This window comes from Eucalyptus grandis, chromosome 9, assembly GCF_016545825.1.
Source record: "Eucalyptus grandis isolate ANBG69807.140 chromosome 9, ASM1654582v1, whole genome shotgun sequence".
Lineage (NCBI taxonomy): Eukaryota > Viridiplantae > Streptophyta > Magnoliopsida > Myrtales > Myrtaceae > Eucalyptus > Eucalyptus grandis.
The window spans coordinates 28988732-29055068 of NC_052620.1; the positions used below are offsets into that span (position 1 = coordinate 28988732).

General features: G+C 41.8%; 10 protein-coding genes across 22 annotated transcripts in view; 6 read left to right on the forward strand and 4 right to left on the reverse strand.

The window, feature by feature from the left end:
* LOC120288019 (general transcription factor 3C polypeptide 5-like) overlaps window positions 1-5689 on the forward strand; it is a 5702-nt gene extending 13 nt beyond the window's left edge. The window contains exons 1-16 of one of the 7 annotated variants that reach the window (XM_039301260.1): window positions 1-276; window positions 574-781; window positions 928-1081; window positions 1169-1463; window positions 1587-1679; window positions 1794-1884; window positions 2522-2588; window positions 2710-2752; window positions 2986-3157; window positions 3267-3374; window positions 3939-4007; window positions 4211-4349; window positions 4572-4770; window positions 4913-5001; window positions 5121-5160; window positions 5297-5689. The exon at window positions 1-276 is cut by the window's left edge and continues 13 nt beyond it. In XM_039301260.1, coding sequence (XP_039157194.1) covers window positions 947-1081; window positions 1169-1463; window positions 1587-1679; window positions 1794-1884; window positions 2522-2588; window positions 2710-2752; window positions 2986-3157; window positions 3267-3374; window positions 3939-4007; window positions 4211-4349; window positions 4572-4770; window positions 4913-5001; window positions 5121-5160; window positions 5297-5469 — 1713 coding nt within the window. In that variant the 5' untranslated portion in view covers window positions 1-276; window positions 574-781; window positions 928-946 and the 3' untranslated portion in view covers window positions 5470-5689. The other 6 variants (XM_039301261.1, XM_039301259.1, XM_039301258.1 and 3 more) reach the window with 6 other exon arrangements.
* A 6347-nt stretch (window positions 5690-12036) lies between these two features.
* LOC120288205 (probable cinnamyl alcohol dehydrogenase) lies at window positions 12037-14626 on the forward strand. The gene is made up of 5 exons (XM_039301718.1): window positions 12037-12260; window positions 12455-12568; window positions 12655-12882; window positions 13479-13918; window positions 14213-14626. The coding sequence occupies exons 1-5, from the start codon at window positions 12172-12174 to the stop codon at window positions 14410-14412; spliced, it is 1071 nt and encodes a 356-aa protein (XP_039157652.1). The 5' UTR covers window positions 12037-12171; the 3' UTR covers window positions 14413-14626.
* A 2119-nt stretch (window positions 14627-16745) lies between these two features.
* On the reverse strand, window positions 16746-21438 carry LOC104445136 (protein unc-50 homolog). Its single transcript, XM_010058956.3, has 10 exons — window positions 21059-21438; window positions 19775-19842; window positions 19517-19542; window positions 19022-19112; window positions 18622-18717; window positions 17922-17990; window positions 17596-17654; window positions 17381-17503; window positions 17242-17313; window positions 16746-17147 (listed from the first exon to the last, which is right to left on the reverse strand). The coding sequence occupies exons 1-10, from the start codon at window positions 21146-21148 to the stop codon at window positions 17083-17085; spliced, it is 759 nt and encodes a 252-aa protein (XP_010057258.1). The 5' UTR covers window positions 21149-21438; the 3' UTR covers window positions 16746-17082.
* Window positions 21439-23634: 2196 nt separating this feature from the next.
* LOC104445135 (transcription factor MYB44) lies at window positions 23635-24885 on the reverse strand. The gene has a single exon (XM_010058954.3). It carries the CDS (start codon window positions 24780-24782, stop codon window positions 23892-23894), a length of 891 nt encoding a protein of 296 aa, XP_010057256.1. The 5' UTR covers window positions 24783-24885; the 3' UTR covers window positions 23635-23891.
* A 7647-nt stretch (window positions 24886-32532) lies between these two features.
* On the forward strand, window positions 32533-34914 carry LOC104445134 (PRKR-interacting protein 1). The gene is made up of 2 exons (XM_010058953.3): window positions 32533-33007; window positions 34316-34914. Exons 1-2 carry the CDS (start codon window positions 32771-32773, stop codon window positions 34643-34645), a joined length of 567 nt encoding a protein of 188 aa, XP_010057255.2. The 5' UTR covers window positions 32533-32770; the 3' UTR covers window positions 34646-34914.
* A 180-nt stretch (window positions 34915-35094) lies between these two features.
* LOC104445132 (reticulon-like protein B11) lies at window positions 35095-38231 on the forward strand. 5 transcript variants are annotated; one of them, XM_010058949.3, is made up of 6 exons: window positions 35095-35502; window positions 35703-35883; window positions 36293-36434; window positions 36537-36606; window positions 36711-36884; window positions 37874-38231. In XM_010058949.3, exons 1-5 carry the CDS (start codon window positions 35439-35441, stop codon window positions 36878-36880), a joined length of 627 nt encoding a protein of 208 aa, XP_010057251.2. In that variant the 5' UTR covers window positions 35095-35438; the 3' UTR covers window positions 36881-36884; window positions 37874-38231. The 5 variants fall into 5 exon arrangements, with proteins under 5 accessions (XP_010057251.2, XP_010057252.2, XP_010057253.2 ...); XM_010058950.3 differs by having other exon boundaries at window positions 36711-36880; XM_010058951.3 differs by lacking the exon at window positions 37874-38231 and adding an exon at window positions 37539-37812.
* Window positions 38232-39039: 808 nt separating this feature from the next.
* Window positions 39040-41703, reverse strand: LOC104445131 (protein TIC 21, chloroplastic). The gene is made up of 4 exons (XM_010058948.3): window positions 41305-41703; window positions 40623-40880; window positions 39695-39898; window positions 39040-39479 (listed from the first exon to the last, which is right to left on the reverse strand). Exons 1-4 carry the CDS (start codon window positions 41632-41634, stop codon window positions 39366-39368), a joined length of 906 nt encoding a protein of 301 aa, XP_010057250.2. The 5' UTR covers window positions 41635-41703; the 3' UTR covers window positions 39040-39365.
* Window positions 41704-44188: 2485 nt separating this feature from the next.
* Window positions 44189-50718, forward strand: LOC104445128 (cyclase-like protein 2). 3 transcript variants are annotated; one of them, XM_039301688.1, is made up of 8 exons: window positions 44189-44808; window positions 46043-46552; window positions 48279-48323; window positions 48986-49058; window positions 49255-49352; window positions 49896-49966; window positions 50144-50278; window positions 50439-50718. In XM_039301688.1, exons 1-7 carry the CDS (start codon window positions 44394-44396, stop codon window positions 50267-50269), a joined length of 1338 nt encoding a protein of 445 aa, XP_039157622.1. In that variant the 5' UTR covers window positions 44189-44393; the 3' UTR covers window positions 50270-50278; window positions 50439-50718. The 3 variants fall into 3 exon arrangements, with proteins under 3 accessions (XP_039157622.1, XP_010057247.2, XP_010057248.2); XM_010058945.3 differs by lacking the exon at window positions 46043-46552 and having other exon boundaries at window positions 44211-44808; XM_010058946.3 differs by lacking the exons at window positions 44189-44808; window positions 46043-46552 and adding an exon at window positions 47074-47768.
* Window positions 50719-55579: 4861 nt separating this feature from the next.
* On the forward strand, window positions 55580-59170 carry LOC120285847 (cyclase-like protein 2). Its single transcript, XM_010058947.3, has 7 exons — window positions 55580-56105; window positions 56647-56691; window positions 57404-57476; window positions 57671-57768; window positions 58323-58393; window positions 58574-58707; window positions 58894-59170. The coding sequence occupies exons 1-6, from the start codon at window positions 55691-55693 to the stop codon at window positions 58697-58699; spliced, it is 828 nt and encodes a 275-aa protein (XP_010057249.2). The 5' UTR covers window positions 55580-55690; the 3' UTR covers window positions 58700-58707; window positions 58894-59170.
* Window positions 59171-65038: 5868 nt separating this feature from the next.
* The window catches only part of LOC104445127 (scopoletin glucosyltransferase), a 2162-nt gene continuing 863 nt past the window's right edge, over window positions 65039-66337 (reverse strand). The window contains exon 1 of the mRNA XM_010058942.3: window positions 65039-66337. This exon is cut by the window's right edge and continues 863 nt beyond it. Coding sequence (XP_010057244.2) covers window positions 65539-66337 — 799 coding nt within the window. The 3' untranslated portion in view covers window positions 65039-65538.

The following is a 66337-nucleotide window of genomic DNA, read 5'->3' on the forward strand; positions in this document are numbered from 1 at the left end:
GCCGCGGAGTCAAGTGGGCTAATTCCCAATTCCATAGGATGGGAACCGACTCTACTCGATTGCATTCCTGATTCCTGGATGAGGACCGGACCGACCATCCTAATTTTTCTCTAAAGTTTTGGAACAGTGGCATCAAAGAAGCTACTTCTTGTAATTTCAATCCCAGACTACCAACATCGTACTCGCCTGCTCGGACTTGAAGCCACCTCGCACGCCTCGTTTTGTCGCACTGCTACTCCACGACAATCCCCCGGTCCCTTTCCTTTCTTCATGCGTGTAAGCAAAGGCGCATGATGTTCTCCAAGTTCTCATTTATCTGCCGCTTTCGGTCCAAGAACTGATCAAACCCTCTGTCTAAGAGAGGTTTAAGAGTGTTCTTGATATGCCTAGACATCCCTTGCTTGTGTTGCTTCTTGGGTCGTCGCGTTGGGGTGATTTCGCTCTTGTGCTGAATTGATCTGCGCTCCTGTTTCTTGACATTATGCTGTAGTGTTAAAGCTTGCGCCTTTGAGATTGGTTTCAGTCTGCTTGGCATTGGGTTTTATTCCTTTTTTTTGTTTTGTTTTCACGTAGGTTGGCATGAATGGATGTTGAGATGTACAGGATAAAGTTCCAATTTAATATACAGCATGTATGAGAAAAACTAAAATGTCAGTTGCCTGGGATTCCTCCATGCTTATTGCCTCTCTGTGCGTTGTCTGTCTTCCTCTATCGCCCACCACCTGTTCGGTGAAATTCCTCAACGAGGTGCTGATTCGCTTTAGATAATTAATTCCTATGCGTAAGTCTGTGCAGTTGTATACTTCAGCTGAAACCTCTACTCTAGTCCCTGAAATTAGAGATTGATTTTTAAGCTAGTTGGAATATGGGTAGAGTTTCTCTCTTTTTCTCTCTGATATCTTCTCTTATTACATTCTATTTTCCTAGTTACTCTACTCAGCAAACAATGGTAGAAATAAAGGATGGAGCCATTTCTGGATGTTTGCCAAGCACTAAGACATTTGTGGTCCACTATCCGGGTTATCCTTCCTCTGCCTCACGGGCTATCGAGACTCTTGGCGGAAGTGAAGGGATTTTGAAGGTGTTGCCTCAATCACTTGCATTCTTAGTAGGGTCATTTTGAGGTTTCTGGGGCCATATATGTCAACTGGAAGCTTGAACTTTGCAGGCACGCAGCTCCAGTTCAAACAAAATGGAACTTCGTTTCCGGCCTGAAGACCCATTTTGCCATCCTACTTTTGGGGAGCTTCGCCGATGCAATAATTTCCTGTTGAGAATATCAAAAAGGAGCAAGATACGTGCTAACCCTTCACTTACTCAAGATCATAGTGCTGTCAGCAATACTGGAATGAGTCTGGAAGGAGATCAATGCACTAGTTCTTCTGGTGCCAATAAAGAAGAGGATCAAACGCAACTATGTGCTGATATCGCTGCTCGTGTCTCCGAGGCATATGTTTTTCAAGGTTAGAAGCTAATCGAAACTCATTTGCATCCTTTTGTCAATTCATTCTTTACAAACTATTATATAGACTAGGGTACTTGATGGATGATTTTATAACTAGTAGTTGCCAACAAATTTTGAAAAGGGATGGCTGATTATCAACATGTTGTTGCTGTTCATGCTGATAATGCTCGAAGGAAAAAGAAAAAAACTGGAGAAGTGGAGGCGCCTCCCTTTGGTAAAATCTTTCTCACGTTTCTAATATCACCTATCGTGTCAATAGGATAACTTTTTTCCTTTAATATTACTATCCATAATTTTCTCATTTTCCTTTCCACGGTGGTCTATATAGCAAAGGATGCTCTTACAAGTGTCGAAAGTGAGGATGTAATGATGATCGTTCCCCCACTCTTCTCATCCAAGGATGTCCCAACAACTTTAGCGTACGATTCGCTGCTCCTTTTCTGTCATATCTACTGATTGACCTACTTCTTTATGATGCTATATTTGGAATTGGCTCTCAATTTATCCCTTTTTTTGGCTCTTTGAATCATGCCTTTGAGTGATTGATAGTGGTACTTTCTATCAATTCAACTGGAAATATCATAGCAAAGTACACATAATCACATCAATATAGCAGAAGAAGAATTCATTTGCTTAATGAAGTTGTAGACTGGGTTTAATTGATGCCTAAATCTAATCATAAGTGTAGTTGGAAAAACCACTTAATGTTTGACATTCAAAACCAATTAGATAGAGTTGGAATCGCATCCAGTGTAGGCATTACGGTTGTCATTGCCCCTGAATGAAGTGCAGTAATAGAAGTAAAGTGGTTAATATTATGAGGTAATGAAAGAAATAAGAGACAAGAGGGCAACAAGGACATGTGGGAGCATGAGTTCATGCTTTGAAGGATGGCCCATACTAAATGGCGATAAGAAATGATAATTAATAACAAAGGAACTGTAAATTCTTACAGGGTCAATTTAGACTTTGAGAATGATTCGTTATATTCTATGGATAAGTAGAAAATCATCAAGAGCCATCCTCCTTTTTTAAACATTGTCACCATTTTTTCAGGTTAAGTCGTCCCCCGGCCACTTCAAATTTAAAAAGGAAACAGGATACAGCTGCTGAGCATGTTGAGGTTTACTTTGGAGGCCTAATCTCACTAATACCATCTGAAAAGATTCATTTGGGAAGACAGTAAAGTAAAAGAATTATATCTGTACAACAATCTTAAGGAGCGTGCATTCCTTCTTTTGCAGGTTTTTGTGGAGAACAGTCTGGCACTTGATTTCAAGGTCAAAGATATCCTAAATTTTTAGTTGAATGATGCTGGTGATTGGGTAGACTAAGATGGTTTCCAGACTTGGTATACTGAGTGATGTGGCAATCTCGTAATCTTTAATGAGTCTTGAACATGACCTGCCCATCTCAGTATGCCAAATTACTTGTGCTTCTTTCTTAGTTATACTTAACATGGTCATACGCAGCAAGCAGATTATGTTTGTTCTATATCTGTTTCACTTAATCATCCATACAGATCCCAAAGATAATAAATTGGGAGGAGCGACTAATCCAAGGATCAGATGAGTGGGAGAGGCAAATGGCTGTGTCTAAATTGTTTGAGGAGCGGCCCATATGGCCCAAGAATTCTCTTTATCAAAGATTGCTAGATAAAGGTCTGGACTTTGGAGTTCTTTTGCTCAAAAGGTAGTCAGCATTCTTCTTATTTTGAGATGTGTCTTCAAATTCTAGTGTGCGATAATCTTGATTATTCTTCTGTCAGATCAACGTCAAATAATTTCCTTTAATATGTCAGGTCTTGTAGCCTTCTCACAAATGTGGCATACTATTTCAATAATGGGCCATTTGTGAAGTTCTGGATAAGGAAAGGATATGATCCTCGTGAAGATCCTGATTCTCGCATGTGAGGTTTCTCTTAAAACAAATCCTTTGTTTTGATCCTTTTCTATTCTCATCATTCTTCTTTTGTTGTGATCGTTCTCTGTTCACATTGTTCTTCTACTATGTTCTTGAGTGTCTATGCAAAGTGAAACCATTGAGGAATTTAGGGTGAAATAGGTCAGTTAAAAACATGGGTCGATATGTTTAGTCTGTTTTCTGTTCCTATGCTTCTAGTGATAGAAACATAAGGGGTTGGGAGGAGAGAGGATAGACTTAAAGTTTCTTTGGACACTACATATTCTATGTACAAGTAGCGATAGCAATTGGAAGTAGGGGTGACAATTTTTTTCGCATCATCGTATTCTTGTCAGTTTCTTGTACCATCACCAAAATGTTTAAACATGTTTACAAATATTTTTTATTAGAATAAGTAAAATCATCTCAATTCATGTCAATTTTGAACTATTCGTGTTGTGTAGTTTCTAGTTTGATTCTCGCAGTGATTTTTGTTGTCGGTGCCATGACAAATCTCCTAGTTAGATGTCATTAGTTATAATGGTATTATTTTCTTATGCTGACAAAACAGATATCAAGGAATTGATTTTCGAGTGCCACAACCATTGCAAAGTAATTATGATTTAACAGCAAATGATGAGTAAGTTCTTTTTACAGCCCCTTTTGGTCACTCTAGCAAATTCTGTTGCTGTTATCGACTCTGCAGCAGTAATGTTGAACTGCCTAGGTAGAAAGTGTTGTTATATAGGATACTAACCTGTTTCACGTACTCTTGGCATTTAATTTTGTTGAACCGACTTCTAACTGCTAGTGATCTCTTTCTCTCCCTTCTTTTGTCTATAGGTTGGAGCCTAGCTGGGAGGATATATGCAGTTTCCGTGTTTTTCCTCGCAAGAACCATGTATCGTTGCAACTGTGTGAACTTGTTGATGAATACATTCAACAAGAGATAAGGAATCCCCCAGGCAAGAGTATTTGCACGGTTAGCATATTTTTAGTTATTCTGGATATATGTGAACTGGCTGATCATCTTGCCTTGACCCCTTCTCTCACATTCGTGGTCTGGCTTCTCCTTCTCCTTCTTTATGCTCTGCCCACAATTCCATCTACGCAACACTAAGACACAGTTGTAATATCTAAATAAAACAGTTCTGTCTTTGTTGGATTGTGTTTGAGGCAAATTCCATTGTTCTGTCCTTTGCAGTTTAAAACAGGGTGGTTCTCGGAACCTCTGCTTGATAGCTTGAGACAACGTATTATGATGAGAGTCTTGTCTGTGTACCCAAAACTGGGTGCGGAGAGCTTTTTGAAACTAGCTTCAGAACGTTTTGAGAAGTCCAAAAAGATGCGGTTTCTTGACAACACCATGAAGATTGATAAAAAGAAAGACCAACAAGACAAAGGTCGCAATCAATTTTCCATCCTCATATTTACTCTTTGATGTTGCCTTTTCCCTCCGCAACGTTATTTCTGTGAAGCTCGTTTAAAAGAGCGACGAAACTCTTGTTTAAGTTTTCACTTGGAATGATGGATGGTAATCTTCAGGTGAAGAGAATCCAGTAATAGATACTGATAACGATGAAGAGGAAGAAGAGATTGATGATGCTAGAGAAGAAGAAGTCGATGCATATGCAGTAAGTGATTCTTTCAAACTTGTTCAACTTTCTTTTTTCGCGAATTAAACATCCCTTTCGGTCTCTCTTACATTTTGTTCAATTCCTAACTAATTGAATTTGTGTTTTCCACTTTCTAGGTGGCTGAGGAGGGTGATATATCTCTGCAGTCATTTCCTTGTATCCTTGGTTTATATTCAAATCCAAAACCAGCGTTCATGAAAGTTCAACAGCTGCCCATTTTATTCAGACACGAGTTTCAGTTAATGTTTGCTAATACAGACCAGTAACCAGTCAATTTCCTATATATTGCTAGATGCACCTATGGAAAACATCTCTAGAACCTACTTGCAGGAGCTCTTTGGCAGTTTTCCATCCACGGAGCATGGTTTTGACCCACAAAATGCCGATGGGAGCGATGGAGAGTTTCAGATATATGAGCAAGAAAGTGAGGAGAATTACTCTGATGATTATGAAGATGAAGATTAAGGTCTACAACTTTTGGATGTAGAGGTTAATCCTTATATTGTTCTTCTTTTCCCAGCCATGTTCTTATTTTACTGTGATCATAATTTATTGACCACCTAGCGGCTATCATCACTAGGAAGCTAGCCGTGTAATGTTAATGAGGTGACCAAAAACGTCTTGTACATATGATTTTAGTCGCATTTTTGTGGTTATATAATGAAAAGTTATTACCTTCCTTTTCCCTTGAAATCCTTAACGGATGAACCATTTAAGCATCGAAATTGAGTATAAGATGACGATACGACCGGCAGCTGGGCTAGGTTTCAGCGAATGCTCACGTGGCTTAGGGAGGCCAAGTCCGGGTCTCCGAGACAAATGCTGATGGTTATGTGTCCTGTTATCTTCAGAAATTCATTGTTATCGACCAAGGGATATGTTTTAGTTGGAAGATATGAATTCTATGCAAAGATCACCTATTCGCCCTCATATCTATCTAAATAATCACTCCTTTGAAAAGGTTGAAGAAATGGTAATTACAGATACGTAAATTCTAAAGCACGACTAATTGAGGGATATGCAAAACACCACCCATCTGTAGTGAAGTGTGGCATCATGCATTTGGTTGGATATATCGCTACCAAATTGTAAGTATATATGAGGATAGGATAAAGAGACGCCCGAACCTCCTCATAAGCGAGGCGAGGGCTCGTTTCTGTCTTGATTTCGAATTGCGTATCATCACCGTGGGTGTGTGCTTGAAAAATAAGAAATTAGGACATAGATAATGATATCTTCAGTCAAAGCTTCGACGGCTACCGAGTTTACATGCCCAACAAAACGAGGGAGAGAGAAACAATGGAATATGAGGACAGAAAAAATCATCTTCCCCCAATGAGAACTTCCGTGTTGTTTTTACAGAAGCATGATAACCCAGGAACTAATTCTTCGTCCTCCAAAGAGGGGGACATGGATGAACTCACTTATTCCCACCATTTTTGACATATCTGTGTCCCTCGCCGGGGCTCGGGCCGGAGTCCTTGATTTCTCCGAGAGTTTGAAGCTGTTTAAAACCATGTCCTCTACCACAGGGTTTTGGCCCCGAGTTCTTCGCTTCCCTCGGAGACAACTCCCTGGGAATAAGCTCAACCCTTCCGGCGACATTCCCATCCAAGCTCGAAGCCTCCAAAGGTCGACCCTCCGCAGTCAAAGGCATGGACATAAACAAGAAAACCAGCAGAAGGAAGAGAAGAAGGAGGTTGACAGACTTTGCTCCTCGTCTCGCCATGTTAGATGGATTGAGTACAAGCTTTTGCGCGCTTTGTGCAAGGAGATATATTTGGACGCGGTTGCTTGGGGTGTCAGGCGTTCGTTTTGGGTTTCCCATTGTTTGACTTCTTAAAGTGGAGGTTATCAACTGTTCGAAAGCCATGTGAGGGGTTTGAACTTAACAAGGTGGCGCCACCGGAATTAGCTGCATGCGCAAGGCAGGGTTACTATCATATGGCCGGTTGCCCGTAAAACTGAAATTACTCCTGGAATATAGGAGCTGATAAGTGCCACGTATCGGAATAGAACAGGTAAGCGGATGACGCCTATTGGATCTTCGCGAAATTAGTTAGTGCAAACACGCTTTGGGCCACCTATCGAGATGTTCCGACCTGTGTTTCATTTGATCTATTGAATGGTGAGTCTGTGTCGAGCGAGAGTGAGGTTTACTCGCACGATTGATAGGCGTAATATGAACTAAAAGGAGTGCTATTGCAGTCATTATAGTTGGATTTGAACCGAGAATGAAAAGGGCAAAATGTACTTCTACAGTTCGAGCCGTCCCCATCACATTGACAAGATCTAATTCGGGTACGAATCAACATTCGGTGGAATAACTTGAAAGGTTGGGACAATCTTACACACGAATTTGAAGGGGGGGATGCATGCGAAAGCTCAAAGTTAGGGTCTTCCATTTCAAGTAACGAAACCCCAGGTCAACTTATATTTCCACGTGGCATCGTACCAATGGTTCGATCTTTGTAAGTAGGTGAACGTGCAACCTAATTTCTTGATCCCAATATTCCGGCACAATCGGAGAATTTCATAGTTTTCAAATTGCTGGAACATTTTTAATTATTAAAGGGCAACTTCTTGATAGAGACTCCTTAAATTCAAATCGCAAATCATAACCAACTCTGATGGCTTGAACTAATTTTCATGATATCGACACCAGTAATAGTATGATTCACTTATTAAAAAATACTTTTTATTCTCACCTCCATTTTGGATAAAACACTACATTCTTAGTTATCCCATCGAATTATCCCCCTTCTCTCTCTTAAAGTTATTTTTTCTTTTCTTATTATGTTACATTATTTCTACCTTCTCTCTCATCAATTTTACAACATCACTCTCAACAAAACATTATCTTATTCTTCATCCTATCGTCACTTTGCCCAAAAAGAATTGTTGATTTTTAGTTAAATTACTATGAAAATAGCACCGACCCGAAACAAATAACTTCACGCAAACTTGTTCGTCCCTATCAAAATTTTAAGAGATGGGTGTCAAGTCCATTTTCCAATTCTCCTAGCCCCTGTAGAATGCGAAAACTTCCCTAGTGGGAGTCAAATCATTGCCAAATAGGGTTAGATAATAACAGTACATGGGCAACATTTCATGTCCGAAAATGAAATGTTCCAACTGCAGATAACCTTTCCCTTAGATCAAGATTTAGTGGCACAAAGTAACTAGACCCCACCCTTGACCTGAAATAGCCTCATCCGCCGCCCGAGCCTCTCTCCTAACTCCTTGAGAAAAGCCATGCAGATCGGAGACGGGGACAGGTGGGTGTTATGGGCGGCCCGTCGCCACTACTCATGATGACACCAGCTGAAAAGGACGACTTTCCATTTTTCTGGCCATGTGCATTGTGCATGGACCTCCAAGTTTGTTCTGTTCATCGTGGATGATTTAAGGCTAATGTATGTTTGCTCGATCGAATGAAGCCAAAGCCCGTACAGTTGAATCCTGCAGAAAAGTTATAATTGCTTGACGTGAGGTTGAAGCAAATGTCATGTGTTAGGGGGGTTCATAATTTGAAAGAGAGGAGCATTGTGGGTCGAGCTGCTAGTTCCTACCGTCCAAGGTCAAAGCAGCTACAGATGCTTAAGAATGAAAAGAGAGAGGGTTTCGAGCATCCCTAGGGCATAAAGCCTGGCATAATTCCCTCTCCTTTGTAGCCAGAACGGCCAAAAACACAGCCACATCTCTCATTTTAAGGTTTAGGCTACGAGATCAGTACTACGTTAATCACATGTTGTTATTCCTTAATCGTGATTACCCAAGAAGGGTTGCCTTAAATATTTTAAGGCCGCGGTATTGGGTATGTTTATTTAGTCCGACTTGGAAGCTATTGAGACAGGAGAAGGAAGTGGGGCAAATCTTGAGTTTGAGCCAGAATATATTAAATGAGAATGAAATCAGATTCGATGGACCCCTTAATTTGTTTTACATAGAAGAGAGACCTCGGCAAGAATCTGAGTTTACGGAAAAGCAGTTCTATGATGATGATCTATGTGTATCACCGACGTCGTGTTGAAAACAATGTAAGGATAAAAGGAAAGTTGGGTAAAATGAAGTTCTGTGGTTGAATCCATTGTAACTACGTTCTACTATCTCCGAGTTCCTTCACATCACTGAAAAAAAAAACCAAGTAAGTGATAAAATTAGGGAAAAAAGGTTAAAGGTACCATTAAATTTTAAGTTAATCACATAAAAAGGCTTAAGTTTTCCAGTTATCTAGCATTGATGCTCCTAAGAAACATTTGAAATGGACTCATGCGAAGTTAGCTTAGCTATTCCAATTATCTTGATATTGGAGTATTTCAAGAGTTTTGGGCTGAGAAAGGGGGCGTGTATCGGCTTCACATCAAGCTTGTTCCAAAAAGACACTCCAAACGTCAACAAGCAACTCCATATCTGACTTTCTTACTTTTTTGTATGTCAACTTAGGCCAAATATACGTTAATAATCCATCATTAATATCAAATGTCCCGAGGAAGCTGGGCCAGACCAGGACTAGACGTAACGTATCAAGGCAAGATCTTATATTCTTCCCCTGAACCGTCACGGCAGGTCGATTAGCCTCCAGAGATAGAGACAATCCGTCTCTTCACAGTGATGAGCAAGTACCCACATCAATCACTTAGAATATAGAGAAAAGATACTTGGCAGTAGCCCCCAGTTCCGATGCTTGACCTAGGGACTCTAACTCCAGCTGAGCATAGACCCAGGATGCTGCTATTTAAAGGCACCAGGGGACTCAGTATTTCGGCACGCCACTTGCCCACCAAAACACGCACAGCCATCTTCGTTAGAAACCCTCGCCCAAGTCCCACAATTCATTTCTCACTTGCATGAGATGGCAAGATCAAGCGCCTCTCTCACTTCAGCTCTTCTGCTTCTTCTCCTGATGACTTGTGCTGTGTTCAAGACTGAAGCTAGATCACTCAAGAGCATCGCCACCGACTTGCCTGGCTCGTTGAACGGTTTGCATCTCAACATCATGATCAAGCGCTCAGGGCCGAGCCCGAGCGGTCCCGGGCACAAGTACAGGAAGCTGGCCCAATTCATCGGGTGGACCAAAAGATCTGGCCCTAGCCCAGGCGTTGGGCACTAGTGTGATTAATCCACTAGTCTCAGTTTGTTCGTGGTGATTCTTAGCTAATCTCATCCTCGAATCCCATCAGTTTGTGTATTACTTAAATCGCACTTTCTAGTCATTCAACGTCACAGCTTATAACAGATCGCTGAACTGACGTTATATATATAACGACAATAATTACTTCGAAACTATTATACAACATGTATTATTGTAACGTCAAACCTCTACATAGTTATTCAAAATGTAATGTGGCAGTAGTAATAGTACCAGTCATGTGTATCCAACACAATTTCCTCGTATTTCTATATTTCATGTCAGTATTACGACACATGATATAGAATGTGACAATAGTTTGGCTCAATGAAATCCCATTTCCTTTATAAGTATCTCAAGTTTTGCTGATCTCTCTCTCGGAAGGCTCTACCAAGAGTTTCTGTCATTTACAATTGAAGTTGATATGATATAAGTTGTGGATCAGCAAGAACCCGGCCCAAGGGAAAGAAGGGCCTTTCATCTTATTGGGCTTCCAGCCTATAACAGCAGAAAGAGCCCAAAAATTCCTGGTTTTGGGCCTTCGAGGCTTCAATCTTACAGCCCATAATGGAATGCAGCTCTTATCCGATCGATAATTTCTTTGACTCATTCTATTTTTGAAAGAAAAAGAAAAAGGACAGATCCAGAGAGACTTGTTCTTCACCTACTACAGATCTGATCATGAAAGTTGGCAAGTCATTTGCAATGTCTACATTAGAGATAAAGTACATTAACACATCGCAATCGCCTTTGACAATAATATTATTTTATATGTTCAAGGCCTACTCCAACTACCCCGCCGAGGCACGTCCCTTCCAAAGCCACGTTCTCTGACGCCCTATTGAAAAGTAAACGATTGGACTGACAATTCGGCACGTATTCGAAGAATTAAATTTGTGGTGAGCGAGAGAGGATTTTAGGGAATTCCCTTCTGGTTGGGCAGGTTCTTGTCAATCGAAAATTGAACGAAGAGGGGATGAGGTGGGGAGGAAATATCTTGAGTCCCATGGAAGAGGGAGAAGAGTCTCTTTCCCGATGCATTTTCTTGAACTATTCAGACATGGTTAGCGTGAAGGAGGAGGAGCGGACGGCTTGGAAATTTTTTGTGTTTGGTTTTTGTCGTTGCCAAGTCCAATCTTGCAAATATGATTTAAAACAGATTGTTTTAGATTGATAACGTGTTCCTATCATGCCGGCATCATCTCATTCTTGAATTAAATAAGAGCATTGAGTATAAAATTTAAGTTACCGACAAATGGCAAAGCAGACCTAGTGAGAAAATTAGTATACTCACAATAAAAATATCCATATAAACATCACAAAAATGCTGCCCGAGCCAATGAAATCCGACAAATAAGACTCCAAGTCGACATGCTTGTGCATGCACAATTTTGGGCCATAAAATTGGGCATGTGAGAGCCTCAAACCGTTAAGAGATTAGGCATTTACTTTGTTTGTCGACTGGCGAGACGTGCACGCATTTCACACCCTCTTCTCATTGATCTTCAAAGCTTTTCTGAACTCACGATGGTTCCAGAAAGGCGATGTTTTGCTGACAGAGGGAGCGTTCGATGGAGCTTCTCCATCACTTAATTTGTCCCTTCAAGATGAAAAAAGTAAGAGGTCCACCGTACCAAAACATTCTTCCACTCAGAAGAAAACCACAGTAGCTGGAGGGAGTCAAGCATGTCAGAAGCACAGAAACTGGGAATGGCTAAAAAGCAAGTCTTGACCCTTAACCCACCCCACTGGTTCACCTACCGCACCTCGGGTTAGGTATTGCTTGCTGAGGTGTCACTTTTCGCCAAAGTCACGTCTCTCTTTTGGATTCTTCCTATTGGTCCGTCTCGTTTCCTCGTTGCTGGTTGCTGGTAGCGTTTTTGTCCATATATATATGGCAGTCCATATGTATCCCCGTCACTCCTCATCTATGCTCCTACCCGGCAACTTCCCACTACGATAAGCAGCAAGTCTACGGCTCTGTCGAATCTCTCTCCGAGCACCACTTTGAAAAAAGCTTGGATCTTTGAGCAAAAATGGGCAGTCTTGAGAAGGAGAGGACTACCACGGGTTGGGCTGCAAGGGACCCGTCTGGCGTTCTCTCTCCTTACACTTATAGCCTCAGGTAGATTCAAGAACTTGCCTTCTTCAGGATTGATAAAGATAGCTAAGAATCTAAGTTTTCGTTGTGCTTGTGATGTCGTTCTTTAATTCTTGTTTTTGCTTGTTCGATCAATTACGTATTAATCAATATTCGATTGATTAGTCTGAGTTTATCGGCAAAAAAGATTTGTCTAAGTCACTTCCCAACAAATGCAGAAACACGGGACCAGAAGATCTTTACATCAAGGTGTTGAGCTGCGGAATTTGCCACAGTGACATTCACCAGATCAAGAATGATCTTGGCATGTCCCACTACCCTATGGTTCCTGGGTAGGTCTTTTCTTGCATTAATCATGACTGATTCTTCCTCTTCTGTGTCTCTTCCTATTCTAATTATTCTTTCCCCTCTTTTTCAGGCATGAAGTGGTGGGTGAGGTTCTGGAGGTGGGATCAGAGGTGACAAAGTACAGAGTTGGTGACCGAGTGGGAACCGGTATAGTGGTTGGGTGCTGCAGAAGCTGTGGCCCTTGCAATTCGGACCAGGAGCAATACTGCAACAAGAAGATTTGGAATTACAATGACGTGTACACCGATGGCAAGCCCACTCAAGGTGGGTTTGCTGGTGAGATAGTGGTTGGCCAAAGGTGAGCACTTGCATGCCTCTCTCTACTCTCTTATTCTAAGCTGAAATAGCCTACCTAACGGGGGAGAGTTGATGATCCCTCGAGGAGACCTTGCCTGTGTGGAATTTTGCCATTGGATGGAAAAGCAAAATATGAAAAACTGTCCGGGTTGAGGTCTGTTGTATTTCAATCCAATGGTGAAAGAATGCGAGGGCACCATGCCCCCCATCTACTTAAAGCAGATCGAAAAGTGGGCATCCTTTGTTTGAGCCCTTCCATTGTTGATTCATTCAATTTCAGTTAATTTGTCTTGGGTCAATCGTAATGGCCCACAAAATCACATTCAACTTGATGAACAATAATCAGAAAGAAACATGTCTGGTCTTGTCAATTTTAGCTCTTAAGTACTTCGAATGGCATGACTTGATTTGATGGTGTATTGTAAATTTAGTAAACTAGTTGGCGAACTTGAAGGTCCTGGGAATTAGTTAAGTGGAATGATCATAGGAAAGACACATGACTAGCCTAAGCTAACTTCTACAGCACTGCATGTAAACCCGTACAAAGTGAAACTGATGGAAGATTTGACTGGTCCGATTGGGGTCTTTGCCCTTCAGGTTTGTGGTGAAAATCCCAGATGGGTTAGAGTCGGAACAGGCAGCGCCGCTGATGTGCGCTGGTGTGACCGTGTACAGCCCTCTGGTGCGCTTTGGGCTCAAGCAAAGTGGGCTGAGAGGAGGGATATTGGGGCTTGGAGGGGTTGGCCACATGGGGGTGAAGATAGCCAAGGCCATGGGACACCATGTGACTGTGATAAGCTCTTCTGATAAGAAGAGAACGGAGGCATTGGAGCACCTGGGTGCCGATGCTTACCTAGTGAGCTCCGATGAAAATGGAATGAAAGAGGCCACTGATTCGCTCGACTACATTTTTGACACTATCCCTGTGGTTCACCCTCTCGAACCTTACCTGGCCTTGTTGAAGCTCGATGGGAAGCTGATCTTGACTGGTGTCATCAATGCTCCTCTTCAATTTATCTCTCCCATGGTTATGCTTGGTAAATTCTCTAGACTCCCTTTCTCTTGAGCGCTGTTTTTGAATGGATTAGTCCATGCATCAATGAAGGCATAGGCAGCCACTGCACAAGGAAATTTATACAGCCTGTGTACCATATGAAAATCCATTGTGAAGCCTGTCATAATTTACTCTAAAATGGCTATTACATCATGTTGTGATCACGGTCTGATGTTTTTTTGCTGGCATTTTGCGAACAAATGCAAAATCTTCTCTTGGATTGACGGTCTTTCAAAGAAATTGTATGTCACCTCATTTGTGTGGTTATAACATGCAGGGAGGAAGTCAATCACTGGGAGTTTCATAGGGAGCATGAAGGAAACAGAGGAGATGCTTGAGTTCTGCAAAGAAAAGGGATTGACTTCCCAGATCGAAGTGATCAAGATGGATTATGTCAACACGGCCCTAGAGAGGCTCGAGAAGAATGATGTCAGGTACAGGTTCGTCGTGGACGTTGTGGGAAGCAAGCTTGATTAGTTTTGTCCTTTCCCCATAATTAAACAAGAAATCGACGTGCTTGTCTCTCAATTCGAGTTCCTCATGCCCTCTGTTGTATCATTGTTTGTTATACCGAGAGTATTATTTTCTTCTGTCTTCGTATTGAAACCATAGACCTTCTCGATTGTGTATTCAATGATGAAGGTGTTAATGATTTTATCACTTAAGAAATTTGACTATTTGGATTCTGGAAGCATTTTGAATTGGGTTGTGCTGTGTTTTCAAGAGGGGTGGGTGAGGGTTCTCTTTTTTGACAGTGACCCAACAACAAACTCGGATGAATAAAAGTGACACAATGTGTTTCACAATTCTTGGTGGATACGACTCTTTGATAGGGTGCTCACCAGCTTTTCCTAAGTTAGCAAAGGTCAACATCGCTTTCACATGGAGCCATTATCCCAAGTGAGCACAAAGTAAGATAAAAGAGTAGAGGGTGGAGACTAGGATGCTTTTCTGCCTAAGTAGCGTCGAAAATGTCAGCAGACAGATTAACCTGAGTCGTCAAATATACGAGCCATCGCGAAGATGGTTTTGGGAAAGATGGGGGGATTTATGAGCTCGCTGAGCTTCCGTTCGATCAAAGGAAACATGGTGGGTACTCCGGAGAGATGCAACAGCGACCGCTCAGCTCGATCTTTCTGTGGTTTCCAGCTGATCCTAGAAACAAGGGCAACCACTGTCTCAATCTTTCTGCGGTTCCTAATCGATCCCAGCACAAATACGCGTAGGAAGACACGAACCTTGCCCGCAATCGAGACACGGTTTGATGCGCATTCTGGAAGCGGCTCTTCCGACACACGAGGCGGAAGTCAGAAGAGAGGGAAAATGATTTTTTCAGGAGAGCGAGACCTCAAGCAAAGGATACGACGTGTGGATGACTTCACCCCAACGTTTGCTAATGTCCGGGTCCACCCGCTGGCCACCCTCGTCAACTCTCTGCCTTCCAAACATCCTCGGCATCATCCTGCACCACCAAAACCCACGACTGTGACAAGGCACGCCCCCCGAGACTTTCTTGCTCTCCCTTTATCGGAGAGGGAAGAAAAGTCGGGCGGCTTGTACGCGGACCTCATCAAACGAAGTTTGAGTTGGACTGCGGTGACTGCGAAATTGAAGGTCACGCCCAACTGAAAGCGACCTCCTTGAAGACGACAAATGGATCTGCTCGGTTCGTATACCCTTCAAAATGAGGTGTCATCTTATCTTTTGAGATAAGCAAGCATGCCGCTTCATGTAACGACAGACATCGCACCCTTCCACCCGGGAATAATCTTGTGTTCTTCAGGGATTATCATATGCAAGTGAAATCGCCCTGTTTCTCTTCTCGTTCTCGCCCCTCGACCGATTATTTTACTGATTCCTACTCAGAACATGCAAGTGAAACTGCCAATTTTTCACAAAAGGAATGCCATGTATCGCATCTCGCCCTTGTTGAGTGCTGCTGATTCCTACTCAGAACGCCCACCTATTAAGGATAGGTTTGATAAAGTTCTTATTCTAGAGAACGAACTTTTTTTAAGAAACTTCTATTTCCAAGAACGGTTTCTAACCATTTGAGTACGTTTGGTAACTACGCAAAATATATATCCTGAGGAAAGAAATACATTTGGTACAACCTGATATATTTTATGATTTAGAATTTCTTTTAATTTATTAATAATTTTATTACTTTTTTCTTTTTTTTTCTTTTTTTTCTTCTTCTTCCTCCGCAAATTGCCGGTGGCAACTAGCTAGAGAAGGGCTGGCAAGGTCGGCCTCGGGAGAGGCTTGCTAGCCATCGATGAGGTCACGTCAAGCCTCGCCATGATTGGGCGAGGAGGTTGAGCCTCGCTATGATTGGGTGAAGAGGCAGAGGTCGCCTGTGAGGTCGAGCCTTGCCATGAGTGGGCGAGTCTCGACCTCGCCCAACCAAGGCGAGGCCGAGCCTTGCCCTCATAGTGGCCAAGCGAGGCTCAGCCTCACTAGATCTAGGTGAGGTCAAGCCTTGCCCAGCCACAACGAGGCTCGAGGGGGGACCGGCCAAGCTCTAGCTAGGAGAAGAAGGGAGGAAGAAAAAGGAAAAAAAAAAAACTTGATTCTTCTTTCTTGAATTGTTCCTGAGAATAAAAATAATTTTTTTTTTTTTTTTTGTTTCGTTTCCGAGAACAAAAAAACTTATCAAACGCGTTTTTGTTCTATTTCTACTCCCGAAAACAAAAGAACAGAAACACCTCTTCTCGGAAACATTACCAAACACGCCCTAATGCGTGTCTCCGGGAGTGATTGCAATCAAAATGATTGAAAGCAAATGAAATACAAAGCGCTTCAGAATATTACTGGGGCCAAAGGTAAAGAAAGCCTTTCTTTAATCACTGCAAATTTCTCTGCGCAACTCCTACTAACATGTAATAACAATGAGTCCGTTACAAAAATTAAAACCCCGAAACATGGAGGGGATGTGAGATTATAGCGGAGTAAATTAGGCGTGCATGGAAGGACAATGGAATTTCGAAGAAAAGCCTCAAAGAAAAACTACAGTGGCTTGCTTGGCATTGCAGTCCTGAGTCCTTTCTATGAACGAAAACTACAATGGACAGGTAACCATTGAAGCTGTTGAACTACCTGTGCGACCAAAATATGGACCATCTGATGTGCTAGCCGTGAACCAAATCATAGTCTCTGACTAAAATACATGTTCATGAAATATCTGGACGGATTAAACCCGCTCAACATAACTGCAAAGCAGATAAGGGCAAATAAATGATAAAGGTGCTTGAAACGGAAGTCGTAAATAACAACTTGCAAACAAGATTCATATCCACAACTTACAAATAGGACAAAGGACGAGGACAGCACCGATTGGGTATAGGAAGAAAGTGGTCCTCTCCAAAAAGGGCAGCACTGCAGTGAAAGAGAGTTTATCACTATAGCACTTTTAGCGAGAGCCAGAGAGAGAGAGAGAGATTACCATCATAACCTAGGAAGTTTAGATAATGGTAGTAACAAGCTGCCACCATGAAAAGCAGATTTGACAGCAATACAGGAATAAAGCCATGAGCTACCAGGAGAGGAGATAAGAAATAGTGTATCACTGCCACATCATACAAAGCATCAGTTGTTGATGGATGACGTCAATATACTGCTATTTAAAGATATGAGAAAATGTATGGATTTAGGGTATACCATAAAGCAAAACAAACATAGGGAAGAAGGAGTTGCAGTGTACATCGAACGCATAGAGCCTTCAAGAATGAGAACAGATTAACATCCATTAGTACAAAAACCATCTGAGCTCTGATGCATATCAATTTTATCTAGATTCAAGCTAGTAAGTTGAGAAGTGAAAGTATCAGCCACAAAGCTAGCAAGATTGTCATCTTAACAGAATGCGGAATCATATGAATTAAATCTCAACATGATCAAAGTTTCAAGGACCAAATATTTCAGCTATACTGAAGAACTTGATGCTGAACATCTAAACATAAGGAAAAATGAATTTCAAGACTTGCCATTCGACGCGTTGCTCAACCACATGACTATTTGGAGCCTCTTCCCGAAGATAGCTGTTTGTCAAGAACCTGCAAGAAAATCAAGGAATAAAAACGGATATTACACTAATACAAATTATTGGGAGATGTATTTTGTTTATCCTGCAAAATGGCTTCCATTGCTTCATTATCTGACTTGCATTGGAAGATGATAACCGGAAGTGACTGGGGATAAACCTCTACCAATAGAAAATCTGTCCCAGGTCCTTCCAGAGAAGCAAATTTCCCTTGTTCAGCTTGTAGTTAGAGGATAATTGTAGTTATTCTACATAAGATAGAGACAGCACCAGATTTTTTTCCTTTTGCGTCATTGCAGTAAGCTATTAGTGCTAATCATTAATATTGGATCCAAAGGACCAAAGATGACTCCATAAATTTCGTATGCTAATGATTAAAGCCTACTAAATTAATACTCAAGCACACTTCACGAAACTGACAAGAAGAAAAATCAAATGCACTTTTATTACAGCTAGGCAATTGCAGTTTCCCTTTCTGTTGGTGAACTCTATAAAGACTGTATAACTCTCCTTAAGGGTGGCAAACAGGAAGTCAGTTATTAGCTTGGCCGACCTGAACCATGTCAATGAAAAGACCAAAGAAATTTAAGGATTCAAATTTGCAGCTAGGCTATTACAAGTTATTATAGGCAAGAGGCTCTTACCAACAAAAGGTAGACAAGAGAGCTCCAGTCACCAAAAAGTGGAAAAGTAACACCGAAATAATTACATAGACGGCATGTGCAATGCTGTGGTCATACCTGAAGTAAAGAACAGAAGCACAAAATAAATAAAAAATAAAAAAAGAGGATGAGCAAAATAGTCTGTCTAGAAAGACTTGCAAATAACATGAGCATACATAATAACTCAAAGGCATGCGGAAAAACATGAAAGGAAGCTTCTGATGTAAAACTCTCTATATGCAATTGACAAGGAACGAAAGAGTTTTATAAGTTTATACTTCTTCCCATTCTTGCATGCTACCCCACAAGTTATGTGTAAACCAAGTAGATCAGTTCTGCCCAATTGATAAAAGAAGCTAACGAAAAAAGATATGCAACTTACGCGGCACAATATGCTGATACTGCGACTACCAAAAGAAGAGTGCTGATCACCACAAATGCTGGATCATCACGTGCCCACTGGTTCTTAGTTTCTGAGACGACAAAAGGATTAACAAAGTGAACTTTTGACCACATCAAACATTCGGTAGCAACTTTCATAGGATATCTTACAATAGAGTCAATCCCCAAATGCCTGGACAAAAAGCCTAAACAAGCGGGGAGAAAAACAGGGGAAGATACAACAATCAGAAAATCATCTTATTTACAACACAAAATTCTGCCCATGACATACTCAGCAGTTCTAGATTCTAAATTAGAAATTTATGTTAGACTGGACATAATGTTAAACAAAGGAGGTAATGGTGAAAAAGTTTCCAGAACAAAGTACAAAATTTGAAGCATATACATACAAGGAGCACAGAGCCTGAATTAACTAGATTGAAACTGAAATTACTAAAAACCAAGTGTGTAAAAACTTGCAAATGTGAGGACTTACGCTTGTGATACTTTGTGTGCTGATATCTACATCCATCGTCCCATTGCATATGCAAGATGTAAAACTAATCCAGTTAGTTCATTGTAGCAATCCAACTCCAACAACCCCAGGCTAACAAGAAGATCAGTAATGTCTAATACAATCATGAGAAACACTGACAGAAAGGACAAAAACACCCAAAAAAAAAAAGCTTATTGAAAAGTATGATGACAGAAATACAAGAATGACTAGAACGTTGATGAAGTTTCAAATTCTTACACAACTTTTGGTGATGTACACAGATGAAGCATCTGCCAGAATGTATATTCGATGTCCATTTGTTGCCACTGCATTAAGCAGAGAAGCAGGAGAATGAAAAAGAAGCAATAGCATCAGGTAAGAACATTCCAAAGAAAAAATTTATCTCCAATAGATCATTGATCAATGGTGTTACTAACATATTTCAAATCGTAAATGATGAAAAAACTCATGAACAAGAAGCAAAGCACCATAATGAATAATACAGATGGTATATCATATATGTAGTAGGCCCATAACATGAAAACCGGCTACAGCAGCGGAATCTGCAATTGGGATCACACCAGACACAACCAGCCGTGGATCATTTGGGATCCAGATCAATAAAATGTATATCCCAGATATTGTGGAAGCAAACAATCATCAGAAGTGTATCGTATGTGCTACTATATCATTCATCAATCTTATTTACAAAACAATGAGAGGGCACAATAGACTGCCGCTTGCAAATATACAAATATACGACACACAACATTCTGGACAAGCTATGTCATTGGGTCCCTCTCTTAATTACATACCACAATGGACCTAAAAAGCAACCTTGATTGAAATTCATGAAAGTTGCAAAACATAATCTATTCCAAACTTCTATAATTAAAACGACTTGAAAGTGATCATACAGCAATTGCAAAAACCTATAAAGTACTGTTCGCCACATCGGAGCAGAGCAATCTGAGTTCTCAATAGGAGAAGAAATTGCCACACAACATTCAATCGTGAGGCCTCAACAGCTATAACAAGGACCCCGTTCCCCACAGAACCTCAGCACACAACACTGAAGACTGACCAGCGCAACGAATCTCCAACTTAAACTCCTCGCACACACGGATCAAGCCATGCTCAGATTATATCCAGACTAACACGAAGATAAATTCCTACAGATTCCTCAAAACACTATTCAACATTGCCAGCGATGCAGCGGCGTCGACAGATGCATCGCCATCACCTTCTACGTTCCCCAAAACCGAGCAGAAACGAGCTATAACGCAAGCTAGACGGCGAAAATTCCCGAGACGTGCACGAATCATAAAAACAAATCAGTCGTTCACGTTCAGCGTAACTACTCGACACGATCGAACTCCCACATCACGTGGCAATTCGATCAGCACCCTATCGCCAGGGGCGAGGAATGTCCGAAGATACGACCGCGAGGGGAGATCAGATCTACTGAGCTACTAGCTGAAAAAATTCCGCATCCGGAAAACGGGAGAGACAGAGAGAGAGAGAGAGAGAGGAATTAGGGACCTTGACGATTCTGCGGAGGTACTGAGAGAACATGTTATTCGATCGAGAGGCGGAGGACGACGACCGCCCCTTGGATGCCGTCGGCAACATCCTCTTCTTCCTCCTCAGATCCTCCCTCTCTTCTGCACCCCCCCTCCGCCCTCCCCTCTCGATTGGCTTCCGGGAAGCTTCCTTCCGGATCGAAACTGTCGCGGCGGAATCGAAGCAGCTCTCGCGCTCTCTCTGCAACAGCCTGCGAACTCCCTTTCGATACCGACTCGAACGGAATAAGTCGATCGATCGATCGATCGCCCGATGTCAGCTCTCCCTCTCTCTCTCTCTGTGCTCTCGCAAAATGCGAAGTCGAGCCTCGGGATTGGACGGAGATGGAGCAACGGTTCCAGGGTCGGACCCGGTTGGTGAACCAACTAGTTTTGATCGGCCGGGAGCCTTGCTTAGCTAAACCTGAAGCCGGCCCAAGTTTTCTTGGGCTTGGGTCAGGGGAGCTTTTCGTATCGCTCGGGCCGCGTGGTCAAGGTCGTCGTCGTAATTTCAAAGCTATGAGTCGTTTTTCAGTTGCCACCTCCGGTAAAATAGGTCCGTTGATAAATGAGCTGATACAACTCCAAATATTTGTTAGGTTTTATCTTGGTCGTTCGTTTCGAGGAAAACATGGCGTTTTTGAATATTCAGAAAGCCATTTTCTAGGAAAATATAATTATTTTGTAATATTTAGGCAAAATCTGAAAATAAAGTGAAAATATTTTTACTATTCAGTAAGGAAAATTCTTTTATACTCTTTTTCATTTTTTTTTTTAAATAATTATTAAAAAATTATTTTTTTTTCCTTTTCTCTTTTTGTTTCCCCTCTTCTTCCTCTTGGCTAGTCATTGACCACGGCAACAGCTGGCGACCAGCCATAAGTGCTTGCCCACTCGCAAGCTCAAGCTCGTTGCTCGCCAATCGTGCTCGTCGACAAGCTCGAGGCCCATAGATCTAGCAAGTGGCGAGGCCAACGAGCTCGAGCTTGTGGTGAGGCTCGCACTTGCGATCTAGCGAGCCTCAAGCTCGCCACTCACCGGATCAACAAACTTTGAGCTTGCCGGCCTCAAGCTTAATGCTCACGCTCGCCGATCTAGCGATCGTTGAGTCTTAACTCACTAGAGATGGCGAGCCTTGTGCTTGTTGGCAAGCTCGAGATTTGCTTGTCGCCATGGCCAACGACCGGCCATAAAGAAGAAGTGGAGAAACAAAGGAAAGAAAAGGAAAATAAAACATAATTCGAATTTAAATAAATAAACAAATAATAATTTAAAAGAATGAGGAGGAGGAAGTGAGGGCTTATAGGGGTATGAAATAAGAGAAAGCTGAATGAGGAAAATGTTTTCTACTTTTCAAAATGAAAGGCATTTTCTTCTAAGTTAGAAGACTTTTTTCTCTTCACGAAAAATATTTTCCCCAAGCAATTTTTTTCCATAAAACAAACCCCGACAAATCCAAAAAATATTTTTTTTAAATTTATTTTCCATTAAACGAACGAAATCTTAAAGTGGAATTAAGATAATTCCTCGATGCTATAAAAACAATCACGACTTATTTTGTTTCTTTTGTTTTCTTTTTTTTTTTAAAATGGTCAAGTGATGCATTGGGATTTAGTAAGTGTTGTGCTTTGGGGAAGGAAACATTCAAATGCTTGGATATGAACTTTTAATCCTTAAACCGAAAGAAAAAAAAAAAATTTGTATCCGTTACGATGACTAGAATATGTATAAAGCAATGTGGCGCTAACATAGTTATAACTGAAGTTTTACTCGCAAAGTAGAATTCGAAAGTTCAATCCCTAGTAACGTATCGAAACGAAGGGTAACTAGAATCCTACCGATCCGAAGAATTTTGCATCTCGTGTAGCATTGCGCGATCACCTTAAGATCCAGTGATCGCGAGAGCAAGCTCCGTGGCAAGTGCCCTTTCCGGCAAAAACCCTCGCATCTCTTTCCGTGGGCGCCAAGTTCCAAAAGCACCAACCCAAATCTAACACGGAATTACCCCAACAAGTCCTCCAAGGCAAAAACTAGTCATCCATCTTCCCAGAGAGGGAGAGAGAGAGAGAGGGAGACGTTATGACATGACCATATCCAAATCCCATGTTTGACAAAGGTGGGTACGACAATTTATATGCGAATCGCTCGACGCTAATCCTATTTCCTATTGAGCGCCATGTATGCACGTAATCGGCACCATGTCCGTCCATATCCAAATCTGCTTCGGGCAAATTTTTGAAAGAAAAAAAAAAAAAACAGACACACACACGAAGATACCACGTGCGTTTCTGAATAAATAAAAACCAAAAAGACAAAAACCGAATCCGACATTAAATGCGCCCCGAAACGGGCCAATCCCAGATTTTCCAATTCGGGTCGCCTTTTCTTGCCGTTGGCGCTCGGCTCACGCAACGCGCAAGACGCTAACCGTCCTCCTAATTTTCCTTTCGAGAGATTCCCTCTTATCTCGTTCCGAGGTACAGGCCCCCCCTCCCTTCTTGCCTTTTACCATCTACAGTCAAAAAGCTCTTCCCTCCGTTGTAGAGATCCATCAGGTAACAGAAAAAATCCCGACTTTTGGAAAATATAAAACGATTTACGAAGAAATATACTGTTGAACGGAGAAAAAAAAAATCTAAAAAAATAAAAATAAAAACTCTAAAACCCGACATCATATCTCTCGATCTCAAATTCGCCTGTTGTATTTGCATGTACAGCCTCAAAAATACTTCCGCCTAATTAAATTTTAAGTCCATCCAAAAATATCGTTTATTCCGACTTCCTGGCTCGCATTCGCTGCACGGCGTCGTTTCTCAAGCCCCGTTGCCCCAGCGAGCAGGGCCGCCCCTCTCCAGCTCCGTCATGTAGTTCCTCACCTCCGTCCGGATGATCGCCCGCATCGCCGTCGTGAACTCAGGCCCGAACCACGTCGTCTCCGCCGCCGCAGCCGCCGTCGCCGTCGCCGTCGCCGTCGCCGTCGCCGCTGTCGTCGTCTTCGTCCCTCCATCTCTTCTGCTCGGGTCCTCCCGCCTCGCCCCCGTCGTCCCTCCATCTCTTCTGCTCGAGTCCTCCCGCCTCGCCCCCGACTCGCTCGACTCGCCGCCGGGAAGCGACAGCGTCAGCAGGGTGGAAGGACCGTCGTCATCTCCCCGATCGTCCACGCCCCGCGACTCGCTCCGAGTGCGTACCGGCGCCGCCAAGCCGGCGACCGTCATCGCCGCCACGGGCTGCAGCAGAGAATCGGATCCGGACGGCGGGACCGGATCGCTCAGCTCGGAGCTCGACGGGGTCCCGGGACTCCCGCTGCGCGGCTTCTTCTCCTCCGGCCCGTCGGGGATCGCCGCGGCGTACTTGCGCTTGAGCGTGGAGTTCCAGTGGTTTTTGATCGCGTTGTCCGTGCGGCCGCTGAGGAGCCTGGCGATGGTGGCCCAGCGGTTGCCGTACTTGGCGTGCGCCCGGACGATGAGATCGTCCTCCTCCGCCGTGAAGGGGCGGTGCTCCACCCCGGGGGAGAGCTGGTTGCACCACCGGAGGCGGCACGACTTGCCGGACCGCCCGGGGATCGACCTGCTTATGAGGGACCAGTTCCGAGCGCCGTGGCGCTGCACCAGCTTCCTCAGCAGATCGTCCTCGTCGGGGCTCCAGGGGCCCTTGACCCGATCGGCGTCCCTCCGCGACGGCTCCACCGCACCGTCCAACTCCATCGATTCTTTTGCTCCGACCTCCTGGAAGCGCCGTCGGCCTGGGGAATTCGACTCGACTCAGGACTGTGGGGCGCGAGAGGAGCCAGGAAAGCGGGGGCTTATAAAGGACCCGGGGGGCTCGGGGCAACCGGTAGGGCCCCTCGCGCTATAGGGCTCCGAGGCGCCAGGGCTCGAACCGGCGCTACCCGGTAGCCGGTGGGGGGGCGACGCGCCAGCTGGAGAACCACACAGGACCGCCACGTGGGCGCGAGAATAACGAAACGAGAGAAACGGACTAAAATCTCGAGGGAGCAGAAAATATCGAGGCGGTTTCCTGAATTATCTAAGGAGGGAAGCTCACGACAGTTATGGAAGTTGGGAGGGAGTAGGTGAAAAAAGTCGAGCCCCGCGAGAGATTGAGGAGAGGCAATATTTTCTCGTTGGGCACAACCAAGGCAGGGGATCAGGATAGGTTTGACTGAGCCGACGTGGAAAGCATCATTATTCCGATAAGTCATCAAGCTTCTCTTTTGTGTTTTTCTTTTTTGTTTTTTTTTTAAATTTTCTGCTAAGTGTCGTAGTAATCGGTGTCTCTGGAGTGCCTACTAATTTTTTTTATTTTTATTTTCCATTCGGAAAACTAGGTTTTTAAAATATTGATTATTCATTACGTGGGGAGTGTTGCAAATTATAATATATTATTTCATTTGGATGCTTATGCGATTTCTTTAGAATAAAAATTCGAGGTGTATATATCGTGACGTTTTTACTTTCCGTTAAATCCTTGACATTCATTGCTAAGAAAAAAAATCTGATTTTGTATATGTAATTAATATTTGGATTTTGGTGGCTAGTGCCTTACGTAAAATGCAATAGCATTGATATTTCTTGTCTTTTGTGTAATTGATTTTTGAAAACTAAATTACTACTTATTAACCGCACATTGTTTTGGATACACTTATATCAACGTGATTTTTAATCATTGTGCTTTCGCAAGCTTTGAATAAAAGGGTATTGTTAACTATTAGTGGTGTTGTTAAACATGCTCTCTAAGAATAGTTTCAAATTTTGATATTTGAAGACATTTCTGATACGCTTAGAATGTACCCATTTCACTAGAAAACTCAAGATTTAAAAAATATTTTATGAAAAACAAATGAAGCCTTGATATATTAAAAATAGTTATGTTAGTATAATGGTTATCAAGTTACTATTATAATAATAGCATGTGATGAGCTACAAATTCCTAAACAAATGAATCTCATAGTGATTTTTAATCATTTGTTAGTTATTTTTTTCGTGGTCTAAAATAGGTTGTTATTATAAAGATAGTCATACAAGTATTTCCCTATTAAAAATTCAAAGCTATATCAATTGTAATATATTTACCCTCCATCAAATTATAGGCATAAAATTAAAATAAAAACGAAGCATTGATGTAAAGCAAATGTATCAAATAGGTACAAAATTGGACTTTTTGATATCATGAAAAAAGTTTAGGGGTGAGTATAGTTTTGAGCTTTTAGTGACTTTTCTCTTCTTCTTTTTTTGTAATAAGTTACTTAAAAAAATAAGCACGAGTTATATATATATATATATCAGTGGAGAGAAGGAGGCGATAAAGGGTGGTGCTGGGGGAAAGGGGATGAGGTGGAGAAGCGGACAAGGGTTGGAGTTAGGGGAAAACGACAAAAGCGGTCGCGGGAATTGGAGAAAGCATGATTGCGTTGGAGCTGTCCGTCCAGGCTGGCGACCTGACCCCACGCCACGCGACGCCACCATCCCATCCATTCCCCAACGGCACAACCCCAATTTCCTTTCTTTTTTTAACGACTTTCGATTTTAACTTATTCCGCCCCGCCCTTTTTTGTTTTATTATTATTTTCCTCCCTTCCTGCTCGCTCGCCCAACTTTTGAATTACACTGCGCGAAAATCGTGCGACCTAAAAGAGATGCTTTTCAAACTCGCGGAACCAAAGGAAATTTCAAAAAGGAGGGTTCAATGTAATTGGCCCTTTCTTCTTTAACGTTGAGAATATGGAACAGTTGCGACGTAGGAAAAGAGGCGTTTTTATCCTAACCTCCTGGCATGCATAGGTGATCCCTTTCCTATGCGTTTGACTAGAGTCTACTGGGATCTCATTGATCACGCGCTTACAAACCCATCATTTTCAATGAATTCTTTATGTCAATATGCTCCATTGAATTTCCAAGGTGTTTTTACCTTTCACATAAGTGCGAACTAGCTGAGGAAGTGGAGAGGTAATTATAGGAATTTTAGTTACAAGTAGTGGAGAAATTTGTAATTATGTTTGACCTAATCCTAACATGAAATTGTTTGTTGATTAATACTTAGGTAGGCGATTCCCACAAGCTAATCAATCAATCTAACGTTCCCTAACCCATAACCTGTGCTCCAAAATAGCATTTCTCACACTTACTTATCTCACGAGGATCTTAGAGAAACTCTACAGAAAAGAAAAAAGCTCTAAACTTGTATTTCACCCGTGAATAAGATGATACAATGAATGGATGAGATCTCTATATATACAAGTACATGACAAACCGTATCTATAATTCTCTCATCGATCTACCAATGGAGATCATATTTCCTCAACTACCATCTATTCGCATTTATTACAATTACCGTATAACACGCCCTTTGAAGCATTCTAGAACACTCAAGAAAACTCTAGGACTTAAGAATACTAGTTGAGGGTGCTTGCTTCAAGGACGAGTCATAGTCGTCGTTTAGAACCCTCTTGGATCGTCCCCTCTTTCAAGCCATGACACTCCATTAAATTACTAAGGTGTTTTTACTTTTCACATAAGTGCAAACTAATTGATGAAGTGGAGAGGTATTTATAGAAATTTTAGTTACAAGTAGTGGAGAAATTTGTAATCATGTTTGACCTGATCTTAACATGAAATTATTTATTGATTGATACTTAGGTAGGCGATCCCTTTTCATGTGTTTGACTAGGGTCTAATAGAATCTTTTCGATCACCTAGTTGCGGGCAAATCATTTTTGGTGAATTCTTATTTCAATACGCTCCACCTCGATATGATTAGATTAAATTAGTACACTATTTTCATCATCTACGTAAGTACAAACTACCAAATGAAGTACAAAGGTAATTATAGAAATTTTAGTTACAAGTAGTGGAGAATTTTGTAATCATGTTCGACTGCATCCTAGCACGAAAATTGTTTGTTGATTGATAGTACTTGTTCGTTCGGTCATCTCTCTGAATCACCAGTTGAATTAAAGTTGTTATCTGCAAAGCTTTTTTTTTTTCAGCATATCTCTCTTCATTGTATGAGGTCAAGTTGAAATAACTCTGCATTTTGTGAGCTTTTGTAAAGAGAAACATTTTGCCCATATTAGGTACCAGCTGAATAGTATCCATAAATAACTAAGTAATGCATAGAATGACAATTTCAAAGTGTCCAACAACCATATTGCAATTATATGAATCACCCATAAATCTTAACTTTGATTATTATTTTTTTATCACGAAACTTAAACTGATTCTCTTAATTGTATTCCCTTCTCCTTCATTAATATATTCGACTTCCGTACGACTCGACCCGTATTACAAATTTTAAAAAATGACTTGCGAGATTGCATTGCCATTTCAGCAAATGTTATCAAAATCCTGAATTCAAATTCAATCTATTGTAAGCTATTTAATATTTACCATAAGACGCGGATTGCCTCACATCACATTTGACTCGCATGAGACGCGTACTTCACGTCAAATTGACACGAGATGAATATCTAATATCTCGTATCGCCCTAAACGGTATAAGATTTATTTCCTTGTCTATCAAAGCCAACTATGGAAAGTAAATCCTGAAATGCAATTATGAAATGCGGAGCCAATTGATTTTACTGAATCATAAACCCTAATAGGATCAGATTCATACGAAGGTGTGGATGAACTTCAATTAGAACAAAAAAGGCAAAAATAAATAAAGAAAGAAAAAAGAAAATCAGTAAAAAAAAAAAAAAAAAAGGAAAAAGAAAAGGTGATGGGTTTCCGTCGGTACCAACCATCATAAAACGGCGACGGTTAGGGGCTCCGGCGTTCACACGCAACCCCGTCGGGTCAAACCACAGGCACCAGCCACGTTCAAAACGTGTGCCACTTAACTTTGACCGGCCGCCCTTTCGTGTTTGGCTTCTCTCTGTCTGTGGACCCCCCCGTCGTCGTCGCTGCGTCCCGGTCAACCTGGAACCGGATGGGCCCGTTGGCCGAAAGGTCCCTCCTCACTTCGGTTCCGGGCGTTGTTATTTCGGGCCAAAATACCGAAATCGGAATCCGACCATCCACGCTGCGCTCGGACAGCTTCGACACGTCACTAAACATCGTTTGATGATAGAATAGTCTTTCACATTCGGGATAATCTCGACACGAATTTATCAAATTATCTATAGAGAAGCATAATTTGAGTACCCCACTTGAAATTTATCCTTAACTTGATGGCAATATATTTATACGAAAAAGTATGAATCTATTATATATATATATCGATTAAATTCAAAACTTTTTTATATCATCTACTTGTTGCTATAATCTATTGATCATAACTTATATTTAGACACACGAAAAATATAAAATATTAACAAAGTAAAAGTTAAGGTCATAAAATGGAAATTTAGACTAACGATCCCATATTATATACTTATCATTGGACATCATAGTATACCGTGGGATAATGCAAAGATTTATACTAAGAAAAACACAAAAAATTATTTCAGATTCCAGTTTCTATCTATCTATAACTTATAACTTATCCGTCGAAACATGCTCTCCAATTTTAGGAACTCAAAACTTACCCTGCATATCTTAAAATTTCAAAATGAACAGGTTAACAACAGTCTAGTTCTTTGGTTCCAAGTTTTACCTTGGAATTATGCTCATCCGTAGCTTCAACTAACCAAAGTTCAAGGATGGGGAAATTCATTAGCTAAAGCTTTGAAAATGAAGATGCCGTTGGTGGCAATAGGAAAAATATATTTGCAAGGATACGTATATATGTAAATTCTACCTACAGATTTGATAACAGATAGGTGGATAAGAAAGAAAAAAAAATGCGGGATCTAACTGACCAAATATAATAGTAGGAGGGCAAGTATAGTTGATGATGCGCATTTCTTTCCCGAGGCCGTGCACATGTGCTCGGCTTCTTCAGAGATCGTCAAGAATACGTCAGAAAATCTTGATATCAAATTAAGATTATAGATTGATCCCACGCATCTCCTCGGAATTCCAAACAACATGGGATTGTAGCGGAGAGATTTCCTTCGATGGAAGAGGACACGATTCGTTCGACGACGACGACGACGACGACGGCATTTTAATATGCCAGTCAGATTCTCGCAGACTGAAATTCTCGCTACCTCGGGGGTTCCAAGGCACATGCGCCCCGTTTGTCGCGTTGCCTCTCGATCACTAGAAATTTTCAATCCGCGATTTCATCCGCCGTTCGGATTTTCTGTCAGCAAATGAAAATTGACGAAGCGGTTCTCGGACGAAGTCCGCTCGATGCGTGGATAAATTCGCGGCGATACCGAAAATCTACATTGGGAAGTGAGGCCTAAATGCACGTGCTGGGCGATTCCCACATGTGCTTTTAGATCGTATCTTGTCAGAAGGGAACGCGTTATATTTGTACTCCCCGTGATCCTCATCTTGTACGCTCCATGCTCTAAGGAGAAGGGACCATCTCGGCTCTTGATTAGATTCGCGTTGACCGTGGAATGAACTCGGTTTCAGTGTAGGACCCATTGCTTTGGAACGCAACGATGTTGAACTCGTGGTTAGGCAGGAGCTAGATAGCGTTCGTCCAGTATCGTGTTTGACTGTCGTGACATCAAAATTACATGGGCGAGTTGAATTTGTAAATAAAACTAGGCGTCTGTGGTAAATGAATCGGCTAGAGTTTGAAAGCTACTTAATTTCCATCGTAACTGAGTGTGAGATGCCATTCTTTTAAGGGATTCTACTCGAGAGCTAATCGAGAAACCCTTCAAAAATTGGCATTAGTGGCCAATCGACCCAACCAAAAAAGAATGCATTGTGTAATGGTTTGAATATGAGGTTATGCCTCATTATCCTTATGAGTTTAGAGAACTCAAACTTGAGATGGGGCCAAACGTCACGAAAGACCTTTCTTGTTTCAAGACCGAGTCTTGTGAGTACGATTCGCATCAGCACAAAGCCAAAGCCTTCAAATAAAAGTTAAGATAGAGAGGTCCTCTTATATCTACTGATGTCTACATCTTAAATCATGCCTATTAAAATTCTTAATTCATGCGTTGGGAGTACTTCAAAAGTAAAATTCCATGTGCCATTAAGATTATATGGAGAAGTGGAGTTGATCAAGGTGGGTAAAAACTTGCCCCGACACTAGTCAACCGCTAAAAGGAAAAAAATGCATGTGAATAAAGCTGGCTATGAAATTTATGATCAGTGAAAAGAATATTTGAGATTTTGTGGAGGCATCAAATCGAATAGAAAATCATTATCCACTTAAAAAAAAAAAGTACCCCAAAAGATAACCCTCTTAAAGAAAAACCAACCATCCAGTCAAACACCTACAAGATTGAAATTCTCTATCTCTGGCGGTGTCTCCATCTTATGTCATGTCCAACGAAACTATTAATCCAAATTTAGGTCATATGAAACCTGAAAAGATGACTTAGTCAAGATATACGAAAACTTACACAAATATCAGCCGACGACTAAACCCTAAAAAAAGATGCATGCATGTGAATATGGTAGTTGCTCCAACCAATTAAAAAATAGAAAAAAAGAAGGTAGTTGCGGAATTTATGACTCACGAAGAAAAATAATTGGGACTTGTTGTGGCGTCAAACGGAATGGAGAAGCCCTCTTCCTAAAAAACAATGGGTTTTGCCCAAAAACAACCTCTTAAAAAACCCAGTCATCTATTTGAACGCCGTCGTTGGTTTGATAGGGACCGTGGACTTCTATCCTTCAATAGGCATCTTGTCACTTCAAAATTCTACTCAGACTCTACGTGCGATTAGACGGGTCAAAATAATAGTATCTTTTGTTTATTTAATAATCTCGAATCGCATGACTTATAAATTTGAAAAAAAAAAAATGATAATCACTTCGCGCATTCGATCTCTCGATGCATGCACTCCCATGGTTCGAGAAGAAAAGGTTATTTTTGTAGACTTTCAAAATTGAGCAATAAAAGGAAAGTCAATCTTAATTACCTTGCTTTGCACAAATAATTTTTTTTACTTCATCAAATAAAAATCACTTATGAGCATGCACCAAAATTCTAATAATCATTGAGTTATTTTTATGATTACATCCTTAGTAGACATGTAGACCTGTCAAAATAGATCATAGACTAATATCAAAATTAATATTTGATGAATCGAGTTGTAATGTGAATTAGTTATAAATGGATTTGAAATAATAAAATTTAATATTAAATGGGTTCATAACTTACTTAGATCCAATCTTCTTTCATGACTCTTTTTCACTCTCACTTAGTTCGTGCTATCGCTTCAATTTATATGCGGTTTTTCCTACATTAGTTTAAATATGGAAGTATTTCAACAATATGGATCGTAAGTCGGGTATGAGTCAATTTGGGCCGGATAATTTTTCGACCGACCCGACCCGACCCATCTGTTTGATGGGTCAACAGGGGATACAAACAAGGCCCAATCCGTCTTTCACTCGAGGAAGCATTCATACGCAAAAGGCCCAAAATGGAGGGAAAAAGAAGACCGTGTCTCTGCATTCAAGTCCGTCATCGCTCGTCCGCGACGGATCTCCGGCTTCAATCCCAGTTCAGTCGTCTAATCCGATCCTATCGAATCGCATTTTCGTTCTCCATCGACCTTCGGATCAAACCACCCGTACTTCTGTGGCTGAATCTCTTGCTCCCGTCGGAAAAAATTGGCGGAAAAACCCTAAATTGGGACCCTCGGGGATTAGGGCTTCTCTGATTACCCATGTCGACGGGCAGACCCATGGATGGAGACCTGCAGCTGGTGCCGGCGGTCCCGCCGAGGCCCCTGGCGGGCGTCGGCGGCGGCTCGACCGCGCTCGTGGAGTATACCGGCCCGCTGCTCCAGGAGGAAGAGGAGGACTTGGAGATTAAGCTGAGGCGGATCATAGAGAATGTTCCGGTCCGTGTTAGCAACACCTCCGGGAGTTCTGCTGGTTCCGGGTCCGGCGATTTCCATCAGGTCAGTTTCCCAAAGTTCTAAATTTTGGATTTTTTATTGCGGTTGCTTCGGTATGACATCTTAAGAAGGGGCGAGTTTGTCATGAATACGGTGTTTGAATTCTCTTTGGTGTTGAGGTGGGCAGATTGCTTCTGTATCACCGCTTAAGAAGGGGTGAGTTTGTCATGGATACGATGGTTTGATGAAATCTACTGGTCACTTGGATAAAAAAAGTGGCGAAAGTTGTTCAAATAATCTGTGGGGTCGAGGTATTCCGAGATTCAGATTGGTAGTGGACGCTTGATGTTGTGGTCGTGGCCAGTGTGAGTTCTGCTCCTTGATCTTAGCTGGAACTTTTTCAGTAGTAAGATGGTGTTGGAGGATGTAGATTTGAGGTCATGGCCACGATTTGTGAATTGCCTTTCTATAGATATTTGAATTCTCGCCAGAGCAAAAAGAGAGACATTGAATTGGCCTCTGAGAAACTGTTTGCGGTGGTGCATTGCCGTTGCAGGCTTTACTAGCAATTCTAAAGCTGTTTCTACTCCTCTTTTCGAGCTTCAATCCTTCCCTTTAATTATCGTGATGTATATACTTCTGTTTCATTATTTTGTTTCATTCTGCACCTAGATATTCAATTCCCGTCAGTATGATCAGCACTAGTGTGCCTAACCACATAAATCGTGTAATGTGCACATCTAGTGATCTAACCTCCCCACCATTACCATTGAGGATGTGCGCCTGATGTGGTTTTGACTATTCCGAGAGGGAAGCGCTCATCTTTATTGTTTATAGCTAATCTATGTGGTCAAATAGACGAAGTTTATGGTACAAGTTTTTACTCAAGTCAGAGTAATATAACTGAAAGTGAGTCGAAAGAGAAATATGATACTTTGTCAAGTTAAAAATACAGGCTTAAGTTGATTGAGTATCACATAAGCATAAGAGCTGTCCCTTTTGGCCAGTGAATCGAGAACATTATATGGATAGATATTTTCTTTTATTTCATTCAGTATTCTGAACTTTTAGTGGAATGAGAGATCTATGGTGCTCATTATTGATACCAACACTATTGATGAGGTACAATTCTTTGTTTTGTGAATATTGTTAACTGTTCTGCCATGTGCTGTTAGATAAACTCATCTTATTGCTTGTGATATGGCGATTCAATTGAAAGGGTTTTTCTTTCATTTCATTTTATATGAATAGATGGTTTCTTCTTTTCATTGGTATTCTGTTACTCAGTACAACACTATCTTTTTTTTTGGGTTGAATACTTGGTACACTATCTGATTGTTACCTATTATTTACAAATTATGCTTGCAACAGTATCGGCAGATGAGACGGAAGGAGCAAGACCGGCTAACGAGAATGGATGTTGATTACCAGAAAAGGAAAGAAATGGCTGAATTCATGATGAGAAGGGAGGAAAGATTGAAAGCAGCGGAGGAACGTACAGCAAAGAAGCGTTTGAAGCGCCAAAAGAAGAAGCAAAGGAAGAAGGAGAAGAAGATGAAACCTAGCTCGGGTGGAGGAGAGCAAACGAAGGGGGAGTCCTCTGACAATGATGGAAGCGATTCAGACAACGGCGAGGAAGCGATGATGGAAGCGATTCAGACATCGGCGAGGAAGCAGCAAGCTGATCAAGCCCATAATTAATTTTTGTAATGTTAAGTTTGCTTTGTTTTGGGAAGTTCTCTTCGCCTCTGCCTACACTTGCCAAGAATTTTCCAAAATTGTAAGGTTTTAGGGTGTTGATTCAGTGACAAGAAAGAGATGCCGAGTTTCCATCTTGCCACATGATATCAGGCAAACCACAGGAGTGCAGAGGTTGCTTTCACTGGCGGTCATGGCCATGGCTTGTGTTAGTTACTAGGCAGGAGTCAGTGGTTGGGCCATCCATGGCAGATGTGATTGAGACCTTTCAACCGTATAGCCCCCTCTTCAATTTTCTTGATGGACAGATCCTTCAAGAAGAAATTCTTTTCTGTTCCAATTAGGCTTCTTAACGTGCTTGAGTGGTACATAGGCGTATGCAAATCCGACTATCAAAACGATTCAAACCAAATATAACCGTGTGGCTGCCTATAGCTTGCCTCATGCATTTATATAACTGTTACTAGCACATGGAGATGGAAATGGAGGGGCAGGCAGGCATGGTACCAAAACTCAGTGCTCGTGAACTTCTACTTTCAATAGTCCTGCTTTCGTGGACGAAATTGTAAAAAGAAGAATTGCCGGGGGCCAATTGCGGAACTTGGGGAAAAGCCCGTTCCACTTCCAGAAAGTAGGAAACTGCCTTTTCCTCTCGGGCGCTGCCGTTTCGTATTCTCTTTCCCTCCTTCATCTTCCTCCCGATCTGACCTCTTTTCCCGATCACCTTTTCGGCCGTTCGCGTCTCGTCGCGCCCGATCGGCGAAGAGGGAGAGGAGATCGCGACGCGGATACGCCGATGGGAGCTCCGACTCCGCCGCCTCATCGCGTCGACGTCCATCGGGCCCTCGGCGGTGGCTCCGGTAACGCTCTCCCCCTCGTCTCCTTTCTATCGACGTTCGTCCGTTCTGTACATTCCGCGGTCGGTCGATATCGATCGTATCTCATCGGTTTGTCGAGCGGTAGGACTAGCCTTCACGCACGTTTTCGCCGTCATCGACGCGATCGTTGATCTGCGAGACTGTTCGATCGATTCACTGATTCCGTGTCGGGTGCGTGCTAGTTGCCGATTTGCTCCTGTGGAGAAGATGGGTCGCCGGGGTGGCGCTCCTGCTCTCTTCGACGGCGATGTGGGTCCTGTTCGAGAGAGCCGGTTACAATCTGCTGTCCTTCGCCGCCAACACTATGTTCCTTCTCGTTCTCATACTCTTCCTCTGGGCGAAATCTGCTGCCCTCCTCAATCGGTCGGTACCTCGCGTTTCCGTTCTCTCACGTCTTCATTTAATTCTCTTTTGGTTAGGATTATGCTTATTTGCATAGAGATGTCGTAGGGCTGGCTTTGTTGCAGAGGGGGATAAAGGCTTTGGTGTTAGAGAAAAGATAATCCTTTTATTCTGAAATGGCAACTTTTTGGACGATCAATGGAGAAAAATGGAGGACCCTTTTTCTTTTTTTTGACAGGAAGAAATTTTTTTTTAGGTTTTCTGTAGGTGCATTATATTCTCAAACTTGGGAAAAATGTTAGGCTTGATTATTATGGAGATGCAGGACGTGATTGGGAAAATTCATTTTCTTCATTCGAGAGTTGTGCGTTACAGCCCCATGAAATCTGCTTGTTATCTTAATTTTATTTGATTATGTGCAAATGTCCAGACCATTGCCTCCTCTCCCTGACCTAGAGGTTTCCGAGAATTCTGTAGCCAAAGCTGCCGACGTTATGGTAGATTGGATCAACCGTGGTCTATCCATTGGGCGTGAGATAACAGTCAATCGGAACTTGAAACTCTTCTTTCAGGTTTGCGAAAGTTTAATGAACGTTTTTCATTACTCTCCTGAGTTTCCTGTACTCCAACTTTTTGGAAAGGGCTTATTAGCTCCCTATTACGTGTCTAATCAGGTTGCCTTTGGCTTGTGGGCAATTTCATACATCGGCGGTCTCTTCAACTTTCTTACCCTAGTTTATATTGGTGAGATCTGCACACCCAGTGCTTTTGTTTCCCCGCATCTCTCTTATTGCTTCATGATCACGAGATGATTTGTTATATTTGTTTTCGTTTTATGCCACCTGCAGGGATCGTTCTTGCATTCTCTGTTCCTTTCGTGTATGACAAGTATCAGGACCACATCAATGATAAACTGTGCGTAACGCACAGCGTTCTGCAAAAGCAATATAAAAGATTTGATGAACACATCTTGAAGAAGATTCCAGTGCCTTCTAACAAAGAAAAGAAGATTGAATAGGCAGGTACAATCTCTCCTTCATTTCTTCTGTCCGAGAGCCTGTGCTAGACAAATGAGAGTCTGTACTGAATACTCAATGAGTTGTCGATATTGCATAGTTCAAGTTCAAAACTGAATGCATCACCTATTTTCCATTTCATCCATATATACTTGTGATCACTTTGAAACGCTTTTTGAGTGCTCTTAAGAATCAAGCTTATTGTACAGAATGATCAATTGTCACATTTCCACGTGTTTATATCTTATGTTTGTTAATTGGAAGTTCTCTGTGGCTTCTGGTGTGAGCATCATGAAATAGGTCATGGAATCTTAAACCCTTGGATCTATTAATATCTAGAAGCTGACTTTGGCAAAGCTATCATAAATTTGTTGAAGTTGAAGTTATTAGGATCTTTCCAGGTTGACATTTTAAAACTGGCAAGCCTATTCATTGTACTCATTGGACGTACAAAGTGTTTAAGAGCTCTCGTGTTGTATTTGTGTTTTGTGAAGGTAGACTGTTATCTTGTCATTGTCGTAGGTATTTTGATACTTGAGGACGTCGTATAATCTTTAGTGTTAGAGGTGGATGAATGGAGCACTTTCAAGGAAAAAAGCTCATGGCTGTGATATCAACACTCACTAGGAGTAACTCTATTATGGTGCATTTGCTTTGAAGGACTGGCGCTGTGTGGATCAACAACTGTTGTTGAATGCAAGTTATATATAGACCGGAAGTTCTCTCTTTCTTCAGTTGACGTATGAATCCATGACAGATTTCAGGAAGTGCTTGGGTTGGAATATACCGATTATACATTTCTCTACTTATTCTTGACAACACCCTCTTTTCCTCAATGCATACTGACAACTCGCTTTTTTCCTGAACGCATGGCACTAGCTAGGAGTTTGATGTCACAATCTTTTTTTTTTTTTTTTTTGACAGTGTAAAACCATCATCATGAGCTTCTGAATTTTTTCTCCCGTTGGCATCTTATCAGAGTTTTCCTTTTCCAGATTCCTTCTTGATGCTTTTCCTAAACAGCACCTGCATTGGTTTGGTATTGGGCTAAAGTTGCTTGAAAGATATGCCCATAGAAGTGGAAATTGTTTCTTGGCATGCGGCGTTTTTGGGTTCGCTGGTTTTAGATGAGTTAAGGTTAACCATATACTGGCAATACGGTGCCAGACCTAAGGCCCGTTGGCCTCTGCATTTCGGCGAGCTTTTGGGTTTGAATTATCAAAAGTCCTCTGTAAATCTGGTGTGAGATGTATTTTCAACAGTCGTGGCTTCTTAATGTACTTTTTTGTTATAAGAGAGATTACAACAGCACAACACAAAACAAAACAAAGCTCAAGTATAATTCTTTTCATATTATGTAAAACCTAGGAATTTGCTACTTACTCGGCAGAGGTGGTGAAGCCGACAATAGCAGCCCGGTTCGGCAATCTTCTATAACATGGAGGAGGGAATGAGAAGTCTTTACAGCATGTTGAAGTAGCTTCAAACTTGAACCACTCATCGAAAACCCATATTGCACGCGAAAGAATGACAGTGAATTCTGCAACAATATAGTTGCACCATCCCAAAGAGACTTTAGAACTGGCGATCCAATTACCTCAAGAGTCTCCAAGTAACCCTTCCGACTGCAAAAGGCAGCTGCAAGACACCACCCACAGTTGAAGCATACATCCAAAGAGAGAAAAGCATAATTTGCCTGTACATGTAGCAGACGGCCCAAAAATAGCCGAGACTCCACAACCCTTAATAGATGCTACGTACTTCGCTCTGCACAAGCACGCTGTTGGCATACTGAATGTTTTCATTGGATTTTACAAATTTAACATACTTTTTAAAAATAATAAAAGCCTTTTACAAATGTAAAACGGTTTCCAATGAAGCTGTTCAAGTTCTTGTCTTTTTACCTCAAAGTTCGTGGAGCTAGTGATCACAAGAACATTTAACATACTGGGTAAGGTGAAGCTTCCACTGGTCATTTTTTTCTATCATTTTTATATATTTTCCTTGGATCCATGAGTAGTTCGCTCCAGAATACTATTGTCAAGCTTCGAGCAAGGAAACTCATCCGGTATTACTAACTGGCAAAAGTTACTTCAAAGACAGTTGTGTCACCCAGACATTAACTCGAAAAACGGATTAGTAACTTTTCCGAAGGCAGTTCTAGTCTACAACTCTCAAAAGTGGAGATTGCATTCACTGTTAAGAAGACATCGGCAAACACAACAGGAGAATTCTCTTTTTTAGAGTTTAGACAACTGATCAACATTCCCGCAAACACAATATCCAGAAAGACGCTACCTCCCCAAAGTGATGGTTCTCAATTACCCAAACCTTGCAATGCATTGTATACAAGAAAGAGAGGTAACCGCCGGACCCATAGGATTCACAAGACTTGAGTGTCGGCACTGAACTCTGCCTTCTGTGGCTCCGAAATTCTCATTATTATCTGAATCTACAGATGCAATTACTGCCACAGAAACGCAGGTTTTAAGCAAGACGGGGTACTGGAATGGCTTCTGTCTGCGGCAATGTGACTGAGCGTAACAGCTCCAATGAGAAAACAAGGCCCAGGAAATGAGAAAGGATTGTGTTTGCTGAGGCCTACATTAGAAACGTATGCACAAGGTCAGCACCCAACTATGACAATAGGAATTACACTGACAATTTTGTTATAGTACCAATCAGCCTTATTACTTTAACCAATGCGGTAACTCTGTAGGGGAAAGCATGACTAAACAGCACAACCCAATATCATATTTAAGAATTACATCTGCTCCTATGGAATTGAAAAGTTGGAAGTAGAAGTAGTCGAATACCTGCACCAGGAAGACATCCAATGCAAGAACGGGACTATAACCAGGGGAAATGCCTTGGTAATATGGGTTCACTGAGGAAGTGAGAGCCTTTGCTACCAACAACCCGACAGTTGCTTGCATGCCAAGAATAGCGGCACCCATCCCCAACAGGTTCAACGTGATACCATTCTTCAAACTTTTGACTACATCTGCACGAGGAGGGGCCTGAATTTTGTCATACATAATCACAGCACCACTCATTAGTATCAGGAGTGACAAACACAGTCTCAAAGCTAGGATAATTGGTCAAAACAGGCTTTATATAACTGGTTGATACAAATATCAGATCTAGGAAGAGCTAAACAGACATTCAATTGAATAGCAGTCATTCAGAGTAAACACATGAGGAAGGTTGAAGACATTTAGGAAAATAAAGTGCATGAAGTGAAAAAAGAACAAAGGAAAAACATAAATAGACCCAAAGACAAGTCCATCAGGTAAAGATCCGCAATCAACCATCCTTTTAGAGATCAAAGATTGGGATTGCTAGGCAAATTCTCACATTTGAAATTCTCCAATTAATGAAGTGAATTATTTAAGGTTAAATCCTTTGCACTGAATGGCAAGCCGCAGATGGAATAAGCTGTTAGCAGTTGTCAGATGGATTTCTAAACTGCTGGAGTTCACATACATAGGAGCACCAAGTTCTCATCACTAAATAACAATGAAAACACTTTCACATTGTGGAAAGCTCCATCGCCAGGCGAGCATATAGGCGCAAGAACACTTGGGGAAGCAGTGTAGCATGTGCATTGGAATTCAAGAGGCATTCATTTAAGCATGCACATGTGGAATGGCCAACTTGCATTTCCTCGCATACACGAATTCTAGTGATTGCAACATAGGACAGGCTCTTGATAAAAGGAAGCTTATGAATATGTTTAGATACCTTTGAGGGATCATTAGCAGTTTTCCGAAGCTTGTCGGATAGCCGGATATATCCAAATGACCAGAAGATGGAAATGAAAGCTGCTGCTATCCCGCCGGCAGTGGCGTAAAAAGTGGCTGGAGACGTAACCTTCCCAGTTATAACCACGGAAAATGCAAGAATAACTGCAGCCACAACAGTGCACACCAACTGTCCCCAAAACCCTAAATTCCCCAACCTCCTGAAATACCTCGAGGTATTCTCTAGTCTTTTGGCTACCTGCACAACATCATAAGCAAAATCGAAACTTTTAACCAAAACTGCAAGAACCAAATGAGCCGACTAGTATTAACCTTCAACCCAGCACCCACCAAAGATCACAGGACAGACACTCATTTTTACATTCCCTGTTCTATGAATTTGCCAGTTCCATTACCCGCAGTCTCACACTCACACATGATAACTACAACTCAGTTCACAATCCTGGTCCCAGAAGAGACAGAAACAAGATAGTCTAAATTTTGGATGTAAAGCGATCTAATTTGATCTCACCTTAAGTAAAACTAAGATTCAGCACGATTTACAGCATGTGAGTCTACCAAGAAAATAACCAACACTCAATTCCTTCGATTTCAAGCTCTTACGAGTTCAAACCCACCAGACAGAACCGCCGAACAAAGGGACGAAACCTAAGTTACTCAACCTGGGCAAGCTTCGCCTTCTCCGCATCGTCGTTCGGAGAAACGGAGGCAGGAGAAACCGGAGAGGAGGCCAACGGGGTGGAGTAGAGCTTCGATCTTCTGCAGCCGAGAGCATCGCGAGACGAAAGAGATACGAAGGGAAAGACGTTCGATTTGTGAGCTGGTCCGGCGGTGGAAAGGGAATTCGGAGAGGGAAGATAAGCACGGTGGCCGCGGAGCGGCGGCGGCTTTCGGGCAGCGAGACGACGGAGGAATGGCGATGAGGTGGGACTCGCCGCCGCCGGGAACTTGCCGGAGCTAGCTGCCGCCGCCGGCAAGAGGAGACTCTGCATGATTCGAAGGTAACCGAGTGAAGACTGAAGAATGGAATATGTGAAGCAACCTCGGAGCAGAAATGGGGGTAAAGAGAGAGGAGAGAGTATTCAAGCATAATATTTACTTTTGCTATTCTTTCCTTCCTTCTCAATTTACCTCTTTTCTAGTTAAAAACATTAACGATTAGTTACCACCGGCCGTGGTAGCTCCGCTGATAAAACCCTGCTAATCCTTAATCCAGAGGTGAAGGGTTCAAAATTAGGGGAGGCGCTATGTGTATTAAGTGTGACTGTGGGTGATGGGTCCTCTGTTTAAGTATTACAGGGTTTACGGTGTGGCTGTGACATTGCCCAGTTTCCTCCAAAGACAAAAAAAAAAAAACCATTAACGATTAGCGATCAATTTAATCATAAACATTTTCTATTCCCTAATTTACCCCTGAATTTATTAATGCAATTTTTAAAACTAATTTTGGCTACCATTATCATCGGCAAGGGTTGTTCAAATCTAGTGTCGGAGAGTGTCAATTGATGGAAGAAGATATGAAAAAAGAAAAAAAAAAGACAATGTATAAAACCAATAAAAATTATAAAATTTAAAAATATTGTAAAATCATCTATACCAGATTTAGTTGTGCCATGCTGGACAGACATTCATGGTGATGTTCTAGTTAAAATTGGTTAGATTGACTACATTGGTAAATCGTAAAAAGTTCAAGATTAAATTGATATAATCGAAATGTTTAGAATTGAATTGACTATTATACAATATGTTTATGACTTTTGGACAATTTTTCCCCAAATTCAAAACATAAGAAAAAGAATATGAATAATGGCTAGCATAATCTTTAATGATAATTTGGCCATTTGAAATATGAAACTCAGTGTAATAAAGTCTAGTGGCTATCCTTCCAAGATACATATATTTTCATCTTTATATCGCAAAGAATAATAGAAAGAATATGAATAACCCAAGAAAAAAAGAAAAAAAATTGAGAAGAAAATGGAAATTCTCTTTTAAATATCTTGAAGAATTGTGATTTGAAGTTTGAATTTATATACAAGACTGTTGAGAAACTGTTATAAAATAATTGGCAATTATTGAAATGATGACCGTTATAAAGCCATTATAACACTATACAACGGTTACAAAATGAGGACTTTCATGGTGATTATAACTTTCAAAATGAAATGTTAGTACTTTTAAATAAAAATTTCGAAAACGATTGAAATATCCAATAGAACTTACAAATAATGGAGAGAGGAGCAGATGCTCACACAACCATTTCGCACATTGGAGACAAATCTTGATCAAGCGTTCTGGAGTTTTTGTTGCAAAGAGGAGGAACGCCGGCAAGTGGCAACTGCGTGTTCCTCATAAAAAGAATTCTGCAGCTTGGACGAGAACTCTGTCAAATAGAGTCGCCTTACACTCCTCCACATCTCACGATTGAAACTGGAAGGCACGCGTTTAGCTACTCTGAGAGAGAGATCGTTAGATTGAGTTTGGTAACGTTTCCGTTCAAAAATTATTTCAAGAAATAGAAATAGAAAAAACTATTTTTGTTTCGAGGAATAATTTTTGAATAGAAGAATGCGTTTGTTAACTGCACAAAATTTATATTCCTAGAATAGAAAAATAATAAAACATGTTTGATAAACTTAATTTTTCTGTTTTTTTTTTTTTTTTTTAAATTTTTAAATTTTTATTTTTTATTTTTTATTTTTCCGTTTTTCTTTGGCTGGCGATTGGCCGGCGATTGGCTGGACGACGTTCGATGAGCTCGTTGGAGTCTTGCTAGGCCATCAGGTAGCTTGCTAGGCCTCGCTAGGCCATTTGGGAGCTTGTCAGGCGAGGCCCAGCCTTGCGTTGGCTAGGGAGGCCAAGCCTCGCCGCGGCCGCGTGAGGCCGAGCTCGCCCAGCCACTGCGACTACCGGGTGACGCCGACTTGGCGATGGCTGGGTGAGCTCGGCCTCGCCGGATTTGGGTGAGCTCGAGCTTGCCTAGTCAAGGTGAGGCTGAGTCTTGCAGGGGGCTGGCGACACTCCAGCGAGGTCGCTAGCCCTTGAAAGCAGGTTGCCGATCATGGCCAAGGCCAGCGACCGACCAATGAAAAAAGAAAAAGAAAAAAGAAGAAAAAAGAAGAAATAAGTTTTGTGTTTTTGTTTATTCAAAAAGTGTTTTTGGGAACAAGAAACAAGTTTTTCTTATTTTTAGTTTTTGTTTCTGAGAGGAAAAAGATAGATCTTTTGTTCTCGAAAATAAAAGTGTAAATAAATGTATTTTTTATTTCAGAAAAAAAAATAGAAATTGTGTTCCAAGTAAAAAGAAAAAAAAAAAGAACACAAACGAATAGGTCCTTAGTTGGTAGAGAGAGAAACTGAACAAGAAGATTTTGGACTGCACTAAAGTCTGCACATTGATATGATGACAGGCATTGGAAAATTGGGCAAAGCAATCCTTTTCAAGAGATAAGTCGCAGTCATCCCTGTCAGCCTTTAGAAGTGCACCGCCCTCCCACACCACAAGTTTGAGAACCCATCTTGACCCCATAGCCCAAACTGGGGGATTCTCACCTCTCAACTTCATATACTATTTCATGGTATTCCCACATGACAAGTGTAACCGGGACGATATTGGCTCTGCCCCTGTGCAGCATCTAATCCTATTCTGTCTTTGCAAGAACTAGAGCATTTTGTTCCGCAGACCCTTTTTTCTTCAGGGCACAGAGAGTCGGAGAGCTTTGTACAGAGCTCTAGAACGTGGCCCAAAACAATGAACTGCACACTCCACCGCCTCCTCCTGTCATCCACCACCCTCGCCCTCATCGTTTTCCATGTTGCCGCCTCCCTCTCTGCCTATCCCGTGGTTCCGGGTGCCGACACCGGCGAGTGCTCGGTCCCCGCCGGCGAAAATCTGGTTCCGGTGCGCCGAGAAGTGTATGGTAATGGCAGGATCATCGACATCACGCATAGGCTCACATCGGACCTGCCGTCCTACGAATCGATGGGGAGCTTGGGGCAGTTCCTTTGGCTTGCTTTCAGCATGAAGAATGGATCGCTGACCAACAACTCCGAGATGAAGCTTCCTGCTCACACGGGCACGCACGTGGATGCTCCTGGGCATGTGTATGATCATTACTATGAAGCGGGGTTCGACGTGGACACGCTAGACTTGGAAGTTCTTAACGGTAAGTTCTCGAATCCTACTTTAGGCTGATTTTGCTTACTGTGATTGTTTCTTGACCACGAGCCATATACTAGGAAGATGGGCTATAACTTTGTCGAAGTTGGTCCTGTGTCCATCTCTGGACTGATCATAGACTTGATTAGTCATATAGGGTGTGTGTTTCTATTAAAAAATTGTTTTAACCAGAAATAGAAATCTATTTATGTTTCCCTAACAATTTTTGACTAAAAGATGCGTTTGGAACTTGTTCTAATAAAAAATGAATAGAAACACGTTTGGTAAATTTGTATTCTTTTTTTATTTATATTAAATTTTTAATATTTTTATTTTCTTTTTCTTTTTTTTCTTTATTTTTCTTTTTTTCTTCTTTTGGTCGGTTGCTGGCCTCGGCCATGGCCGGCAACCGGCCAACGAGGGCTGGTGGCCTCATCTAGCCACGGTGAGGCTCGCCGGGGCCGGCGACCCTTTGGCGAGGCGCGGCCATGGTCGAGGCCGGCGACTGGCCAAAAAAAGGAAGAAGAAAAGAAGAAGTAAAAAAGGAAAAGAAAAGAAAGGAGAGAGAAAATTTGTTCTTCAAAAGTGTTTCTGAAAAAAAAAAAAACTTTTCTTGTTTCTTATTTTTGTTCTAATTTTGTTCCCAGAATAAAAAACAGATTTTAAACAAAAACGCAAACAAACGCGTTTCGCAAACAAATGCGTTTCTCTTTTTATTGTTCTCCAAACAAAAAACATAAAATCTGTTCATGAACAAGAAAAAGAAACACAAACATGCAGGCCCGTAAAATTCTTCCGGCAACTGCTCAAGCAACGGCCTGCGATTACCTACTCCTTCGCGCTAATTAGTATACTCATATCCCTAAGCAATGACGTCTTGACATCGCAATACCCTGCGTATGCAATGACTGCATAAGATTTTAGATGACTGCGGCTGCGAGGAACAGGGGCTGAGACAAGAGACTTACCAACAAATCCTGCACCAAATTATTGGCTCTCCATTATAGCTACTTTGGTCAGTATTGGCAAGCATCATTATTTTCAAAAGATAACAATTTTACAATTCCCACAATGAACACTTTTCTTTCTTGATCATGAAATTAAACCTTCCTGGTCTTATGGTGTTTATTTAATTCCTGTCAAATTGTAATTGATTAATCTCAATATTGACTTACCGTAGCAGCCAACCCCTATTCCCAGCGGAAAATTTAGAGCAATTCTTCTCTCTTTTATCATGATAGCGACCAATCGTTCCCTCTGGACCAGACTCCATTTCGCAAGTACAAAACGGGCTCAGCTTTCTCCAACTTCCTCATTCTTGAAAAAAGCTAACACAATGAGCGGTAGAAACCGTTGCATCCCCCTATTACTACTACTATCGAGCATTTATGCTCTCGCCGCGGCCTCCCTTGATGCCTATCCTTCTGTTCCTGGCCTCGATGCTGGGGGCTGCTCCGTCCCCACTGGCGAAAAGAATGAGAATCTACTCTTGATGCGAGTGTTTGGCAATGGAAGGATCATTGACATCACGCATAGGATCACGCCAGACTTACCCGCGTTCGACACTGAAGAGAGCTTGGGACAATTCCTCTGGCTACTCCTCAGCATGAAGAACGGCTCCATCGCAAATTTCTCGGAGATCAAGCTTTCTGCTCACACAGGCACCCATGTCGACGCTCCCGGGCATGTATTTGATCACTATTACGACGCTGGGTTCGACGTGGATAGCCTAGATTTGGAAATTCTCAATGGTAATGTGTTCTTCGCTTGGATTGATAAGTTTTGTTTTCGTGCATTTTGACGACTTACAAGCAATTTATGTGTGTCAAGAACACTTGATTCACCAAGCGATATCCCCTGAAGACAACATGCTATATAGCTATTTCGTGATAGATCTTGTTTCTTGGGGAGGTAGTTGATCACCGGAGTCGAAACGAATCTGATAACCAAGAGATGGGCATAAAGGTGGGAATAGAGAAACTTTTAGGCATATTTCCTCCTCGAAACTTCATGTCAGTAGTGATCCTCTTGAGATTTCCCAAATCATCAAGGTGAAACTATCGTTGTCGCGGTCGATCCTAGATCATGTACTCACGCACTTCATACGGAACTCTGGGAAAATGACATCTTTTGATCAACGAGTGTTCCTCAAAAGTTCCTTCTTTTTTCAGTAAAGAACCTCAAAAAAGTCATGACCATGATATGTCCTTGTCTTTGTGTTGGGCGAGGCTTGGATATTACGTCTTCTTTCTAACTCCTAGTGACTGGCTTGACTCGAGCCCGCCTGCACAACAAACGCCCAACATTATCTCTGTGGATAAAAATATCAAATTTTTCTCCAGAAATCCCGATTGATTGATTGAACTTTGAAGCATGATTTTCGAAATCAACGATCCAGCCCAACCCACCTCCTCGATATAAAACGGTGTCCTCATCGTCATCGCATCCACCCTTCAAACGCTATAATTGTCAGCAGTGTAAAAATCTCTCCTTTTCACCCTTTGAGTTTTCTCAGCCCATCATCACACACTTCCCTCTCGACACTGCGAGTCGCCATGAACGCTCTCCCCCACTTCTCCTCGCCCTCCTCCTCATCGCCACCGCCGCCGCCGCCCGCCGCCGCCGCAAACATCGAGGCCTACCCGAACATTGCCGGCGTCGGCGACTGCTCGGTGTCCGACGGTGGCGAGGGGCTCAAGCCCATCCGTCGAGAGGTTTATGATGGCGGGAGGATCATCGACATCAGCCATAGGCTCACTAGCGACATGCCGTCGTGGGGATTGGAGGATGGGTTGGGTCAGTTTCTGTGGCTCGCGGCGAGCATGAAGAACGGGTCTTTAGCGAATAACTCGGAGATGAAGTTGCCCACCCACACGGGGACTCACGTGGATGCTCCGGGTCACGTCTATGATCATTACTTCGACGCTGGTTTTGATGTGGACACGCTCGATTTGGCAGTCCTCAATGGTAAATTTGTGGGCTTTTTGTGTTGGTTTTCGACGGTGGGTTTGATTTCTTGTTTTCGGTATCAGTGGGTTTTTGGAGGAGTTGTTATTTTTTGTTTCTAGCTTCTGCGGTTGATGATTGTGTGGTTCTGCTGACTATTGCTTTAAGCATCTTCAAAATTGCTCTTTGTCGAGTAGTGGTTTGCACTGAACTTGTCTTATGAACTTCCAAAACCTCACGAGTCTCACTTGTCAATCAATTCGTGTCAACTCCAAATGGTTAGTTTCTGTGGCCAAGGAATTGTATGCTTAATTGAAAAGGCAAGTCTTGTTGATTAGAGCAGACCAGTTCTTTTAGTGGAGGAGTATGTAGAGACATATCGAAGGTAATTCAAGTTGATTTAAGGGTCTTCATGTTCTCATTTTCGTTGTCTTTGGTTCCTCTGTCCGTTTGTGTTAAATCATCATCTTCATTGAGGTAGCGCTATGCTATGGTCTTTTATAATTTTGGTTTTTGTTTCTGCTTCTTTAGGTCCAGCTTTGTTGGTTGATGTTCCGAAGGATAAGAATCTCACAGGTACGTCCCTCAGTCAAGTTTCTTGCAGTATGCTGATCACTTATGTGTTATGCATGATAACTTGTCAAAAATACATAGTCTTTGCATGCTTCTTCGACAAAATTTCTCCATTCATGTGTTAGTGCAGACAGCATATTTGGAGGACCGCTTCAATTTGTTTGGTTGCTTGTGCTGTGCTTTTTGGTTTTATTTTTTTTGTAAATTGTAAAAGACAAATATCATCCCCTTGGATTTACTGTATTGGTTCTTTCTATCCTTCCATGCATCTCTTTATATGTGAATTTCAGTGTTGTGGATAGAAATTACTGTTGTTCAAAAATTGAAGGGCCACTCCATGTGATTGTTTGGATAAACTTTTCAATTAGATTCTGTCATGAAATATTTGTAAAAGGATGATCACATCAATATACATGTCATTATGCCAACTGCTTAAAGATTGATTGGCATTGGATACTTAGAAGCTAATTTTGTGCAAAAATCCAAGATTGATAACAATGAAGTGAAATTGTGTTGGCTTCAACAATAATCAATGGTTTTTGTGTGTTTTGTGGTCAATCTGGCTCGATAGTATTACATAGCTGCAGCATTCAGCATGCATTTGCTACGACATAGTGATATATTTTAACTGATGCTGTAAGAATGATAAAGACTGCTTCCTGCAGCTGAAGTAATGGAGTCTCTACATATTCCCAAGGGTGTGAGACGGGTGTTCTTCAGGACCCTAAATACTGACAGGTAAACTTCTGTTCCCAGACATCTTTTCTTGGGTCATGGTCAGCTGAACTAGTGTTGTTTTTTCACATATTGTTGTGAATTGTGTTGCCCATGCATATGCTATTGGGGCACTGAACTCAGTATCTTAATATAATGTGGTATTGGTGAGTGCTATGATCAGAAGGACAAGTTTGATGGGTCTCTGTTTTATTCTCAGGCGGCTTATGTACAAAAAGGAATTTGACACAAGCTATGTGGGATTCATGAGAGATGGAGCAAAATGGTTGGTAGAGAACACAGACATTAAACTTGTTGGTGAGATTCGTCCCTCTTTACTATTCTGATGCATTTCTAGTAAGAATTTTTTTGTATGGTGGTTTGCTTCTTTATCATCTTATTTTCACCTGATGTTGCTCAATCATTATCAAGAAGCCATGTAAGGATCTATTTCTCTATTGGGCAGCTACCTTTTCTATTACCACCACTTTTTACTTGCAGCTTCACTACAAGCAAATGTTACTTCTCTTAGACACAACAAGAAACGCATATTCGTTCATCTTTTTCCCTTTTCGCCTTGACAACCCAAGAATTGCACTATGTTGCTGTAATAACTGTCAAAATGAACACATGATATTCGGTTGATCTTTAAAGACATGCATATGTAAGAAAATGCCCAAGCATAAATAGCTATCAGGCTTATGAGCACTAGTGCAGGTTCGTTTTATTTTTCTGAATCTGCCTCTTGAGATATAGTGCAACTTGATCCTCTATTTTCTTTCTTGTTCTTCAACTTGTAGATCATTGCATGCCTATTGAGATGCACTCTTGCATGACCCAGTATGTGCTTAAAAAATGCAGGAATTGATTACCTGTCTGTTGCTGCATATGATGATTTGATTCCATCCCATCTTGTCTTCCTTGAAAGCCGGGTAAGTAAATGATCTGATTTGTGCGGAATTTTCCCATCAAAGTGAAGGACCATGCTTCATCTTTGAATTTATATCTCAGGTCTAAACTAGTGTTGGTAATTTTGCCTGGTTTTCACATTGTTGTGTTCTCATATGGAGCTCTTGGCTCAACAAACTGACACTACGGTAATGCTGCAGGAAATTATTCTTGTTGAGGGCTTGAAACTCGAAGATGTCCCTGCAGGAGTATATACTGTCCATTGTCTGCCTTTGAGATTGCTGGGTGCAGAAGGATCACCTATAAGATGCATCCTCATCAAATAACTTCTTTGAGTGAGTTTTGTTCTTTTGGAAGGGAATTAGTTTGACAACGATTGCCTTTTTTGTCCCTGCTTGGTTAGCGTAGAGGTGTCAGTTGAAAATTCGTTGTTGTTTTCTCGACTCTGCATGTGATAATAACGAGTGCTAACGGGATTTCTTTTTGCTGTTCCAGGAGAGTAGAAGCCTTCCAAAGCGCCAGGTGAGAGAGGTCATTGCACGCACGTTCTCCTCAGAATTCAGATGTACTTTGACCGGACAGATTTGCAGAGGAATTGGAACTTTAGCGGTCATGTGAATATGTTTAATTATTGCTATAGACAAAACAGAGGCTATGGTTTTGTTTACAAAAATAATGTCACGCTTCCAAAATAAGATTCGTCTGGATTGTTTCCCGTGTTTTGCATTTCAGTTACTATAGAGCTGCAGGCTATTTCAGTTCGTTTGAGCATATTCTTGACAAGGCCCATGCAAAATCTCTCTTCTATGGTGTTGTAACTATTGTGGTGGTAACTGCTTGAAAATATGAGACATTACATTCATCGTGAATTGAGAGAACAACGCCGAAACTGTGGCGGTCAATGCAGCTATATGAAAAAGTGATTTTAGTTTACACGTGACCAGAAGATTAGCCGCTAGGACACGATCATTTACAAGACACGCACCGTGGAAGACATCCATTTGCAATACAAGTGGTTTTTCATCTTTTACTGGCAAGTTTTTCTTTCCTCGTAATTTGAAAAAAAGGGAACCGGTATAAATCACGACAGTCTAAGAATTTGCCATCCAAACAGTTCTTCGCAAGCAACGACGGAAGAAGAATTTGAAAAGAAAATTTTCCAGGTCAAAGGCATAAAACTTAACCATGGGGACAATTTAATGGCCATCGTTTTCACATGAAAAGAGAGGTTTGAATCTCTACTTTCTCGTGGAGTTAGGGTGGAGATGATTTAATTTTAGATGTGGATTTCGATTTTATGTCCTGGTAGGATAAAAGTTTGAGAGTGAGAATTAAAATAGGAGTAGAATATGACTGATAAGTAAAAAAAAAAGGCAGAAAATTTCTGGTGCTAGACAATGTAATTACAAAGATCAATATACAACAGCAGCTTCCTGTGGAACTTTCAACATTTCTTCTAGCAGAAGCTCATTCTCAGTAAGGTGGTGGAGGGTAATGCCCTGGATAAGGACCTGAGAAATGAACAACATAGAATTAGCATTATAATGAGGCTGTTCATTGCTGAGCCCAACACTGAGGTAATTCATGCACAACGGTTGAAACTCAGCACATACCTGGAGGGCCGGGGGGTAGGGAATATGGAGGTAGAGGAGGGCATGCTGGAGGAGGATAGGCCGATGGTGGAGGGGGGAAATAGGGTGGAGGTTATTATGCCGCTGGATTCAGTGGATACGATGGTTATGCCGCTGAATTTGGTGCATACAATGGGTATGCAGGAGCTGTTGCAGGGAACGCTGTGGTGGATGCACCATAAGGAGGAGCTGATGGGGGAGGAGATGCAGAGTACAAAGAGACCCGAGGAGGAGCCAAAGAAGCTACATATGGTGGTGCAGATGGTGCAGACCTCGTTCCCGGTTTCTACAACAGCAGAAGCACACTATTGTTTGGGATCCACTACAGAATGATAATGGTAAATGGTAATGGTTAATATTTTCTACTGAAATGAAATTGGTACTTACTATTGCATTTGCGTAATGTAATGTCATGCGTGCTTCTCCAGCATATCTTGAAACAGAGGAAAACAGGCACTTTAGTTTAGACAATCAAACATTCTTTATAGGGGTACTAATGCAAATGCTGGGTGACAGTTGTCCAACCTCAAAATTTGATGTCATGGAGATAGACCGGGGATATCAGTTTGGTAGATATTTTATTTACGTATAAAGAAATAGTGAAGGAGAGGAGCATCTGCTAGAACATCCACATACATCACAACGTGTATGGGAGAAAGAATGAGATAGAGAAGAAACTGGTGTTGTCATTGGACCATCTTCAATTTTCCCTTCCGCGCCCCGCTTTTATGTATATTCCAGGTAAGGAAGCTAATCAGATAAGCACATTTTTATGTAGCGGGCGGTGTCATACAATATAAAATGTGTTCTAGCTAAGTGGGAGGCTAAAGTGAGGCTAAGCGGTTGACTGCCTGTACTGTTGTTCTAATGGAAAGTACTACTAAGAACTCACATTAGATTGCTGGGAATCGAGTGAATTAAAGAAAACACACCACTATTCTTACGCAAAGGCCATCTTATGTACTCCATCAGTCCATCTTCTCACTTTTTCTCTTTTCACTTTTGAACCTATCAAATAATCCTACATGCATAAGACAAGAGGAATGGATTCTATGGATAGTACTGCTCGGTTTAGTCTGAAGAGGAACAGCCGTATCATTGAATCCTTGAGAAAGAACCTTATGGAGCTGAACCCTTGAGATGATGACAAACATGACTATGATAAGAACACTAGCCACTCAAGGACCAAAAACGGAAACATCTCAACAACGGTTTTGGTGAGCAAAATGGGATTCGAGGTGGAAGTATTACGTTCCATTGCTGATGAAGTTGTTGAAAGTGAGGGTATTGCTGTTTCACCGCAAGATTCAACTCTCTAAGCCCTTCAATGAATGTGAACACAAACTTCTCTTGAAATGTGGAGTTTTTATTGCCCTCTGCACAACCAAATCAAATCAAAGTCAAGCTGCCCACTTGCTCAGATTTTGCCAATTAGCTCAGTACCAGAAACTTCACCCATCAAAACCCACGTTAGAAAATGCCACATCCAGATCTGAACGGGGAAAGAGGGTAATTGCACCCAATTGGGTGCGTGCAATTCAGGAATTTATCATTAGAAACCATTATGAAGTAATTGGCAATTATTAAAATGATCCCCGTTATAAAACCATTATAAGACTGTAACAAAGTCGTTGTACAACCGTTACAAAATGATGGTTTTCATGACAGTCGTAACTTCCGTATGAAATGCTGGTCCTTTCAAAAATATTTCAAGAACTTCTGAAATATCCAATAGAACTTACAAATAATGAAGAGAGGAGCAGATGTTCACACAATCATCTTGTCCATCGGAGACAAACCTTGATGAAGTGTTCTGGAGTTTTTGCTGCAAAGAGGAGGAACGCTGGCCAGTGGCAACCGCGTGTTCCTGATAAAAAGATTCTGCAACTTGGACGAGAACTTTGTCAATAGAGTCGCCTTGCGCTCCTCTACACCTTGCGATCGAAATAGTCGGCATTCGATTAGCTACTGAGAGAGAAATAGAGACTGTAAGTTGGTAAAGAGAGAAACTGGACGAGAGATTGTACTGCACTAAGGTCTGTACATTGACACGATGATATGCATTAAAAAATTGGCAAAGTCTTTTTTTTCTTGAGATGAGTCGCAGCACTCCCATCAGCCTTTGGAAGTGCACCACCCTCCGACAACTCAAGTTTGTAAACCCATCTTGATCCGATCGTCCAAACCGAGAGATTCTCACCTCTCAACTATATAATTGTTTCATGGTATTCTCACATGCCAATTGTAACCGGGACAATCTTGGCACTGCCTAAGTGAGTGCAGCATCTAATCATATTTTGTCTCGCAAGAACTAGAGCATCTTGTTCCACGGACCCTTTTTCCTTCAGGGCACAAGAGTCAAGAGAGCTCTGTGCAAAGCTCTTGAACGTGGGCCAAAACAATGAAATGCGCACTCCACCGCCTGCTCCCGCCACCCTTGCCCTTATTGCTTTCCATGTCACAGCCTCACTCTCTGCCAATCCCGTGGTTCCAGGTGCCGATGCCGGCGAGTGCTCGGTTCCAGGGGGTGAAAGTCTAGTCCTGGTACGCCGAGAGGTCTGCGGTAATGGCAGGATCATTGACATCATGCATAGCATCTCGTCGGACCTGCCGTCCTACGAATCCATGGGGAGCTTGGGTTTTAATAATTGACCACATTCCATTCATTGGCCCAACAAAAGAACAAAAAGCATACCATGGTCATGGCTTTTAAAGATTCCTGAAAAAAGAAGGAACTATTGAGGAACGCTCGTTGATCTAAAGATTTCATTTTCCCAAAGTTCTGTATGAACTGCTACGATGGACGGCGACAGCGTTAGTTTTACCTCGAGGATTTGTTACTGACAAGAAGGTTGGAGGAGGATATATGCCTAAAAGTTTCTCTATTCCCCCCTATATTCCCATCTCTCGGTTGCTAGATCTTCTACTCGTTTCACCTATGGTGATCGACTACCTTCCGAGAAGCAAGATCTATCATGAAACAGCTATATAGGATGTTGTCTTGAGGGAATATCTCTTTGTCAATCAAGGGTTCTTAAACGCACATACGTTGCCTTTTAAGTCATAACGAACGAAAACAAAAATTATCAATCCAAGCAAAGAATACATTACGATTGAGAACTTCCAAATCTAGGCTATACATGTCGAACTCGGCGTCGTAACAGTGATTGAATACATGCCCGGGAGCGTCGACATGGGTGCCTGTGTGAGCGGGAAGCTTGATCTCGGGGAAATTCGCAATGGAGCCGTTCTTCATGCTGAGGAGTAGCCAGAGGAATTGTCCCAGGCTCTCTTCAGAGTCGAATGAGGGTAAGTCAGGCGGGATCCTATGCGTGATGTCAACGATCCTTCAATTGCAATACACTTGCATTGAGAATCGATTCTTATTCTTTTCCCAAGTGGGAACGGAGCAGCCCTCAGAGTCGAGGCCGGGAACAGAAGGATAGGCATCGGGAGGCTGCCGTCAGAGCATAAAAGCTCAATAGTAGCAGTAAAAAGAGGAAGCAACGGTTTCTGCTGGTCATTGTGTTGGCCTCGTTCAAGACTCAGGAAGTTTGTAGAAAGACGAGTCCGTTTTGTACTTGAGAATTGGAGTCTGGTCCAAAGGGAATAACGATTGGCTGCTAGGATAAAAGAGAGAAGAATTGCTCTAAATTTCCCACTGGGAATAGGGGTTGGCTACTATAGTGAGTCAATTTGGAGATTGATTTGACAGGTATTACATAAACACCATAAGACCAGGAAAGTTTGATTTCATGATCAAGAAAGACAAGTGATCCTCGTGGGACTTGTTATCCTTCGAAAATGCTGAATCATCCCAATACTTATTGAAGTAGCTCTGATGGAGAGCCAAGGAATTCGGTGCAGGATTTGTTGGCAAGTCTCTGTCTCAGCCTCTATTCCATGCAATTGCAGTCACGAAACTCTTATGAAGTCAATGCATACGCAGGGTGACGACATTAGCGTTTCAGCATGCTCTGCATCTTTTGACTTCGATCTCCCCCTTTCTTTCCCTAAAAGTTGTATTAGTTCGTAGTGAAAAAGCTCTCCTTTTTTGACCTTCTGATTCTTGTCGGTCCACCATCACAGACTTCTCTCTCGACACTGCGAGTCGCCATGAACGCTCTCTCCCCGCTTCTCCTCGCTCTCCTCCTCATCGCCGCCGCCGCCGCCGCCCTCGCCGTCGCCGCGGCCCTCGAGGCCTACCCGACCATCGCCAGCGTCGGCGACTGCTCGGTGTCCGACGGTGGTGAGGAGCTGAAGCCCATCCGTCGAGAAGTTTATGATGGCGGGAGGATCTTCGACATCAGCCATAGGCTCACTAGCGACATGCCGTCGTGGGAATCGGAAGATGGGTTGGGTCAGTTTCTGCGGCTCGCGGCGAGTATGAAGAATGGGTCTCTGGCGAATGGCTCGGAGATGAAGTTGCCCGTGCACACGGGGACTCACGTGGATGCTCCGGGTCACGTCTTTGATCATTACTTCGATGCTGGTTTTGATGTGGACACACTTGATTTGGCAGTCCTCAATGGTAAATTTGGGTGCTTTTGTGTTGGTTTTTGATGGTGGGTTTAATTCCTTCTATGGGTATCAGTAGGTTTTGGAAGGAGTCGTTTTTTTTTTTTTCATTTCTGGCTTCCGGAGTTGATGATTGCTTGGTTCTGCTGACTACAGCCTTAAGCATCCTCAAAATTGTTCTTTGTCGAGAAATAGTTTGAGCTGACCTTTGTCTTTTGAACTTCAGAGCCTCATGAATCTCACTTGTCAATCAATGTTTGTTAACTTCAAATAGTTGGTTTCTGCGGCCAGGATTTAGATGCTTAATTGAATAGGCAAGTCTTGTTAATTAGAGTAGACCGGTTCTTATGGTGGAGTAGGATGTAGAGACATATTGAAGGTAATTCAAGTTGATTTAAGGGTCTCTCCATTCTTATTTTCCTTATCCTGAGCTTTTCCATTAGTTTAGTTCCTTTTTTTCTGTTCATTTGTGTTAAATACTCATCTTCATTGAGGTAGTGCTATGCTATGCTTTCCGTCTTGTAAAATTTTAGTGTTTGTTTCTCGTTCTGTAGGTCCAGCTTTGTTGGTTGATGTTCCGAGGGATAAGAATCTCACAGGTATGTCCCTCAGTTGAGTTTCTTGCAGTATGCTGATCACTTAACTGTTATGCATGCTAAGTTGTCAACATAGTCTTGACATGCTTCTCCCGCAAAGTTTCTCTGTTCGGGTATTAGTGCAAACAGCATATTTGGAGGACCAATTCAGTTTGTTTGGTTACTTGTGCTGTGCTTATTGGTTTTATTTTATTCTGTACAAATTGTAAAAGGCAAATATCATCCCTGCAGATTTACTCTAATGGTTTTTCTATCCTTCGATGCCACTTGACGTAAGTGACCTTATCTTTATACGTGGAATTTTGGTTTCGTGGATAGAAATAACCGTTCTTCAAATAATTGAAGGGTCACTCCAAATGATTATTTGGAAAAACGTTTAAATTTGGATTCAGTATGAAATATTTGGAATAATATGATCGTATGAGCATCTTATTGTGCTTAACTGCTTTAATGTCATTTGAGTTTAGCATTGGATACCTGGGTCACGGATTTTGTCTTAATTCATGCAAAATCTGAGTTAGATAACAATGAAGTGAAACTGTGTTGGCTCCTAACAATAAGCAATGGCTTTTGCATCATTTGTCCTCAATGGGGCTATTGATAGTTTTACATAGTTGCAGCGTTCAGCCGGCGTTTGATATGACAACTTTTGAGATTAAAACATAGTGATATGCCCCACCGGTTCTGTAAGAATGACATAAACAACTTCCTGCAGCTGAAGTAATGGAGTCTTTACATATTCCCAAGGGTGTGAGACGGGTGTTGTTTAGAACACTAAATACTGACAGGTGAACTTCTGTTCCTAGGCATCTTTCTTTGGTTCATGGTCAGCTGATCTAATGTGGTGTTTCCATATTTTTGTAAATTGTGTTGCCCATGCATGTGCTATTAGAGCACTGGCTGGGTATTTTAATGTACCATGGCATTAGAAAATGCTATGATTGGAGGGACGAGTTTGATCCATGCTCTTTTTCGTTCTCAGACGGCTGATGTACAAAAAAGCATTTGACACTAGCTATGTGGGATTCATGAGAGATGGAGCAAAATGGTTGGTAGAGAACACCGACATTAAACTTGTTGGTAGGATTCGTCCCTCTCTAGTATTCTAAACCTATTTTAGTGATTGTTCTTTTTCATGGTTGTTTGCTTCATTATCATCTTATCTTCACCTTTTTTCCCAAGTATTACTGCTTTGTAGTTTACTTCATGCTGGTTTCTAATCATTACCCACAAACCATGTTATGATCTCTGTTGCGCAGCTATCTTCTCTCTCGCAGCTTCACTACAAGATAAAGATATTTCTCTTAGGCATGACAAAAAATGCATATTCTTTCATCTTGTTTGATTTTCTTCCTGACGACATGAGTTGCGGTATGGTTCTGTGATAACTGTCAACACGAACACATGATATTCGGTTGATTTTTAAAGAAGTGCATGTGTATGAAAATGCTCAAGCATATGTTGCTATCAGGCTTTGAGCACTGCTGCAGGTTCTTTTATTTCCCTAACCTACCCCTTGAAAAATTGTGCAACGTGATCATCTATTTTCTTTCCCGTTCTTCAACTTGTAGATTGTTAAATGTCTTAGATCGGGATACACTCTTGCGTGACGCATTCTGTGCTATAAAATGCAGGAATTGATTACCTGTCAGTTGCTGCATATGACGATGCCATTCCATCCCATCTTGTCTTCCTTGAAAGCCGGGTAAGAAAATGATCTGACGTGTGTAAAAATTTTCCCTAAAAAGTTTAGAATGGCCATGCTTCATCTCTGAATTAATGTCACAGACCTACATTAGTGTTTGTAATTTTGCCTGGATTTCGCATCATTGCATTCTCATATGAAGCTTTCGGCTCAAGAAACTGACATTACGTAATGCTGCAGGAAATTATACTTGTTGAGGGCTTGAAGCTCGAAGATGTCCCCGTAGGAGTATATACAGTCCATTGTCTGCCTTTAAGATTGCTTGGTGCAGAAGGATCACCTATGAGATGCATCCTTATCAAATAACTTCCTAAGTGAGTTTTGTTTCTGTTGAAGGGAATTAATTTGACGACAACTGCTTTGTCTACGAATATCATTGTGAGATGAGATTGATTTGTCCCTGCTTGGTTAGCACAGTGTCAAGTAGAAAATTCGTTGTTTTCGTGACTTTTGCATGTGATAATGGCAATTGCTAACGGGATTTCTTTTTGCTGTTCCAGGAGGGGAGAAGTTAACCAAAGCGCCAGGTGAGAGGAGGCATTGCACGCACGTTTTCCTCAGGATTCAGATGCTCTTCGACAGGACAGATTTGCAGCGAATGTGGATCTTTAGTTATCATGTGAATATGTTTGATCATTACAATCGGAAAAACAGAGACTATGGTTACGTTTACCCGAATAATGTGACGCTTCCAAAATAAGACTTGTCTGGAATGTTTCTGGTGTTTCTTCTATTCAGTTACTAAAGAGCTGCTGGCGAGATTCGACTTCATTTGAACATTTTCTTGACAAGGCTGCCAAAATTGGGTATTGTGACTCATGATTAGAAGGCAGTACATACAAATTTTCTCTCCCATGGTGATATATATGTATGTATGCATGACAGATCAGTAATCTGATTACAGTTTCAGAGTTTCAAAATCCACCAAAAAGAATATATGCATCTTCAAACTAACAATTAGACCCGGCAAATATCATCTTAGATGCATACAATTATTTTAACTCACATTCAGACTCTAATGTCAAAAGTTTCCGGCATATAGCGTTGTCGTCCTATTTACCATTAGTTGAAGAACCCGAAAAGAGATTTGAGGGAAGTGGTGTGAGTAAGTACAAATCTCTTCCAAATAGATTGATCTTCCATCATGCATGTTTACAAATCAATACAAGAAATTCATTTATCTTAATCTCATATATAATAACCATAAACGTCAAAATGTGTTTTATACACTTATAAACTATGCATTGGATCAACAATATTAAAGCAAAAATCAGTGATTCAATCCATTGATTAATTTAGCATTTACTATCAAATTATGATCATGCTTAAACGCCTTGTGATAAAGCATGTCAAAATTTCCGAGCTATCTCTCTACCTTAATATGTTCATAAAACAACATGTGTACTTAACATCTCAATGGCTCCTAAACATAGCAACAACGAGCATAAAATTACTAACTCATCATCCGATGATTTACAAATCAAATCCATAATGTCATAAATCAGGTTCATTAATTTAAACATATAACGTTTCACATTTCGATTTATCATGTACAATAAATAAACTGGGTTCATAAAGGAGAATTTATAAGCTTTCACAAGAATTTTCATAAAGCATTTATCAACTATTCATAAATAATGAGCTCAAGCTATTTCAATGCATATTTTGCCATCTCAGAAAATCAAAAGTTTGTAAACGACACAATGCTGTTTTGTGCAACAATAATGCTCCAGATACCACTTTTCATTTTCAAGGAAATACGAAATCATGTAATGATTTTTCCATTACTCATAACACATCTAAGTCTTATCATTTTCGAGACACGGATTCATAAAATTATAAAAAAAGATAAGCACTACTTACTTGAGAATACAGAATAAACTCAACTAAATAAGCCTATTCGGTGACAAACGACTTTGTGAGCCAACAAAAAGCTCGCCCAAAGTAGACCACTTACTATTGTGCACCGAACCAAGGCAGCCCACACAACAAATTTGGTAAAGTCATATCTCTTTATACCGAAGCCCGACTCAAGCCAGCTTATCAACAAAAGAAAGCTCTTTCGATGTACTATAAAACCCTAAAATTTGCTAACCCGATATATGGCCAGCAACCTCTTTCTTCTCTCTTCTTTCTCCCCTTCTCGGTTTCTCTGTGCTCACACTCTTTGTTTTCTTCTTTTCTCACGATGGCTTCTGCAGGAGAAGAAGAATTATTGACATTTACTTGGGCTGAGAAGGGGTTGAGTTGGGCCTCTAATTGCTTTGCCCAACCACTAGGTCCTTTATTTTATTATTCGGGCCCAAATATTACATGCTCAGCAAGCTTTCCCATGTGACCTTGAAAAAAAAAAAGGGCGAACTTTCCTTCGTTATTGGACTTGAACTAACTACCACAATCCTACTGATACGTCGACCAAGGATCTGGATAGACTGATGCCGATCGCAGGTGGCTTGTATTGAAGGCATATGTCATCGGAGAAACTTCAAGTGTCCAAGATCAGGATGCCTTCGATGGAAATCCGAAGAGGGAAATCAGCATGACTTAAAACATTAGCCCGATGTTTTCTAGACCTGGCGTAATTGTTTGAAGGAGTGAAGTCAAGGACTGATGTACTTACTAGGCAAAAGTTAAAACCATCAGCAGAAAGAGTGGAGAAAAAAAGAAGAAAGTACTTGAAAGACGAAGAACCATCCGGATTCGGCAAGAGGAGTCGCTAAGCCTTTCAACATTATTCAACTTAGCTAGATCATTAGTTTCTTCGAGAAAAAGGGACCAAAAAAGACTCTAGGTTTTTTCTCGTGCATTGCTGATTGTGCATTAATAATTGCCCTGTACAGAGTGGAGGGGATCACGATACCTAATGCCACAGGCCAGCCATCAACAAGGAAACGGGAAAATTGTCCAAAACCTTTGCACCTTTGGCCAATTCAGTCCATTCGGCTAATTTTGGCTGAAAAATGCTAACATAGATGTCATGGTGCCATGTTGGACCGCCGGCGCTGACGTGAATAATTTTTAATAATATTTTAATATTTTTTGAATTATTATTATTATTTTTTCTATTTTCTTTTTGGCTTTTTTTCTTTCCTTTTCCGGTGGCTAGCCATCGGCCGTCGTGAACTCAGGTCCGAACCATGTCGTCGTCGTCGGCGTTGCCACTGCCGTCGTCTTTGTCCCTCCATCTCTTCTACTTGGGTCCTCTTGCCTCGCCCTTGTCGTCCCTCCATCTCTTCTGCTCGAGTCCTCCCGCCTTGTCCCCGACTCGCTCGACTCGCCGCCGGAAATTGACAACGTTAGTAGGGTGGAAGGACCGTCGTCATCTTCCTGATTGTCCACGCCCCGCCGGCCAGGGGCGAGGGCCGGCCTCGCTAGATTTGGTTTGGGCGAGGGCGAACCCCGCCGAGGGCTCCTCGCCAAATCTCGGTGAGGTTGGCCCTCGCCCAGGCCAGGGTGGCCTCACTCGGCGTTGCCGTTGCCCGAGCATCGCTGGCGAGGCCGCCTTGGCCTAGGTGAGGGTCGGCCTCGCCCAAGCGATCCTTGCTAGGTTGTACCTGGCGAGGGCTCCCCTCACCGGGGCTCCTCCTTGCTCGGCTGGGCCTCGCCTGTGGCGGGCAAGGCCAGCCGGCGGGTTGTGGCCGTGGCCAACCATTGGGAAAGTAAAGAAAAAGCCAAAAAGAAAAGAAAGAAAAAGAAGGAAAAATAGAAAAAAATAATAAAAATTCAAAAATATTAAAATATTACTAAAAATTGTCCATGTCAACGCCCCGTCCAACGTGACACCACCGGCATCCACGTCAACATTTTCCGGCTAATTTTGGTAAGATGGATTGAATCAGCCAAAAAGAAAAAGTTTAGGATTGAATTGGCAAAGTTAAAATGTTTAGGATTGAATTGACAAGAGTGCAATAGGTTTAGGACTTTTTGGACAATTTTCCCACAAGGAAACAGGCCAATCTTGTAGAGTCCTTAGAAACGTTTATGGAGGGATGACAAAAGATAAATGGATAATAATGATTTATGAATTTTGGCTTAATATGCAATGCTGTCTATGAACTTTCAATTTATTCATCCTCGAACTTTTGATATTTGTTCAATTTAGTCCCGATTATATGAAAATGTTCAATGTTGTCCTTCTATTAAACATGAACATTGAACATTTTCATATAATTCAGGGAATAAATTGAATATGTAACAAAAGTTCAAGGCTGAACAAATCAAAAGTTCATGAACCACATTGGATATTCAACTAAAGTTCAGGAATTACATTACTTATTAGGGGTGTGTAAAATACCCGGGAACCGCCCGGACAGCCCGGAACCGGACCGGAATCGCTTGGAACCGGTGGTTCTTGAGGGAACCAATCCGGTTCCTAGTTCCAATTTTTCGGAACCGATGGGTACTGGTCCGGTTCCCGGTTCCATGGGTGGATTCGCCCACCTAGACCGTGGAACTTTTTAATATTAAAAAAAAAATTACTAAAAGAAACCCTAGATTGGATCTCATCTCCTCACTCCCTTCATCTTCGGTTCTCTCTCTATTTGTCTACTCGGTTCCTCCTAATCCTATCGCCATTTCGATTCCTCCCCGAGCGTCAATGCCGCCACCGCTGCTCCTCCGCCGCTACTGTTCGCCCCCTCACGTCGGTCGCCACCCGCTATAGCCGTGGAAAATTTTTCGCGACCATTCTATGTTGAAAACTTGATCATAGACTTCCTCCCCTCCTTCCCAACTCATAGACCCAACTGTTTTATGTTGAAAACTAAAATTATTCCGCATCAAGATCGGTTCCATGGATCCACCCGGGAATCGGACCAGACCGGCGGTTTGGTTCCCGGGTAGATCCATGCAACAAACGGGTGGATCCCGGTTCCAATTTTTCGGAATTGGTCCTTAGCGGGTGGTTCCCGGTTCTAGGTCAGGAACCGCCCGCCCGAATCATGCACACTCCTATTACGTATTGGGTCAAATTCATGAACCATTTATATAATTTTTCCTAAGGTAAACTGAGAAAGTCAATATAATAAAAGGGTAGTATTCTCCTTATACATTGGTCGATAAACGAACCATAAAGATCATTTGGACAACAGATTATCAAAATAGTTCCACCGTGGCATGAGCATTCTATATATAATGGGAAATGCCAGCAATTACTATAAGATTAGAGAGAGTAAACCCCACTGGCCACGTAGAAAAAAGAAGCTCCTATTAGGCCAGGTTCAAGTTTCAAGTCAAAACAACAAAATTCCAGAGCAAAATAAATTCGAATTTGCTCCCAGAGAGGAGCCATTGGGGTTTCATCTTCAATTATCACTAGAAGTAAAATGATTTTCCTATTATTTTACTTAGGTATCTAATTGACTTATCGCAAATTAGTATGAGCTTGGGAGGGGAGAGCCCGTGCTAAGTTTAAAATTTAGTAGGTGGTGCACTTGAAATTTAGATCGCGACAAAGATTGAAGAGTTTTATGAAACTAGCTAACGTACTTGTTTTGAAACATATGTCTATTGCCATATATTGACATGCGCACCACAAAATATAGGAGAAAGAAGACGGGTCCTTGATAGGATAAGTTAAAGGTACGTTTGGTAACGATTCCGTTCCTGAAAATAAATTCTGATTAGAAAAATGATTATTTTTTATTCTGTTCTCAAGAATAATTTCTAAGTATTTTAAACCGTTTGATAACTATCCAAAATTTTTGATTTTGGAATAGAATTACGTTTGATACCATGTTCATTGATTATGTTCTAAATTAATTTCTTTTAATTTTTAAATAATTATTTTACTTTTTTCTTCTTCTTTTTTTCCTTTCTCTCTCCTATTCTTCTTCTTTAAGTGATTGGTCACTGGTCCAACAATTGGCTAGACGAGGGTTGGCGACCCTACCGGAGCGTTGCCGGCCCTCATTGGCCAAGCCTTGCCGGTGGTCAAGTTGGCCTCGTTGGGGCTAGGCAAGGCTTGCCTGGCCACCGGTGAGGCTCGGCCTTGCCAGATCTGGCGAGATCTTGCCTCCAGCGAGCTTCCAGCGAGCTCGCCGGACCGGTTGTCGGTGACTGGTTGCGGTGGGCAACGAACGGCGGCGGACGGCAACCGCAGGAGTAGAGAAGAAGAAGAAAAGAGAAGAAGAAGAGAAATATGATCTTGATTCTTAGATTTATTCTCGAGAATAAGAAATTTTTTTTTTTAATTCTGTTCTAAATCTACTTCCGGGAACAAATAAAAATTTGTTCCTGAGAATAAATTTTTACCAAACATGATTCTGTTCCCAAACTGCTCGAGGGAACAAAAAATCAGAATTAGACACTATTTGGATGGTTAACAAACATGCCCTAACTTGTTTTTGAAATTTATCACGAGAAGAGCAATAACAAATTCGGAGTCACATGTCCTCAGGTACATATCCAGGAGGAAGCACCAGAAATTTCTGCAAATCATTCGTATATAAGGTGCCCAATCCATGAATATGACGTGCGTTGGGCTTCTCATTGTGTGATAGTTTAATGTCCACAATATTGAAATTGCTGATCTGGTTTTGGCCGCAAAAACCTCCAAACCCAAGGAATGATCATAAGGAAAATTGCCGTGAGGACCAAAGGAATTACCTTTTGGTCTTTTCTCTAAAATTGTTGCTAACTGCCAAGTTATAGACATCTCACTGCGCCAAAAAAGAAAAAAAAAATTATACATCTCACAAGATCATGCAACAGGCGAATGTCATTAACATTTGACGACTGACAAGGTTGAGTTTGTCATCCTCTTCTTGTCTTTTTAATTTTTGCCCTTCTTCCTTTCCTTTCACTCTCTGTTGATGTGGAATATGAAGTTGCAAAGGTCTCTTCACCTGCTGAGTCTCAAGGACAGACTATTCAGCAAAAGGGAAAGTAAGCAGGGCATCTCGCCATTGAGATTGCAAACCATCAGACGGACTTAATTTCATCGGCACAAAGAATTCGAGAGCTAAAGAAACGAGCTCACATCCTACACATTAAATGATCACAACAAAATCCCATGAAAAGAAGCAGCAAATCCAGCATTTCTCTCTACTGCTAAACCACAAAAGAAACAAAAAAAGAAGACTTCCACTTCTTCAGTTTTATTCTCTTGAAGCAAAAGTTCAAGATTGATTGCTCCAGGTCATGAATCAGATCTTCTTAGTGTGAGCCAATCTGTGCGATTTGAGCTCTTGAATCAGAGCACCCAAATCAGACCAAGAAGACCCACCTTCTTCCACAGCCCCTCTCGCCATCTCTGCAAGTGCTTTCGCTCTCCTTCTCATTTCCTCTGCTTCCTCACCCACCAGGACTCTCTTCACTGCTTCCTCCACTCTCTCGCTTTTCACGCTGTCGCCGAACGAGATGACCCCCTGTTTCACCCCAATGTCGACCCCAATCTTGAGCACTTGGGTCACGAGCTTCTCATTGTAGAATTGCTCTGCTGCAACCGGCCATGTCACCATTGGCACACCGGCCGCGACCGCCTCCAGGATTGAGTTCCACCCGCAATGCGTCACAAACCCCCCGGTCGCCTCATGATCGAGAATCAGCGCCTGAGGAGCCCAGCCCCTGATGATGAGGCCCTTGTTTCGGATTCTTGATTCGTGCCCATCAGGCAACCACTCTTCTTTGCCCTCTTCCGCATTAGGGTCCTTCTTCACCACCCAGATGAACTGTTGCCCTGATGCCTCTAGTCCGACAGCGATCTCGTGGAGCTGAGCAGCATTGAAATTCGTCGTGCTTCCGAAGCAAATGTAGATCACTGAGTTGGGTTGCTTCGAGTCAAGCCACTTGAGGCACTCGTGCTGGTCAATGGATGCTTCGTTGCCCCTGTGTGCTTTGTCCTCGGTCTCCTTATTGCACAGCGAGAGAGGGCCGACAAACCAGGATCGTATCCCGAGGAATGTCCTGTAATGGTCAGCGTAAGCCGGCTCGAGCTCGTAGAAG

What these genes read in the sequence shown, in the direction of transcription:
- LOC104445135 (XM_010058954.3), bottom strand. Translation starts at nt 24,782, where the DNA reads ATGGAGTTGGACGGTGCGGTGGAGCCGTCGCGGAGGGACGCCGATCGG.
- LOC120285847 (XM_010058947.3), top strand. Translation starts at nt 55,691, where the DNA reads ATGAACGCTCTCTCCCCGCTTCTCCTCGCTCTCCTCCTCATCGCCGCC. An exon ending in TGATTTGGCAGTCCTCAATG is followed by an intron (nt 56,106 to 56,646) that starts GTAAATTTGGGT and finishes CTCGTTCTGTAG; the next exon opens with GTCCAGCTTTGTTGGTTGAT. An exon ending in TTGTCTTCCTTGAAAGCCGG is followed by an intron (nt 58,394 to 58,573) that starts GTAAGAAAATGA and finishes GTAATGCTGCAG; the next exon opens with GAAATTATACTTGTTGAGGG.
- LOC104445136 (XM_010058956.3), bottom strand. Translation starts at nt 21,148, where the DNA reads ATGTTGCCGACGGCATCCAAGGGGCGGTCGTCGTCCTCCGCCTCTCGA. An exon ending in GTATCAGCATATTGTGCCGC is followed by an intron (nt 18,718 to 19,021) that starts GTAAGTTGCATA and finishes TCTTTACTTCAG; the next exon opens with GTATGACCACAGCATTGCAC. An exon ending in CTCTTGTCTACCTTTTGTTG is followed by an intron (nt 17,991 to 18,621) that starts GTAAGAGCCTCT and finishes ATTTTCTTGCAG; the next exon opens with GTTCTTGACAAACAGCTATC.
- LOC120288205 (XM_039301718.1), top strand. Translation starts at nt 12,172, where the DNA reads ATGGGCAGTCTTGAGAAGGAGAGGACTACCACGGGTTGGGCTGCAAGG. An exon ending in CCTTACACTTATAGCCTCAG is followed by an intron (nt 12,261 to 12,454) that starts GTAGATTCAAGA and finishes CAACAAATGCAG; the next exon opens with AAACACGGGACCAGAAGATC. An exon ending in CACTACCCTATGGTTCCTGG is followed by an intron (nt 12,569 to 12,654) that starts GTAGGTCTTTTC and finishes CCTCTTTTTCAG; the next exon opens with GCATGAAGTGGTGGGTGAGG.
- LOC104445128 (XM_039301688.1), top strand. Translation starts at nt 44,394, where the DNA reads ATGAACTGCACACTCCACCGCCTCCTCCTGTCATCCACCACCCTCGCC. An exon ending in AGATTTGGAAATTCTCAATG is followed by an intron (nt 46,553 to 48,278) that starts GTAATGTGTTCT and finishes CTGCTTCTTTAG; the next exon opens with GTCCAGCTTTGTTGGTTGAT. An exon ending in TTGTCTTCCTTGAAAGCCGG is followed by an intron (nt 49,967 to 50,143) that starts GTAAGTAAATGA and finishes GTAATGCTGCAG; the next exon opens with GAAATTATTCTTGTTGAGGG.
- LOC104445132 (XM_010058949.3), top strand. Translation starts at nt 35,439, where the DNA reads ATGGGAGCTCCGACTCCGCCGCCTCATCGCGTCGACGTCCATCGGGCC. An exon ending in GGCCCTCGGCGGTGGCTCCG is followed by an intron (nt 35,503 to 35,702) that starts GTAACGCTCTCC and finishes GGTGCGTGCTAG; the next exon opens with TTGCCGATTTGCTCCTGTGG. An exon ending in TCTGCTGCCCTCCTCAATCG is followed by an intron (nt 35,884 to 36,292) that starts GTCGGTACCTCG and finishes GCAAATGTCCAG; the next exon opens with ACCATTGCCTCCTCTCCCTG.
- LOC104445134 (XM_010058953.3), top strand. Translation starts at nt 32,771, where the DNA reads ATGTCGACGGGCAGACCCATGGATGGAGACCTGCAGCTGGTGCCGGCG. An exon ending in GGTCCGGCGATTTCCATCAG is followed by an intron (nt 33,008 to 34,315) that starts GTCAGTTTCCCA and finishes TGCTTGCAACAG; the next exon opens with TATCGGCAGATGAGACGGAA.
- LOC104445131 (XM_010058948.3), bottom strand. Translation starts at nt 41,634, where the DNA reads ATGCAGAGTCTCCTCTTGCCGGCGGCGGCAGCTAGCTCCGGCAAGTTC. An exon ending in CTGCTAATGATCCCTCAAAG is followed by an intron (nt 39,899 to 40,622) that starts GTATCTAAACAT and finishes GACAAAATTCAG; the next exon opens with GCCCCTCCTCGTGCAGATGT. An exon ending in TGGATGTCTTCCTGGTGCAG is followed by an intron (nt 39,480 to 39,694) that starts GTATTCGACTAC and finishes TTTCTAATGTAG; the next exon opens with GCCTCAGCAAACACAATCCT.